This window comes from Lactuca sativa, chromosome 2 (assembly GCF_002870075.4).
Source record: "Lactuca sativa cultivar Salinas chromosome 2, Lsat_Salinas_v11, whole genome shotgun sequence".
NCBI classification, from domain to species: domain Eukaryota; kingdom Viridiplantae; phylum Streptophyta; class Magnoliopsida; order Asterales; family Asteraceae; genus Lactuca; species Lactuca sativa.
This window is the reverse complement of record NC_056624.2, coordinates 111,030,821-111,102,909: the sequence shown is the minus strand read 5'-3', so window position 1 is coordinate 111,102,909 and position 72,089 is coordinate 111,030,821. Positions and strand designations below refer to the sequence as shown.

The 72,089-nt window shown below is 37.5% G+C and overlaps 1 protein-coding gene across 1 annotated transcript; it reads left to right on the top strand.

Moving 5' to 3' along the window:
- The first annotated feature begins 58,442 nt into the window (after positions 1–58,442).
- On the top strand, positions 58,443–60,118 carry LOC111882087 (pentatricopeptide repeat-containing protein At4g21190). Its single transcript, XM_023878451.3, has 2 exons — positions 58,443–58,652; positions 59,174–60,118. Exon 2 carries the CDS (start codon positions 59,250–59,252, stop codon positions 59,982–59,984), a length of 735 nt encoding a protein of 244 aa, XP_023734219.1. The 5' UTR covers positions 58,443–58,652; positions 59,174–59,249; the 3' UTR covers positions 59,985–60,118.
- The last annotated feature ends 11,971 nt before the right edge of the window (positions 60,119–72,089 follow it).

Here is a 72,089-nt window from a genome sequence, read left to right as displayed (position 1 = left end):
ACATCGGAGATAGAACTCGGCCTCTCAGTGGCAACTCTCGTATCCATCACATATGCTAAAAAGCCCATGTATCCATGCTGTAAACTCTACCTCGCCCTGGCGGCAGAGCAGGAAGCGGTTCCAGATCTGGTCCCCTCGCCATACACCTAAGTACTCCCCCACTAAGGTCTCATATGGTTACCATCTGACGCTCACAGTCAATCACAGTTCCAAACCGGCTAAACCAATCCATGTCCACTATGACATAGACATCACCCATCGCTATCGACACCAGATCTATTGGGAACTCAACACCGAAAATCTCTAATACACACCTTTGGAATACATCAGTGGAAAAAACCGCATGCTCATCAACTATAGAAACCCTTAGTGGTCGACTCAATGCCTCGCTTCTGACATTAATGTGATGACTAAAGGATAAAGACACGAAAGATCGACTCGTATCTGAGTCAAATAACACCAAGGCAGTCACAAAACTCACAAGAAAAGTACCTATATACAACACAATATGAGCATAAATAAATCTCAAAATAACATAAATAAGGAGATACGTACCAGAAACAACATCAAGCACTATGCGAAACTCCGCAGTCAACATAAATGCTCTCCCACGAGCCCTCTGTTGGGTTTTGGTATAATACAACATCCTATGATGCACATAAAACCCTAAATACCTTGGATCTATGTTTTCACTAATTATAAATGCAAATGGTTTCCAAGGTATTGAACTTACAACTAGCATGCATTTAACATAAAAAAATATAATATACTAGTTAGCATGACATACCTTTTGATGGAGCTTGAATTCTTGGTATATTTGGCCTTAAAGAGCTTATCCCCAATAGTGTGGATGTCACACCCCAAAACCGGAACGACGGAAACGTTCTGGGGTGGATGACGCCATGTCGAGGAATCACAGCACATGCATTATAGTAATCAAAGTACAACAAAACATTGCATTAATAGTAATATTTTTACATGGTTTACATAACAGTACATCAAGGTAATACAAGTAATAGAATAAATACGGCGTGGTACTAAGCTATCTTCATCAACAGCTCCTGGGATGTACCTGTCTAATGCTAACCTGAGAATACAAGTTATTTGAAAAGCAAGTATCAGCATTTTTACAAATGCTGGTGAGTTCATAAGCATTTAGTGACATTTTATTCAAATAACCTTATAATGAAGTAGTTTAAGAGATTTCAGTGTATTAGAGTTCTTTCCAGAAAATCCTATATTTTCTTTAATAAAAGCAGCCTTCTACCAAGACTGGACAGAGTTATGTGGTAAAAAGTAGTTTTCCCTTATTCGCTATCATTATTAAAATACTGAATTTGATTATTAAAGAAAGCAAGAGAAGTTAGGGAAATAACATATGCCTCAGCAGTGAGGACTGCTGACTAAGGCAAAGGAATCATAGACTCCAAGAGAGTATCGAACGAACGACACGCCTGGTTCAGTCTAGCAAAAGAAGACACAGACCCCAGAAGGTACCAAATGAAAGGTACAACTGGTCAGGTCTAAAATAGTGATTACAGACCGCAGACAGTATCAAATGAAAGATACATCTTGCAAGGTCAAAACAGAGAATACAGACCGCAGACAGTATCAAATGAAAGATACATCTTGTAAGGTCAAAACAGAGAATATAGACCGCAGACAGTATCAAATGAAAGATACATCTTGCAAGGTCAAAACAGAGGATACAGGCCGCAGACAGTATCAAATGAAAGATACATCTTGCAAGGTCAAAACAGTGTGACTCTGAAAATGAGTTACCAGCATACAGTGTAAATTGCCAGTGAATACCGTTACCTTAAAACCGTGAATTATAAGGTAACCCGGGATACTCGTAACCATACTAACCGACACTAGAGTACCAGACGCCCTACAAGAGTCTAGAGAATATGACATTTGTCACACCTTGGCTTGGTAGGCCGTGGACTGAAGCTAGCAGTCAGGGTGCTGGGGTGTCAATCCCGTATAGATCTATACACACAATGTCCGCTCTCCCTACAGGAGACTCTGGTTACCAACTAGATGACAGAGAAGGCCGTGTCCTGAGGATGCATCCCACATAGTGGGTAGAGACTTCCAAATAGTGGGTAGTGGGTTTCTAATGTAGATGCTGAACTAGAGGTAGAGACTCATAACTGAACTGAATTAAGTAAACCCATATGTCTATGCTTGTGTACATAGTATATAACTAATGAATCAAACGACCTTCGGATGGACATCTGATCCCACCAGACCATATCTCAACGAAGAAAAGGAAATAGGGCGGACAAGCCTTCCTAAGTCCTTCAATCATTATTTATATGCATCTATACAAGCACAAACATACATCTAACTACGCTTGAGTGTGTATCAAGTGGAATCATATCGTGAAGTATAAGTGTACGGTGTGGAATATCCGAGTCGTGAAGTATAAGCGTACAGTGGAATATCCGAGTCGTGAAGTATAAGCGTACAGTGGAATATCCGAGTCGTGAAGTATAAGCGTACTATGGAATATCCGAGTCGTGAAGTATAAGCGTACAGTGTGGGATAATAGAATCGTGAAGTATAAGTGTACTAAGTATAAGTGTATCACGAAGTGGAAACGACAACTGGTGAAGTAAAAGCGTCTATCAAGTATAAGTGGCTACAAGTATAAGCGATATAGAGACAATAACCGGTATAAGCGTATCATGAAGGAAATGCGTTATCAAGTAGGAGTTTTAAATAAGTAAAAGCGAAGCAGCAGTAACTAACAAGTAAAAGTATACGTCGTGAAAGGGAACTTTGATGAAAACCTTGGAAAAACCTTTATACTCTGGGTAAATCACATTTGGTATTCTTTGGTAAAATAAGTTTGAAAAACTTTATAAATCCTTGGAACCTTTATAAACTAGTTTAAAATGAATTTAGATAAAACAGTATAAGTAAGAGTTTTGAAACAAATGAAAACCTTTCTGAAACCATCATAGTATCCTACTCCGTAAAACAGTGTACAGTGTGGTAAAATCTTGTGCATATGGGTTATCAATCACATATGATTGACATGATAACTGGCATGTTTAACTTGTATTCCCCCCCCCCCCCTATAAAATGTATAAAAACATTTAAAAGGTTCATTCAGGGGTATGAACTCACCTGGCGTAAGTGGATCCGACGAAGGTGCCGGTTGGGTGCTCGGTGTCAAGTAAAGACTTGGACACACTTAGTGACCTATTTAAAATATGATAACATATGTTTACATACAATTAGTACATATAATACTAATTAAACAAGTATACGCACCCTAAAGAGCGGAAAACACTTCGGTTAAGTGTTTGGGGTGTCCCGGGTAACAACTAAGGGCTCAAAAGGCTTAGGTATGGAGTTTGCTCTCCGAGAGTAAACTCTCTACACTTAGTTTACGACCCAGGAACAACTCCCCATGAGTTTACGGCCGTAAACTCATGGTGAGGGGTTCTAGGGTGTTTTAAGGGCTCTATCTTGTTCGTGGAATTATACTAGGTCCAAATCTAAATTGTATGAAGGGATTTAAGGCTTCTAAAGGAACCATTATGGAGTTTACGGCCCATGAACCATCCCTAAGGGAGTTCACGGCTGTGAACTCCTATGCCATGAGTTAAGTGAAGTTTTAAGCCCTTAAATCACTCCTAGTAATTATTCAAGGCTATAGGGTTGTTTGGGGTTCCAAGAGTGCACTCCTTTAGAGTTTATGGTCCAAATGACCATCCCTTGGGATTTTACGGCCGTAAGCTCTATGGCTTGGCCGTGAACTCTCATACACCCACAACTCTTTGATTTTAAGCCCTTGTTTCAATCCTAGCGTTTTCTAGTGAAAGTATAAGGTCATTTAGGGGACATTTACTATCATTTTAGCATGTTTAGGGGTGTTTACGGACTAGGCACTTGCTTGGGCTGTAAACTCCTTTTAATCCCTCAATTCCTTGTGTTTAAATGTTCCAAACCCTAAATAGCATGCCCCTAATTTATGTATTAAGCCTAAGGGTGGTTTGGGAGTGTTTTGGGGGCATTTTGACAAGTTTAATAGGTGTTTACGGCCTAAGCATGTGCTTGGGCCGTAAACTCTCTTTTATGCCCTAAATTGATTGTTTTAAATAATCAAACACTCCTAGGCTAAATCCCCAATTAGTTTCCATGCCTTTAGGAACATTTTGGGGTCATTTTGGCCTTGATTAAGGGGTTTACGGCCTAAGGAGGATCTTAGGTCGTAAACTCCATTCTAACAGCTTCTAAGTCTGATTTTTAAGCTATAAAAACGAATCATAATGTTTAGAACAAGCTAGGATAAGCGGACTTACGATTTGGAAGCGTTTGGTTGAGGATTCGGGTCGAAAACGAGTCTAGAGAGAGTATAGAGAGAGAGGGGGGAAAAGGCTCAAATGGGGTTTACTCCCCCTTATATATGGGTGGGAGTTGGAGCTTAGTGGAATTCTACCCGATACTGTCGTTATACGGGGCTTTTGGTCGCACCCGATTTAGTGGTCGTAATAATAAAAACTAACTTTTCCATTAAAATGAAAATGTGTAGTACGAGTTTTTATTTCTCTTATCACGACTTAACGACATAAAGATATAAATAAATGAAACATTTTTTTATTTGACGACCTCTAATTAACGGAACTTTTATACAGTGGAATATTCCGTTAACGGTAACGGGGTAATGTAACGGAATAACTTTGGGATGTTACATCATCCCCCCGTTAGAGGGAATTTTGTCCCAAAATTCAGGTCTAGGCAAGGAAGTAGGTATGAATGGCTAAGTAGAGTAAGAGAGTACTCCCTATTCTGTTTTTCCTCGCATTCCCAAGTGAACTCTAGTCTGTGGTTGTCATTTCAACAGACCTTCACGTACGGGATGCGAATTTCATCTCGTGTAGTTAGCGGGTTCCGACTGGTGTATCTACGAGGTTATGGTTCTCAATGGTTTCTATCAAGATGAGGGGGATATGAAGAGTGACATCGGGAAATCACATATCAAGTCTAAGAAGTGGATCGATCGGGTGTGAAGCTTGTGGAATATCCGAAAGTAGTAGCGGTCTGAAATCTCTGAGGATTCTCAGATGGTCCTAGGCACTAGGAAGGGTAGAGCCTTTCAATACTTGGAACATATCGTACTTCTATGGCAAGATCATCACTGGCGTGATCGCCATTCCGAAGTTCCTAACGTTCTCTCCCGTACTGGTAGTGTAGTCCTTCAAGTTGGTTCTTAGGAAGCTCGGGTGGTCTTTGGTTTCGCATTTCCTATCAACTGGCTGTTAGAGACTTTCTAGGTCGTCGAGTGGGTTGCATATCTATGGCTATCTGATTGCTGAAGAGTTCCTATCTCAAGCTTGTGCAAAATGAACCTGCACTAACGAATCTTGAGATACGGAAACTCTTAGGGTCGGGGAGATAGGGTTTCACCAGACGAGTGTTGGACTATTTCGGGAGATGGTTCTACTATTTCTGAGCGAGATAGTATTCTTGGAACACCTAATAGTCCAATGAATCTCACGAAACGTATCCTAATATCCAAGGCATTGGTTTATCCTAGTGCGGAAAGCGCATGCTCCTGCATAACCCCTCGACTAACACCAAGGTTGGCGTCAAGTCTATAATCTCTTCGGGATTTGGGTCATGAGGCTGAATGCAACTACGCTCGTACTTTGATCAAGTATTCCTGGCTGCGGAGGTCATCCTGTGGTCCTCGGTATTCTAGTGTTTACTTCGGAGAATGAAGTCTATCGTCTACAAGGCGACGGCTATTTCCTCCATGCGAGAGGATGGAGGTCCTAGGCACTACTCGTCGGTGACGAGGTGGATGAAGTGCCTGAGTAGTGCGGGCATCTACTGCAACTACTCCCCCAAAGGTTCTAATCTCTCTCGGTCTAGGTCAAACCTAGTGAGCATAGGGTTCCATCACTCGGAACTTTAATCTTCTCATCCACTCTTCTCAGAGTTTAATTTATCACAGCTCTCGGGTTTCCGGGATATTTGCTGCGATGCTTAATTTCGGGGGATTAGGCGTGAATGGGTGGTCGTAGTCAATGTCCTTGACTTTTACGACTAAGATTTCTTTACCAACCGAGGGTGTTAGCTACTATGTTGGCTCAAGCGGAATGACAACAACTTCAGATTTGTGGTGATTATAGTAGCTCAATCTGTAGGGGTTCTCTTGACTTTAGCTCCTGTTCCATGGGATAGGATGAAAGGTCTTTCTAGGGAATCTACTAGGTATGCTTCGGGTGGTTATCGTCTTCTGGAATGCATGCAGTGCCTTTCGCTTTGGTTCTTATCTGTTTAAGGAGGGTTGGTTAACAGCGCGTGGTACCCCTCTCCTGGGTACTTCAGAAGGTTTGAGATAAGAGGGACGATTGACGGATCGCATTAAGTTTAGTTATTTTCATTATGTTTAGGTTCAGAAGAACCTTTATTTGCCGACAGGGCTACGGAGAAAGTTCTTTTTACACAACACTAAGGATGTACACATGGTTACACGAAGTCGAACCATGATCAATAGGGTCGTCGAAGTTGGCATACCTCGACATGATATAAAGTGAAGATCGATAGAGTCATGCGCCGAACAGGCACACAAGTTCTAGGCGTCTAAGGTTTCATCCTGTGTATCACTATCGCGGATACTTGGACCGATAGAATCGACGCGGAACTATAGAGTGTTCTAAGGGTTTCTGAGTGGAGTACCTTCTCATGAATGGATTCTCACGAGGCATTTCTATAATCGCCTAACATATACTAGTCATGTATAGTTAAGGTGGGGAGGACTGTTGACTGAGCGACTCCGCCCTAAATCCACAACCAAACGAGGAACAGGAAATGAGGTGGCATTCACTCACTCTAGGTCTATCCATCTTAACTATACATGGCTGTAACGCATACGTTTAGCCATTATAGTTTTACCTAATGAATTTTAAATTTTATAACAGTGCTGCGACTTTCGCCTTAATGGGGAAGATATTTACATTTGAATTAGTCTTTTTAATGTTTTCAGTTTAGTTATCCGAGATCGAAAGACGTACCAAAAATCTACCGAGTTTCTTGATGCTTCTCCCTAAGCATTAGAGTTAGACTCCTCCTGTATCTTTGTCTTTCCCTTCGGTTGGGAATTCCTTCTTGAAGTGTCCCATTTCACCACATAGGTGGCAAACTGTACGGGTCGCCACATTGGCGGTTGGTGTAATGAACTCAACCGGGGTTCTGCAGACGCGAGCAGTATGCCCCAACATGTGGCACCTAGCACAATAGAGCTCCCGGCAGACACCATGATGATGGTAGCTGCACTTGCTGCAATGGGGAAGGTTTCCTAAGTATGGTCTTCTTGAAGTTAAGTGGGAAGGATTGATAGGAGCGTTAGCTGTCTCAGCTTGTTGCCCTTCGGAAGGCCCTTGAGCCGAGGTACTTCCCTCCTCAATCTTGAGTTTTCTCTTTAGTGGGTTCGGTTGAGGTTCTTGGGTGACTGGGTATGAAGGTGTTGATTGCTGCTGTCCATTGCTAGGATCAGAAATCCCGATAGGCACCTTGCTAACATTGGCGTTGTTAGCGTTTAGGTGAGCCATGACAGCTGCTACGGCTGCTGAGACTGCAACTTGGAATGTAGCTTCATCGAATAAGAGTGTAGGTTTCTTGCTTGTGGACTGGTTACGCTTCTTTGGAGGCATGGTTTCTCCTACATGGAAAGGAATACAAGGTAATGAGAGATGATGGCTAACCCTGGACATATCTGTCCCGAATGTATTAGGCATAAATTTTTCCCATGCCTCGGGTACTGGTTGTCTGAGTGTCGAACTACATCCCTATGATGTAGTCCTGGTGTGCAAGATAGGGGTATGAGTATCGGAAAAAGGCCATAAGATGCGACTCATTCCTACTACGTTACCTTTATGCTGGGAAAGGTTTTCACTCTCCGGCCTGGAGAGATTTGAGAACAGTTCGGAACGAAACCACGGAAAGAGAGGCTCATGAAGGCTTATGGCTAAATATTCTCAATAGAGGTGCGGAGATCCGCTCTAATCGTGTAACTGGCAACGGGAAACGATGATTTTACCTAACTCATAGCGTGAGTAGTGTAACCACTAACTCACTAATTTGTATTATTTTATGGGTGTATTAGCGTGAAGAATACGAGGAAAAGACACTTATTGGGTTCCATGTACTGGCTCCCTCTGTCTGCCTCGTATCTTTGACTGGTATCGGCGTTGGTTTCCTTCGGGTAGTTACCTAGGGTTCTCTCCTCGCATGGACATATTGAATCTCTTCTCCGCCTTACTTCCGAATCCGACTCTGGGTGTCATCACTTCATGATGGATGACTGGAAATCTCGGAAGTTTAAGCGAATTTCTCACCGATGTCCCTAAGAAGATATAGGCACTTGGTGAATTCAATAGTCTCGACCCAGTTCATTTATTTCCGAACCGGAAATCTTCTCAATGAACTTCTTCGGGGTTGGAATCAACTCTTCTGCCGAGTATTGAAGTGGATAGGGTTTTCTACAGGGTTCGTGCGAGAATGGCAATGTCTAAAGAATCCTAAGAGATTATTAACATTTCACTGAGTGATCCATACTGAGTCCTGCTACGATTACACAGGGTATACAAATCATATATAGCTTAGATCCGATAGGCCTTCGAATATGTGATACTACTCTAGATCCACATCCCAACGAGGAAAAGGAAATAGGGTGAAACCACACATTTTTAGCCTATGGGATCCTTATTATATATAACCTTGGGAGTGTACCTTCTGTAGTTGTAGGTATATCAATAAGGATCTTTTCAGTTCTTCACACAGGGTTATCTATGTATCCTAAAATACCCCTATGGTATTTTAATTTCTTGTTGGTTTTCTTATCTTCTGAATGTGATTCTGGGATTAATGTGAATCTTTTAGTGTTCCAAAATACTCCTATAGTATTTTAACTTTATGTTTGGCTCTAGCATTCCTAGTTGGTAAGTTCCAGACCTGTTGTACACCACTATCACTCCCAAGCACATGTTCATCGCATCTCGGATAAATGTAGTTGATCAGGTTACATTTATTCCAGCTTATGATTACATAACTGCCCAGGTTTGACGGTAATGCTCAACATCCGAAGACTTTTATTATTGTTCTTCTTGTGATACTTCTGTTCGAGTGTTTAGGTTTTGGATGTTACTTTGGTAAAATATGGTTATATTTTAAAGTATAATTCTTGGTCAGAGTGTTTTATCCCTTTGTATTTATAGGTTGTATATCTTTTATGAATTGATATACTTAGCTCACTATAAACAATGCTCTGATACCAATCTGTCACACCCCAAAACCGGAACGGCGGAAACATTCTGGGGTGGATGACATCATGTCAAGTATCACAACACATGCATTATAGTAATCAAAGTACAACAAAACATTGCATTAATAGTAATAGTTTTACATGGTTTACATAACAGTACATCAAGGTAATACAAGTAATAGAATAAATACGGCGTGGTACTAAGCTATCTTCATCAACAGCTCCTGGGATGTACCTGTCTAATGCTAACCTGAGAATACAAGTTATTTGAAAAGCGAGTATCAACATTTTTACAAATTCTGGTGAGTTCATAAGCATTTAGTGACATTTTATTCAAATAACCTTATAATGAAGTAGTTTAAGAGATTTCAGTGTATTAGAGTTCTTTCCAGAAAATCCTATATTTTCTTTAATAAAAGCAGCCTTCTACCAAGACTAGACAGAGTTATGTGGTAAAAAGTAGTTTTCCCTTAATCGCTATCATTATCAAAATACTGAATTTGATTATTAAAGAAAGCAAGAGAAGTCAGGGAAATAACATATGCCTCAGCAGTGAGGACAACTGACTAAGGCAAAGGAATCATAGACTCCAAGAGAGTATCGAACGAACGACACGCCTGGTTCAGTCTAACAAAAGAAGACACAGACCCCAGAAGGTACCAAATGAAAGGTACAACTGGTAAGGGCTAAAATAGTGATTACAGACCGCAGACAGCATCAAATGAAAGATACATCTTGCAAGGTCAAAACAGAGAATACAGACCGCAGACAGTATCAAATGAAAGATACATCTTGCAAGGTCAAAACAGAGAATACAGACCGCAGACAGTATCAAATGAAAGATACATCTTGCAAGGTCAAAACAGAGGATACAGGCCACAGATAGTATCAAATGAAAGATACATCTTGCAAGGTCAAAACAGTGTGACTCTGAAAATGAGTTACCAGCATACAGTGTAAATTGCCTGTGAATATCGTTACCTTAAGACCATGAATTATAAGGTAACCCCGGATACTCGTAACCATACTAACCGACACTAGAGTACCAAACGCCCTACAAGCATCTAGAGAATATGACATTTGTCACCCCTTGGCTTGGTAGGCTGTGGACTGTAGCTAGCAGTCAGGGTGCGGGGGTGTCAATCCTGTATATATCTATACACACAATGTCCGCTCTCCCTACAGGAGACCCTGGTTACCAACTAGACGATGGAGAAGGCCGTGTCCTGAGGATGCATCCCAAATAGTGGGTAGAGACTTCTAAATAGTGGGTAGTGGGTTTCTAATGTAAATGCTGAACTAGAGGTAGAGACTCATAATTGAACTGACTGAAGTAAACCCATATGTCTATGTTTGTGTACATAGTATAACTAATGAATCAAACGACCTTCAGATGGACATCCGATCCCACCAGACCCCATCTCAACGAAGAAAAGGAAATAGGGCGGACAAGCCTTCCTAAGTCCTTCAATCATTATTTATATGCATCTATACAAGCACAGACATACATCTAACTACGCTTGAGTGTGTATCAAGTGGAATCATATCGTGAAGTATAAGTGTACGGTGTGGAATATCCGAGTCGTGAAGTATAAGCGTACAGTGGAATATTCGAGTCGTGAAGTATAAGCGTACAGTGGAATATCCGAGTCGTGAAGTATAAGCGTACAATGTGGGATAATAGAATCATGAAGTATAAGTGTACCAAGTATAAGTGTATCACGAAGTGGAAACAACAACTGGTGAAGTAAAAGCGTCTATCAAGTATAAGTGGCTACAAGTATAAGCGATATAGAGACAATAACCGGTATAAGCGTATCAAGAAGGAAATGCGTTATCAAGTAGGAGTTTTAAATAAGTAAAAGCGAAGCAGCGGTAACTAACAAGTAAAAGTATACGTCGTGAAAGGGAACTTTGATGAAAACCTTGGAAAAACCTTTATACTCTGGGAAAATCACATTTGGTATTCTTTGGTAAAATAAGTTTGAAAAACTTTATAAATCCTTGGAACCTTTATAAACCAGTTTAAAATGAATTTAGATAAAATAGTATAAGTAAGAGTTTTGAAACAAATGAAAACCTTTCTGAAACCATCATAGTATCCTACTCCGTAAAACAGTGTACAGTGTGGTAAAATCTTGTGCATACGGGTTATCAATCACATATGATTGACATGATAACTGGCATGTTTAACTTGTATTCCCCCTTATAAAATGTATAAAAACATTTAAAAGGTTCATTCAGGGGTATGAACTCACCTGGCGTAAGTGGATCCGACGAAGGTGCCGGTTGGGTGCTCGGTGTCAAGTAAAGACTTGGACACACTTAGTGACCTATTTAACATATGATAACATATGTTTACATACAATTAGTACATATAATACTAATTAAACAAGTATACGCACCCTAAAGACCGGAAAACACTTCGGTTAAGTGTTTGGGGTGTCCCGGGTAACAACTAAGGGCTCAAAAGGCTTAGGTATGGAGTTTGCTCTCCAAGAGTAAACTCTCTACACTTAGTTTACGGCTCAGGGACAACTCCCCATGAGTTTACGGCCGTAAACTCATGGTGAGGGGTTCTAGGGTGTTTTAAGGGCTCTATCTTGTTCGTGGAATTATACTAGGTCCAAATCTAAATTGTATGAAAGGATTTAAGGCTTCTAAAGGAACCATTATGGAGTTTACGGCCCATGAACCATCCCTAAGGGAGTTCACGGCCGTGAACTCCTATGCCATGAGTTAAGTGAAGTTTTAAGCCCTTAAATCACTCCTAGTAATTATTCAAGGCTATAGGGGTGTTTGGGTTTCCAAGAGTGCACTCCTTTAGAGTTTATGGTCCAAATGACCATCCCTTGGGAGTTTACGGCCGTAATCTCTATGGCTTGGCCGTGAACTCTCATACACCCACAACTCTTTGATTTTAAGGCCTAGTTTCAATCCTAGCATTTTCTAGTGAAAGTATAAGGTCATTTAGGGGACATTTACTATCATTTTAGCATGTTTAGGGGTGTTTACGGCCTAGGCACTTGCTTGGGCCGTAAACTCCTTTTAATCCCTCAATTCCTTGTGTTTAAATGTTCCAAACCCTAAATAGCATGCCCTTAATTTATGTATTAAGCCTAAGGATGGTTTGGGAGTGTTTTTGGGGCATTTTGACAAGTTTAATAGGTGTTTACGGCCTAAGCGTGTGCTTGGGCCGTAAACTCTCTTTTATGCCCTAAATTGATTGTTTTAAATGATCAAACACTCCTAGGCTAAATCCCCAATTAGTTTCCAAGCCTTTAGGGACATTTTGGGGTCATTTTGGCCTTGATTAAGGGGTTTACGAACTAAGGAGGATCTTAGGCCATAAACTCCATTCTAACAGCTTCTAAGTCTGATTTTTAAGCTATAAACATGATTCATAATGTTTATAACAAGCTAGGATAAGCGGACTTACGATTTGGAAGCGTTTGGTTGCGGATTCGGGTCGAAAACGAGTCTAGAGAGAGAGTATAGAGAGAGAGGGTGGAAAAGGCTCAAATGGGGTTTACTCCGCCTTATATATGGGTGGGAGTTGGAGCTCAGTGGAATTCTACCCGATACTGTCGTTATACGGGGCTTTTGGTCGCACCCGATTTAGTGGTCGTAATAATAAAAACTAACTTTTCCATTAAAATGAAAATGTGTATTATGAGTTTTTATTTCTCTTATCACGACTTAACGACATAAAGATATAAATAAATGAAACATTTATTTATTTGACGACCTCTAATTAACGGAACTTTTATACAGTGGAATATTCTGTTAACGGTAACGGGTTAATGTAACGGAATAACTTTGGGTTGTCACAGTGGAAGCCTCAAATGGAATCACAACACCCCATGGACAAAGGATGAACTTGAGAGAGAATTCCATGCACACAAAAGACACCATGAAATCTAAAAAGATACAAGTGGCGATTTTGGGCAATGAAATATCTTTTTATATGTGGGATTTCTAGGGTCATGGATATAACCCAAATCCATACCCATGGGTTTTATGATCCATGGTTCATGTAGCCCAACTTTTTATGTATCCATACATAAACTTGGTGTAGATGTAAAATTGTAAAAGTCGAATATAGTGTTTTGTATAGTTTCGCATTTTATGTTATTTTACTAAGTCATCTTTGTGCGAAGTGAAATGTCTAGACTTAGTATATTTTTTGTACACTCATGTTCCCTATAAATAGGGACTGAGGTTAGAAGTAGAGAGGAACTTTCGTAACAAATATCTCTTTTCTTCTTATGTTGTAATCAGTCTTTATCAATATGAGATCTGATTAATATTTACTCTTCGTGTTCTAAATCTTCAATTACTAAAATCAAACTTTGCTTTCTAAAATCTCGATAACAATTCTCTTCAATTGGTATCAGAGCAGGATTCAAACCGCTTCGATCTGATTTTCGTGTTAGAATCATTTGCTTTTTGAGTTGCAACTTTACTCAAAATTTTCCGTGCATTTTGGTTTTGAAAATCACATTTGATCTTCAGATTTGAATTGATTCTGTCTTTGAATTGTTAAGTCGACTAATCGATTAGTGATTTGTGATCAATTCAATTGATCAAATTCTTTATTTCATCAAGTTTTTCAAGCTTTCTGAAAATTTCTGTGTTCATCAATGGCGAACTTCAACATGAATACAATGACTTCCTTCTCTCACTTGCTTGGTTCTTCAACCAAAATTCCGATGTTAATTCCAGAATACTATGATCAGTGGGCTGATAGAATGGAAGATTAATTAAATGGAATTGATGAAGAACTTTGGAATTGTATCGATGGAACAGTGCAAGCTCCTGTTAATGTTCAACCAATTGGTCCATCTACTACTTCTACTGAAGTTGCTGATCAAGAAAAACGGTTGAAGAATAATGAAAAGAGGTGCATGAGGGAACTAAGAGGTGCTCTACCTCCTGTGGTTTACAATTACATCTGTAGTTGTAAAACAGCCAAGGAGATCTGGAACACTCTAAAAGAGAAGTATCAAGGTAGCGAAAAGACGAAGATCAACTCTGTGAAGCAATGTCTAGTTAAACTGAAGGAATTCAGACAAAAGGATGCAGAAACTCTTGAAAATTACTATGATCGTCTGAATGAGCTTATGTTTCGCTGCAATAGGTATGGAATCACTAGGTCTCTCATGGAGTTCAATTTAACTTTCATTATGGGTCTTTGCAAGGAATGGCTAAGTGTGAGCATGATGATTAAGAATCAACAGAGTTTTGATACAACTAAATTGAATGATCTCTACAATCAACTGAAAACACATGAATGTGAGGTTTAAGAAATGTATGAAGAATCAAAACAAAGTATTGGAGGTCCTTTGGCTCTTGTTTCAAAGGTATCAGAAACTGATGTTAATGAAAAAGATGGTTCAGATGAAGAAGGATTTTTGATGAACTCTGATGATGAAGCTGTGGCATTCTATTCAAACAACAGAGTTAAGAAGTTTTTCAAAAAGCCTTTTAATCCAAAAGGAAAGGCTAGTGATGTGAAAAATGCAGTCACAAGAACTGGAGGGGAGGAGAGGAAGAAATTGGAGAAAGCTGATGAGAAACAAAAAGATGCGAAAGAAGAGAAGAAACTGAAAGGTGATTCAGGAATTTACTGTCACTACTGCAATGGTGTGAATCATTTTGCAGCTGATTGCATGTTGCGAAAGAAAGAAGAGAAGAAGGAAAAAGTTAAAGATGAAGCATACTACTCTGAAAAGATTGAAGAGATACGTGCTAAGACCAAAGGAGTGTCTTTGGTTGCGAAAGGTGAAACTGATAATGAAGAAAGCGGTACGTATCAGATCTGGTCTTCAGGATCTGATGATGAGGAAATGAGGCATCCCACACATGGAGCAATGTTCGCAAGTTTTGAAGATTGCGAAGAGGAAATTTCAGGAAGGTGCTTCGTATCCAAATCCACAGACAAATCACCCATGACAACCAAGGTACGTGCAATACTTGAATCTTTTAATATTCCTTTATTTGCTTATGATGCTGAAATTGTTTCATTTGATGAAACTGTGGCTTATTTTGATTCTATTATTGTGTCTGCTAGTACTGAAGCTCAAAAATTAAGTATGCAACTAGGTGAGACAAGGAGAGAAATAGAAATAAAGAGGAGCAGAGTAGAAAAACTTGAAATGCAGATCAAAAATATAGATTGTGATAGGAATAATCTTACAAATGATGTTAGGTTGTTGCTAGCACAAAGGAACATATATTGTAATTCTGCCAAACGGCTATATGCAAACTTAACTGCTTTACATCATTCTTCTGACATTAGCAAAGAACAACATAGGAAACTGTTACCTTTTCTTGAATATGAACGTGAAAAAGTTGATGTTGTTTCTTATGATTGTGAAAGTACAATTGCTCAATTTGACAAAATACATGATGATAGATATACATATGGTATTGTCAAAATTGATGAATTTCTGAATGTTGATGAGTTAGTTAACATTGTCAATGAAAGTTTGACAAAGAGTGAACAAGTGAAAATCTTAAAGAAAACAGAAAATTCAACTCTTGCCTCTCAATTCAATTATACTGATATTGATGAAAATTCAGATAATATGAGTGAAATCAGTGAGATGGAAGAGGAAGAAGAGGTAGATTGTTCTCAATTGTCAATAGTTAATATCACATCTAAGATTAAAGGTAAAGAAATTATTGTTGATTCGATAGTAGAGGATGAAATTGATAAACCTTTAACTTCACAACATAGTAAGTTTGATAATGTGGAAGTTGAAAGTTGGAAATCTGATGATAATGAAGAAAACAGAGAAGAAAAGAAAGATTCAAATGAAACACCTCAACGAGTTGTGGTTGATCAAGTGTTTGAAAATATAAAAGAATTTGACAAAATTTTAAATGACAAAGGCGCACATTATTTGGAAACCAACACAGTGGTATATCCAAATTTTGTATGTACTGATAAAACCATTTTTCCAAATCAAGTTTTTGTCACTACTGGAAATGCTGAGAAAGTTCATCCTGAATTCAACAAAATGATTGAAAAAGATAATCTAAAGTCAACCACAGAAGGTTTTTTCACAAATCAAAACACAGAAGAAAACAATTTAACACAAAATTCTTATGTGTTTCAAAAACAAAAATCATTACAAAAATGGGTGGTTAAAGGTGAAAAACCAAACAAAATTTTTGAAAAAGTTGAAAAATCAAAGGTTGAAGTGAAGTTAAATTCTCATGAATTCAAATTGATGGTTGGAAATTATTCAACAGAAAATAATGTTTTAAAAAGAAAAGCAAGAAAAGCAGTTTTCTGGCAAGTTGTGTCAAATGACAAACCAAGAGATGAAAAAGACCAAATTTCAAAAACAAAATCATCTAAATTTCAGAGCTATAATAAACAAACAAATTTTGTTGATAAAAGTCCATATGTTCGCAAATATGACAACAATCGAAAATTTGAGAATTCGCAAAAATTTGCAAATAATCAAAAGTTTCAAAATGTTGGCAAATGCACGAAAACTTCATCAAGTTTGACAGATTCAACTCAAAAGAAAAATAAAATTTTCACCAAAACAACCAAATTTTCCAAATCCTTCAGTTTCAAAACAGACCAAAGTTTCATATACAAAAGGAAAAGCTGATGTAAGTACAATCAATCGATGGTTTGAAGGGAAAGGAAGAAAATATCAAAGTGGGAAGTTTTCAGAGCAACAAATCAAGAATGCATTTGACAAGTTCGCAAATAACTCTTCCACTGCTAGTTCATCATCTCATCATTCGCAAGTTCCAGTTCAAAAATGGAAACCAGTTATCAAAAATGTGAATGTTGTGAAGGATAAGATTACAATCAATGGAAATCCAAAACTATTGAATGAATATATCTCAATATCTAGATCTGATGATGTTGATATAATGGATTCTGTCACAAACAAAGTGAAAACATGGTTTTTAAATTCCAAGAATTTGTTTCATTCTACTAATGATGGACCCAACAAGTCTTGGGTTCCTAAATTCTTTCAATAAATGCAGGTGATGTGTGACGAGCAATATGATTCTAAATGGTATATTGATAGTGGTTGCTCTCGTCATATGACTGGAAGAAAGGAAAACTTGCGAGATTATAGAAGTTTGGAAAATGCTGGAGTAGTCAAATTTGGGAATAATCACAAGTGTCAAGTGAAAGGCTATGGGAAAGTCACAAATGGAAAATTTACTGTGAACAGAGTTGCTTATGTTGAAGGACTTCAACATAATTTGATAAGCGTGTCACAACTTGTTGTTGGTACTGGAAATCAAGTTGTATTTAATGAAGAAGGAAGTATCATTTCAAATGCGAAGTCAAATGAAATACTTCTCAAATCCAAAAGATATGGTGATATGTTTACACTGGACATCAAACCAATTGTGGGAAAACCTGCTGTGTGTTTACTATCAAAAGCATCTAATGATCTCAGCTGGCATTGGCATAGAAGATTGTCACACTTGAACTTTCGAAATATTAATAAACTTGTCACTGAAGATTTAGTTCGAGGGTTACCAGTACTAAAATTTGACAATGATTCTTTTTGTGCATCTTGCGAACAAGGAAAACAACATCGAAAAGGTTATCCGATTGTGATAGATTCAAAAATCATAGAACCATTGGAACTTCTTCACATTGACTTATGTGGACCGTCGACTGTTGCAACAATCAATAAAAAGCGATATATTTTAGTTGTTGTAGATGATTTCTCTCGATTCACATGGGTGTTTTTTCTCAGGTTGAAATCTGAAGTTGCTCAGACGATGATTGATTTTATTAAAAAGATTGAACTTAGTCTGAAGAAGAATGTACGAAAAATTAAAAGTGATAATGGTTCTGAGTTTAAAAATCAAACTCTTGATATTTTTCTCACAAGCAAAGGCATTTCGCATAATTTCTCATCACCATATACTCCACAACAAAATGGTGTTGTTGAAAGAAGAAATCGATCTCTATGCGAAGCAGCCAGAACCTTGTTAACATATGCGAATCTACCTCAATATCTTTGGGCAGAAGCAGTGACCACTGCATGTTTTACTCAGAATCGATCATTCATTCATCAAAGATTCAATGTTACTCCATATGAAATAATCAATAATCGAAAACCTAATGTAAAATTCTTTCATGTTTTTGGTTGCAGGTGCTTTATCATGAATCTCAAAGATAATTTGTCCAAGTTCCAAGCTAAAGCTGATGAAGACATATTCTTAGGATATTCACAGAATTCAGTTGCATATAGAGTGCTTAATAAAAGAACTAGAAAAGTTGAAGAAACTTAAATTTAACGTTTGATGATTACTATCTTAAACAAATGGATAGTAAATTTGAAAATAAATCAATACTTGTGGATTCAAATAATCAAATTGATAATTCTGAAATCAATGATTTTGATTATGACTTAATTTTCGGAATTCCTGACAGGGCAATTGACGCAGAAAATAATGCTCCTGATAATCAAACATCAGAATCCTCAAAACATACTGATGATTCAACAATAAATACAACATCGATAACTTGTGAAAGTACGAATGATATTCGTATGGAGGAGGAACATACGAGTATTCATGAAGATAGTCAGCCAACTTTCGAGGGGGAGAATGAAATTATGAATCATCAAGTTGAGGGGGAGCATTCGCAGAATCAACAGGAACATCAAGTTGAGGGGGAGCATTCGCAGAATCAACAGGAACATCATTTTGAGGGGGAGCATCAAGATGAAGATCATGTTGAGGGGGAGCATGATGAAACAGAGACAATTAATCTTGATGAAAATGATGAGTTTCATGAACTAAATGATAACTTTTCTGTTGCAGGATCTGAAAATGAAGATATGTATGAAGATGCACCGTTAGAATTTGATCCTAATTTTCCACCACTTGAGAAATGGACAAGAAATCATCCAAAAGAACAGGTAATTGGTAATCCACAAGATGGTGTGTTGACTAGAGCTCAAATTCGTGCGAAAAATGAGGTACTTAATGCGAACCAAGAACTATGTATGTTTAATGTTTTTATTTCGAAAATAGAGCCAAAAACAGTAAAGGATGCTATGGAACACTCAGATTGGGTTGTTGCTATGCAATCTGAACTGGCTGAATTTGAACGAAACAAGGTTTGGAGATTAGTATCTAAACCTTCTGATGTTTCAATTGTCGGATTAAAATGGATTTTTAAAAACAAAACCGAAAAAGATGGCAATATTATTCGAAATAAAGCTAGACTAGTGGTTAAAGGTTATTCGCAACAAGAAGGGATAGACTATGAAGAAACATTTGCACCTGTTGCAAGACTTGAAGCAGTTCGCATATTTTTAGCCTATGCAGCTCACAAATACTTTGCTGTTTATCAAATGGATGTTAAATGTGCATTCTTAAATGGAGAACTATAAGAAACAGTGTATGTTGAACAACCACCAGGATTTATAAGCAATGAACATCCTAATCATGTTTACATCCTAGATAAGGCTGTATACGGATTAAAACAAGCACCAAGAGCCTGGTACGCAACACTTACAAATTTCTTGAAACAATCTAAATTTAAACAAGGATCAGTTGACCCCACATTATTTCGCAAGAAAGTTGGGTGTCATCTAATGCTTGTTCAAATTTATGTTGATGATATTATCTTTGGTTCAACTGATCCAGCATTGTCAATTGAATTTGAAAATCTAATGAAAAGTCAGTTTGAAATGAGCATGATGGGAAAAATTAATAATTTTCTTGGCTTAAACATAAGACAGAACAAGGATGGAATCTTAATCAATCAAGAAAAATATACAAAGAACTTGCTTGAAAAGTTTGGAATGTCTAATAGCACGAAACTCAGAGTACCAATGGCAGTAGGAACAAGACTAACTCCTTCGTTAGATGCTCCTGCTGTTGATTTAACACTTTATCGAAGCATGATAGGGTCTTTATTGTACTTAACTGCAAGTAGACCTGATATTATGTTTCGGTTTGCAGTTGTGCGAAATATCAAGCTAATCCCAGAGAACCTCATTTGACTGCAGTGAAAAATATTTTTCGCTATCTTAAGGGAACAGTTTCTTTAGGACTTTGGTATCCTACAAAAACGGGGTTTTTCATTCAAGCTTTTTCAGATTCTGATCTAGGAGGATGTACTTTGGATAGGAAAAGTACGAGTGGTGGATGTCAACTATTGGATGGGAAGTTGGTGAGTTGGAAATCAAAGAAACAAACTTGTGTGGCTATATCAACCGCTGAGGCAGAATACATTGCTGCTGCTGCTTGCACTTTGCAAATTATTTGGATTCAGAGTCAACTTCGTGACTATGCAATAAACATGAAAAAGATTCCTTTGTATTGTGATTCACAAAGTGCAATTCGCATTTGTCATAATCCAGTACAACATTCAAAGACAAAATACATTGCTCTTCGATATCATTTTATCAAAGATCATGTGGAGGATGGGAATATTGAAATTCATTTTGTTAAAACAACTGAACAACTTGCTGATATTTTTACAAAACCTCTTGATGAAAAATCATTTGTTAGAATTTTAGCAGGTTTGGGGATGATTAATGCGAATTCAATTTCAAAAACACATGCCTAAAAGTCTTGTTCAGCAGTTATGAGTCAAATTTGTTCAGATGTTACTGTACATTCAGAGGCTTCGCATCTACATCTTTTCGCATATGAGATCATAACAACTAAGGTAAGGTTTACGACTAATTTTGAATTTTTTTTAACTTTTGAAAAATCAAAAATCCAAAAAGATTTTATTTTGTTATGTTCTTAATTTTGAAAAATTAAAAATCCAAAAAGATTTTATTTTGTTATGTTTTTAATTTTGAAAAATTCAAAAATCACAAAAATATTTTTGTTTTCTTTGTTCTTTAAACTTTGTGTGCTGAGAATTTAATACAGGGCTAAAATGCGAAGAAGTCATACTTATGTGTTTCTACAGGAAGGTATTAATTTTCTTTTAAAAACTAGTTAGGATGTCCCTAGAAGCATGTTGCTGTATGTAGACCAAAAGCCTCAACAAGACTCTATGTGTGAAAAGAAAGCCTTAATGAAATTATCACATGAAAATTTCTTCCCAACAAGGCTTATATTCGCATAAGTCAACAGAGCTACCTTACTCTTCTCAAATGAGTTAAGAGTTTTCTGTTTTGTCCATTATAACAGAGGTATACTTCGATTCTTATCCAATCTTTTTATACCAAACAATTCTTACACTCCAAATTTTTGAAGAGATTTGTCCTTGAGGTCTTTGATCAAACCAATCAAAACCTAGACAAATCACAAGTCTGTGTTTATGATCTAACATCATGAGTCCGTGATGGAAGTGAAACCCAACAATCATAAATCTTAAGGAATTGACGGGGAACTTTGTTCCAGATTTTTACGAAACCTTTGTTTCTGTATCAACAATTTCGAAACTTCAAATCATATTCAATTCGCATGTGTGGTCTTGATCAAATATTCACAACCATCAATGTTTGTTACCCAACAAGATCCAGAACAAATTTTCTTTTGAATATGATTTATGTGTAAGTTTTATTCGCAAATCCTAGTCATGAAAAATATTTTCACAAGCCAACTTGTCACTGACTACACTGGTCAAACAAGTAATTTCATTTACAATTTCTCATCTTATGTTAAGGCTGATATGTAATGAAATTTAAAACCAATCCAACATGTCTTTCAAAAGAAGCCCTTCGATACTTCTCTACAAGTATTCGATTGTAATTCACGGGAAACTCACAAGCTGTTGATTATCTCTCTTGATGATTAACGAAGCAACCTTTGCCCGGGGTTTAACTGCATTCATGTCAAATTTAATTTTTGACATCACAAAATTCCAAATTTTCTGTTTCTCATCTTATTCTGTTGACACAATGCACACACGAAATCCTTGAGGTTCTGAGTACAACCAACTCAGACTGATGATTTCGCAAATCTGGCATATGACTTCACTTTATATCCCAAAAGTGAAAGAGCCTTGACTCCATGTGAAGGGTTTTAAACGGTTCAGATTCTATAACGGGAAAGTTGGTGACTGAGCTTAAAATGATGGTTTTGCAATCTTCAACTACACAAATTCTCACTCCTAAGTTCTTGTCTCTAAAGATTAATACTTTAGAACAAGCAATTCAGAAAGCTCGTGCTCCACTTGCCAATTTTACTTCTTTACTACCAAAGGGTGCCCCACCTGCTTTCACAGGGGTGCAAGGGGGAGAGAAAAGTTTAAGTAAAGAAGAGGATGCGAAGACAGTTGGAAAAGTTATATCTACTCAGCTTATAACTACTTTTCCCATACTTACGAAGCCAATTTCCTCAACCATAGTAACCACAAAAACGTTTGCCAAAGGAATCGTTATTGGAGAAGAAGAAGGAGGTTCAAGTTCAAAACCTCAAACAGATATGGTGGGAAAAGAAAAAGGGATATTGTATGAAAAATCAAAGGAGGAAAAGAAAGCTGAGGCTGAAGCAGAGGTGGAGAGGATGAGGCAGATACAAAGCATCATGAGGCAGAGGGCAAGTGATCCTCCCACGATGAACAAAGGAGATCCTGCGAAGCTTTACTCTTACGAAACTATAGAGTCAAAAGTTGTGGGAAGGGAAATGTACGAATTCGAGAAGAAGCCAAAGAGAAGTTATTATATTGCGAATTCAGACAACTGTCAGTTGGATTTTCCAATCAATGAAATGCTATTCATCACTGCTCAGTACAAGATTAGTGAGAAGTTTGATAATCCTGATGATTATACTCACATGAAAATCAGATTTCATGCTGTGTTGGGGAAGAATCCAGATGAAGTTTGGTCTTTTATGAAGATCAAAAGGGTGCTGGCAATCAAGAAAGACATATTGTTTGAAGATATGCTTCAAAATTTTCGTTATTTCGTTATCAGAGCAGACGACTAGCAGTATGACTTCACTGTAGCAGATTTTCCTCTGATGAACTGCAATGATTTAATTCAAGTGGATCTGATTTTGAAGCATATGGAAGGAAATAAGCTCAAAGGCTCTGAGACTGAAGTGTTCAAGATAGGCTTTGCACATGTGAAGACATACATCGACAACTACTTCGATTGTTTGGCTCTTACAGATGAAGAACTGGCTAATGTGTTGGGAAGAGAAGTGAACTTTCCTTGGGAAGAAACTTTATCTCAATCAGCATTATCGAAATATGTTGTCGGGGAAATATGTCTGAAACCTTTCGGCATGGTATTTTCTAGAAGAGATACAAAAGGGAAACCTAAGAAGTTCTTGTTTAAAGTCTCAGAGATTGAAAGATATAATTCTTCGCAATATACGCACTTTATTGTTCGTATGAACAATTGCAAGAAGAACAATGAAGGAGACAAGAAAGAACTCAAGAAGGTGATCTCCTGGTATGGAGAAGTGCGAAAGACAATCCAATCAGCTGTTCAAAAGCTTATGGGATGAATAGCTTCGACTGTTTACAAAGGGGGAGATTGTAGATGTAAAATTGTAAAAGTCGAATATAGTGTTTTGTATAGTTTCGCATTTTATGTTATTTTACTAAGTCATCTTTGTGCGAAGTGAAATGTCTAGACTTAGTATATTTTTTGTACACTCATGTTCCCTATAAATAGGGACTGAGGTTAGAAGTAGAGAGGAACTTTCGTAACAAATATCTCTTTTCTGCTTATGTTGTAATCAGTCTTTATCAATATGAGATCTGATTAATATTTACTCTTCGTGTTCTAAATCTTCAATTACTAAAATCAAACTTTGCTTTCTAAAATCTCGATAACAATTCTCTTCAATTGGTCCAACATGGATCATAAGCCCAACACATATAAATATAACTAATTATCATAATTAGTCCCCATATATTTAATTAGTCTCTTTTGACCACTAAATTAATTCCAAATTAATTCTTGATCAATACTAATTAAAACATATGATTTCATATTAATATATTGTTACTTATAATATATTAATAAACCATAAATAACCTTCTCTCAAAAGTCCATCCTAACAAATTGTCCTGATGATATGCAACCCAAATGGACCATGCTACTCTCGGGTCGAATATATACCAATAATAGTTATGGGCTTAGACATCTAATCCAATAGTCTCCCACTTGGATAAGTCTAAAACTATTATTCAAGTATGACTCCAAGATCCCGACTAGCAATCGTAGCTCTTAAAGCCGCTGTCAAACGCTGAACAAATCAAATGACATGTCCATTAGATAAGGGATCATATATTCCTCCATTCTAGATATCATATGGACTGAGACATGGATTATAATCATTCTCTCTGTCCTTTTGTTGTTTCCTGATTTCGGATTTATGACGACTGACTAATTGAACAAATCAAATCAGTCTAGGCCCGGTCGAGCACTTACGTTTGTCATCACCAAATCATCGAGTGGCCCATATATATCACTTTTATCCCTCCAAGGGTAAAAGGAATGGATAAACTTTGAATCATATGCTTTTTCTACTACTTTTTGAATCATACACAAAGGCACGTTTTATAACATCGAGTTACCAAATGCGTTTACGTGCAATCAATGTATAACCAACTCGTAGGCAACAAGTCATATCTCTAGGTTTGAAGAATATAAGATATTATCGTCTCATGATCACTCGTGATAAAATCCATGAAGTGATTCAAATGAGCGTGGGTTGAATCCAATACTCGAATCCCTATTCCAGGAGTACTCATGAATGTTGTAGTAACTCTTACTATGTCCACTACCTTGGACATCTACAAACCCGATTCATGACAGTCTTGCCTTAATACCTACTTCCAACGTATTATCGACTGCGGATGTTTTGAATAACTTAGTCATTCGGAAAGAATAACCTAGTTATTCCGGAAGTCAAATCATGCAAAGTGAAACACAAGAATAATACTAATCCTCTATGCTCCCAAGCATCTTTAAGAGTAAATAGAACACCTTTTATTTAAACACCATATTGATTACTCATTATTCATTGTATGATGTTTCAAATAGTCAACTTTATACTTGAATTACAACAATAGTTGTCTCATGCTCCAAGCATGTAAACTATGTTTTCTAGACATTAGTCATGCCATACACCAAGTATGCACACTATGTTTATCTATGATCTTTACTTTGTGAAATAGATCAATTGAACACGATTCCAATGATGCTCAAGTCACAATCCCAAATCTTTATCGTAAATGTAAGAATTCCAAATTCCTACCATTTAACGAAATCTGTTAGATTGTAAAATTATATGCATTGATCCTCTCGTAATGACTATGCACAAAGTCGCAAAGACTTGTCAACAGACATTACAGAGTATTCCAATGGGGATTAATTCCATGGAAATGAAGTCTCAAATTCAAAGTACATTACTTTGAACATCCTTCTAGCATTAAGCTTTCTAATCTTACACAGATTTGAAAGAACAACTTCCACCTATGGAAACCTTTCCAGATTCCCATTTTGACTATCACTTCTGAACAAGAGTTACCTCTTTTCAGAAGATGTCAATATGGTCCTTCAAAAATTAACACTTATACTTTCAACTGTCCATGAGCAACCAATCTTTGGTAAACCTTAGATTGTCCTCGACAATTGCTTAATCATTTTAGTCATATTCAATTTTAGACTTTTCCCCCCTTAATGCCATGAGCTTTTGGAAAAATTAGAAAGAATGAATATTACAACACATGCAATCGATCCTATATCCGAAGAATATGGGACACGATTCATGATGTCTCACATAAAGACATGATACTAGACCAATTTTTTGCTACAATATTTTTTTATTTGCCATGTTCTCAAAATTTGACTATGAAGAGGGATGCCGTAATCATAATCGAATTTTGAAAACGCAATATATATAGAATTTCCTTAAGTCGAACCATTCTAACATAAAATTCATATATATATATATATATATATATATATATATATATATATATATATATATATATATATTTGACTAAAGATAATTAAAATCTCACTATCTAAGATGATTTGAAATGAAGTATAATTTTCTCTCCCTTAATTATAGCAAAACAACTTTTTAATCCCTGCAACTTCACAAATTGAAACTTTTGTTTTCTATAATTAACACTTAACATAATAATCATGCTCCCACTAACATGATAATTATTAGGATAACACTTATGCTCCCACTAGCTTTGACATGTATCCAGAAATTAGCTGGACTTCTAGAAATCAATATTTTATTGACTCTCTTACCAAAGTTCAGATTTCTGATACTAGATGCTCTGATAAAACTTTATCAAAATCATACACCTTTCCTTAGATAGCTCACATGTGTACCTAAACGATTTTACAGAACTATGACAAGGGATACCGTAATCATAGTCTTAATTGTTTAGACCTTTGCCATTTCTCACAAGTCTATGTTAGTGTGCCGATTACCCACACACGCTCCACTAACGACTTTGAGAATGCAAATCTCACAATTGCTATCTACTAAAAATCTACTTAGTGAAAGTGTTTCCTCACCATCATTTTCATGAATCGGAGAGAAACCTTATGACACTTAGATTTTATGGTGTATGTGTTCCTTTCCATGTGAATTTTGTCAAAACCATAATCACAAGACAAGATTAGTGATAATTTCAAATTCATATGGACTGAACTTATGCAGTCTTAACTTCTTGCCATCTAGCAGTACAAGGGCCTGCCATTGCTTCCAGGTTGTTATGCAATCAATTGAGAACTCTCAGAACTCCTATGCAAAGCCAACTTTAACTGGAATGGACACATAAATGTCAACACAATAGATTATAAACCTCAAGTCGTGTGCTAGTGAAGAACTATAGGTTTTAACCTTGATTAGTTCTTGAAACTTTCAAGACCTTTAAGACTCCCACTATCCTCTTGACATATAAGACTCTCTTGTCAAGAACCATTGCTTGACAAAACAAATATTCAAAGGAAAGTGCGGATTCTTATCAAGACTAACACTTCACGCAACTGGCCTATGTTGATCTCTATTTACCCAAAAAATCACAACTTACCAATTTCAAACGTACAAGAGTAGAAAACATTTTACTCTTACATTTGACTAGTGTTAACAAACCTTCTTCAAGATATGTCACTCAAGTTACAATCTTGGAGTACGACTCTAAGACTTTGTTTTTGGAACGAAGTATGACTCGTCTTCTTGATTTAATCATTCCAACAATTAATGTCTCCTCTTCTTAGCCATAAGAATGCACTAAGATGTCCTTAGAGGACGAATTGTGATATGGTTTCTCAATCATTAAGATGATCACAAAACATGATACTAAAGTACTCTCCCATCTTTTCAGATTTGAGAAACTTTATCTTTCTGCCTAATTTGATTCTTCTCATTCGTTCTACCATACATCGAATATTTTCCAATGTTTCAGAATTATACTTAAACTTGTAAGTATAACCATATTTACTAAACTTTAGTAAATCATGACGAATAGTCTTATCGATCTTTGTAGTGGACTAGACCAGTGCATACGAATGTGTACTCAATCCTTTAGTCCTTTCACTTGACTTAATTTTCCAATGATGAAAATTCTCATTCATCATACAAATTGTATGATTCCAAGTTTCGATCCAATTGAAATTTGGGTAATGAGAATCTTTCCTTATTTGGTAAATTATGACACTACCACATCCGAAAGAATCAAATCCATTTTCCAATATTGCTATCAATGGAATCATATAAACAACCATTTTTCACAAATGCCGTTGTAAGGATATTTAAAATAAATAAAATAAAACCTTATCTTTTATTTAAAACTTGCAGAAAAACTTATCCTTACAATGCAAATGCATATCAAAAATTAGTTTTTATCTATTCCTAAGCAATATATCATAACTCTTAAGCAACAACTCACAATTCTGATCACCGAACCATGCGATCGAAATCCATCTTCGCGATCAGAATCAGCATATACTTCCTTTAAGCTTCCTCTCTTCGATTCTACAAAACATCAAAATGTGATCTGGTCACACCATGTATAAGAATCTCAAATAGGAACTTAATAGAGTTAGATAGCACACTTAACTCGAAGTAGATTCAAACTCTTTGACTTTACCAACTTTATGATTGTTCAGGTAAATTAGGCAGCTTTGCAACCAATGCCCTATCCTTTGGCAATAGAAGGTTTGGGAACTTGATCTTCTAATTAAATTCGCTTTACTAGTCCTCAAATCATTTCTGATTCAATAGCACCAAGCAAATAGGTAAGATCATTAAGGGTCAAGTCATGGTCTGTCACATAGTAGTCCCAAAAGAACTCACTATGTGACTTAGAAAGTGATTGAACATCCAACTTTCTCAAGACTTTGACACCCAACTCTCCCGGATTGTCAATATGTGACTTCATCTCCAAGATGTGATCACACATAGATCTTGCTTGCCAATAGGGCTTGAGTGACCTTGAACTTGTGGGTTAGGGAGAATAATTGGAGGGGGTGGAGGAAGTGAAATTCCAAGAGATTTGGGTATATAATAGATGTCTAAACTAGACATCTAAAATGGGAGATATTCAAGTTAGTTGATTTTTAAGTCCTTAACATAACACCCAATATGAAATATTAAGGCTAGGATCCAACACAATATTTTATAACTTGGAAGAGGGATGCCGTAATCCAAGCTATAAGATATTTGAAGGTAGGCGAATGACGATTCACCAATTTCCACCATGAAAAATGAAATAATTTATTAGGTTTTAATTGGATTTGAAACTCCTAGATCTTTTGAGATTCATTGAACTTTTCAATGGCATGTTTAAATCTCGATTGTGCCCTCTCAAATTTTATGGCTGGGATGCCGAGGATCACAAAACAAGGTGTGAATAACCATGCAAATTCACTTGGTACCCTTAATATTATCACCTAATCGATGTGCTGGTTACCCACACGCGCTCCACCGATCTGTGATAAGCATTAAGTCACCCTTTGTTATCCTTACTAGTCCAAGTTAGTGTGCCGCTTACCCACACACGCTCCACCAACGACTTGGTAAGGTACAAAGTGTGAATTTTATGGGTTAGCACCAAATTCACATTTTCCTAAGTAACTAAGATTGAGTATTTATAGAAGGTTTAGTTACTTAGTATTTATCATTAATACTTTTAATGAAGGGAGAATTATAGTCCTTGTCCTACCTGTTCTGCTAACGACCCTCCACCAGTCAAGGAAGCGGTGGGTGAGAGTGGACACCCATTAAACTGTCATTTTATAGGCAGTAACCTTATACCCCCCATTATAGATCGGCTTCGTAAATGAGGCCTATTAACGGTAAGACTGACTTTGTTCTTATACATACATACATATATATATATATATATATATATATATACATATATATATATATATATATATATATATATATATATATATATATAAGTATTAACTATTAATATTATAATAGTATAAGGGTGTATTTTAAACATTTAAAATACTTGGTGGTTTAATCTATTAATTAAACTATACCCTTAATTTAATTAAACTTAAACCATGTCTTTATGGAATGATTAACTCTTTTAATTAGACACTTTAATTAATTTAATGAAGTCCATAAAGTTTGAACTTTAACTTTTAAAATTTTTGGGTTTGGAGTTAAAGTATATATGAGGTTTGACTTTACAAATTCCAAAACTTGAGGACAAGTTTTGAACAATTCAAAAACTTATGGTTTCCATAACTTATGAATTTTAAAGTGGTTTAATGGAAAAAACCCTTCAAGTTCCATAACTTGTAGACAAGTTATGGAAGACTTTAAAAGCATTAAAAAAATGTGACTCCTCATTTTTTTCATAACTTACGGAAATTTTATGAGTTTAAAAATTCATAAATGTGACTTTACATGTAAGTTGGGGACAAGTTACAAAAACACATATTATGAACAACTTCTAGATTAATTTGGATTGAAAACAACTATCTCATAATTTTTCCTATTAATCTAAACAAACTCATAAACATGAACATTCATAATCAACATTTTTTTAAGCATCATATAAACATGTATAAAACTTGAAACTTTGATTATATCCTTTATTTGGATGACAATAAACATTACCATAGTATCAAAAAACAAATTTTATGACCAAAAACACTTTGCAGTAATGATTCTAATCCAAAACAGGCCAAAAAGCTTGAAGATAAGTTGTCAGGGGGTCCAACTCGTCGAGTGCAAGAACCAACTCGACGAGTTGGATGAATTTGTTCATGGACTCGTCGAGTCTGCTGTCCCGACGGCAAAAAATTTGATTTTTTCAGTTTTCTTCAGCAACTTGCATCAAGTATAATTGAAAACAACCGATGTCTCTGATACCACTGTTGGGTTTTGGTATAATACAAAATCCTATGGTGCACATACAACCCTAAATACATTGGATCTATGTATTCACTAATTATACATGCAAATGGTTTCCAAGGTATTGAACTTACAACTAGCATGCATTTAACATAAAAAATATAATATACTAGTTAGCATGCCATACCTTTTTATGGAGCTTGAATTCTTGGTGTATTTGGCCTTAAAGAGCTTAGCCCCAATAGTGTGGAAGCCTCAAATGGAATCACAACACACCATGGACAAAGGATGAACTTGAGAGAGAATTCCATGCACACAAAAGACACCATGAACTCTAAAAAGATACAAGTGGAGATTTTGGGAAATGAAGTATCTTTTTATATGTGGGATTTCTAGGGTCATGGATATAACCCAAATCCATACCCATGGGTTTTATGATCCATGGTTCATGTAGCCCAACTCTTTATGTATCCATACATAAACTTGGTCCAACATGGATCATAAGCCCAACACATATAAATATAACTAATTATCATAATTAGTCCCCATAGATATAATTAGTCACTTTTGACCACTAAATTAATTCCAAATTAATTCTTGATCAATACTAATTAAAACATACGATTTCATATTAATATATTATTACTTATAATATATTAATAAACCATAAATAACCTTCTCTCAAAAGTCCATCCTAACAAATTGTCCTGATGATATGCAACCCAAATGGACCATGCTACTCTCAGGTCGAATACATACCAATAATAGTTATGAGCTTAGACACCTAATCCAACACCCTCGGAGGCTCGGCCTTCCTCGTCCGACCATCAATAACACGTAAAGTAACAAGAGCAAAAGACCGGGATAATACCTGGGTGAGATGAGGACACTCAGCTTTTTGGTGTCCCGTCTGGTTGCAGTGAAAGCAAATCGAAAATCCATTGGGGCAGTCCCTCGTCATATGCCCCTCCTTGCCACATTTGTAGCAAATCCACGCTCGACAAGACCCCTCATGACTCTTGTCGCACTTGCCACATGTTCGACCCTTCTGGCCTCCAGCTCTCGAATCAGCAAGCTTGGTCTGCTTCGTCTCTGGCTACGACTCCATTGGTCTCATATCCCTCCCTTACTGCTCCCCTTTCTCTTTGGTCTGAATCTCCAGCTCAATCTCTCTCATCCTGGTATTGGTCTGCAACTCAACCAATGCCCGATAAGACGATTCCGCCATGAAATCCCGAATATCTCTCCTCAAGATGCTCAAATACCGGCTCACACGTTCCTGCTCAGTAGACACGTACCCAGGTCAGAACAACGCCCTCTCATGAAACATCCTCGTAATCTCTGTCACTGATTCTGTCTTCTGCTTGAGAGACAGAAACTTTTGTGCCGAATGTTCCCTCTCCACCTGGGGAACATACTCATCTCTGAATAACTTGGTGAACGTCTCCCAAATCACTACAGCATGATCTCCAAGGGTAAAATCAAGTCGTCACAAACTTTCACCAGTCCTTCGCTCCCAAGCGAAGCTGGTTCAGCGCAAACCGAACTCTCAGATGCTCCGGGCATGAACACGTATATAAACACCCCTCAATATCATAGATCCATCTCATGGAGGAAATCAGGTCCTACGTCCCATCAAACTCTGGTGGCTTCGTTTTGCTAAAATCACGGAACAACAACGAGTCACCTCCTTGTGGCCAAGTAGCAGCTATGGCCGTGATGGCTGCAGCAGCAACAACAGCCTCCATGACAGCAGCGTATCACTCATCGAATGTCTCAATCAATGTGGTCTTAATAGACCCGAACATCTCTGGTATGGCCTCACTGATAGCTGCAGCCACCTCCTCATGACTGATCTTGCGGATCTCCTCATCACTGGTACCACTACTCCCGGGGTGTTTGCAGGTAATCACCATAGTGTCTCTGAAACACAAAAAATCATCAGAGATTAGCTCAAACACATACACTCGATTACCCACCCCTGCATGCTCCTTAGCATCGTAAGGTTCTTACTTAGGTCGCATACAGATCTGGTGCTTTTAGTAGTACGAGAATACTACCTTCCACACCAACTTCTAGTCACCCCAGGTCCTCCTCCTAGGATCCTAATCCACAAGTACTCTATCCCTCATGGATATCAGACTACTCTCTAATTAGACTCCTCAAATGCTCATCCAAATATCTCTCTTGGATTACTCCTTGACTCTAGACTCTCTCTAAAAGATTTCTGCTAGGTAAACCTACTCGGCACATACACAGAGCAAATAGCATATAATATCAATCAATAGCATCCCCTAGGCTAAGGCATCATGAATCAGGAAACTCTAGACCTATTTTGTGAAATACCTAGCATATCCTCTACCATGTGCTCTAATATCTCATAAGTATCTCATAATAATAACAAGTAGTGGTATTTTGGGAAATCACAGTTCGGGCTCTGGCTGATTGTGCATACTGCTCCGTCTCGTTTTATCTTTAAGACTCTTAATCGTTTTAGAAAAAATATCATTTCCTTTTAGAAATTTTTTCTCAAATCCTCAGTTTGAGTCCAGACATACCTGAGAGTACGTCCGAATCTCTCAAACCAAGGCTCTGATACTAACTTGTAACACTGTAAATTTTCAAATAAAATTTTCATTTTTCAATTCACATAAACTCAATATCACATTTCCCAAAAACCACAAAATGTATAAGTTGTCAAAACACAAGTCAACAATGTTTGATAAAATCCCAGAATCCTCAAAATCATGATCTCTAACTTGTGTGTACAATAAAGTCGACGCCTTCCTGCGATCCTGAGAAGTACCTGAAACACATATCACACAACACGGTAAGCACGAAGCTAAGTGAGTTCCCTAAAATACCACATACACAACTAATAAGCCTCTCATGGCTATAGCTCTGTATGCACCCTCCGAGTCATGTGTCTCGGTAAGGACCCTCCGGTCTCACGGCTCGATGTGGACACTCCGGTCATGTGTCTCAGTGAAGACCCTCCGGTCTTACTACTTGGGTTGAACCCTCCACTCGTGTATCTCAGTAGAGACCCTCCGGTCTCACAACTTGGTTCGACCCTCCAGTCCTAACTCAATTAGGCACATAATAATATAGCATAAATCAAAAAGATAAAATGCATACCATCACATAACTCAGTCTAAGCACATAGGACCCTCCGGTCGATAACTCAAATAAGACCCTCCGGTCACACAGTATTACCACTCAGATAAGTATAGTGAGAAGACTCACCTCGTAAGTAAGCAAGTAGATCTAGTACCCCACGAACATCCTAGACTCCGCCTACATAATATAATCATCTCTAATAAATACTTTATAACCACAACTCTAAAAAAGTTAGGCTAACCCCTTCTCTCACTCCCAGAAAGGGTAAAAGACTATTTTACCCCTCCATGGTCTACATAACTCATGTCTTGACCAAACCCTAAAAGTCAACGAAAGTCAACGTTCGAGTCAACAGTCCTTGTTGACCCAACTCGTCGAGTGCACCTATGCCACTCGTCTATTTCCTTTGTTCTGTCTGAAATATCGGGAAAATCTAACTCAACTCATCAAGTTGTCTCACCAACTCGCCGAGTTGTAACGTGTCCAGACTGTCGGGGAAAACCCTAGCCAACTCGTCGAGTTGGCTCATCAACTCGTTGAGTCCCTTCAGGCATTCTCTTATTCAGAAGTTTTTAAGCAGAACTAAGGCCTTATACTCTAGATCTTGCCTTCTAAGGCTAAAGTATACATAAAGCTGCAAGCTTTACGTCCATGCATGGAGTTTGGGGCTCAAAATGCCAAAACGTGCTCTATAGAGGTTTTAACGCATGAAAGCTGGCGAATAGCTTGATAAAGCTCAAATATTTAGGCCAAAGGGACCTCATATTGTCCAGATCTGAAGTCTCAACTCCATGGCAAGCTCAAAAACTTAAGGACCCAAAGAAAGGATGGAAATGGCCCTAAACTACCTAATGATGAGATCTAACTAAACCATGATTAAGGTGAAAGATTTTTACCTCCAAAAAGCAGCTAGCACTTAAAGAACATCGGATCTAGAGGCTTTTTCTCGTTCCAAACTATTTTTCCTTCGTTCCCCTTTCAAAAATGCACTAGAACACAAAATCTTAGCCTTTCTCTCTCTCTCTCTCTCTCTCTCTCTCTCTCTCTATCACACAATGACTACAACCCATTTAGGGTTTCTCTCAGTGTGTCAAAATGATCTAAGAGGCGGAAATGAAGGCTTAAGGTCCTTTAAATAGGGTACAACCTGAAAATTAGGGTTATCACACTCAGCTCCTACTCGTCAAGTTGGGGTCCTTTAAATTGCCGAGTAGACTCTAAAAATCACGCGACCATTTTACTCTCTACTCAGCGAGTTAGGGCCTCCAACTCGTTGAGTTGCTCTGTCAACATGAAAAGAAGTTAATTAAATATAATACATGGGAGTCGGGATGTTACACTTGCCAAAAACGATGTAAGATAACAACAATCACAAATACTGATATAAATAACACGGAAGAAAGCAAAAGATACGTACCTGCAATATTGCCTGGTGGAGTCATCATCCCCTCTTGCCTAACACTGCAAAGCTCAACTCCTCTCCGTTGGGGCTCCAACCCTATCTTCTTGTCCATAGTTGATCCTCAAAGTAGTTAGAGCAGGCGCGCTCACTTCTCCTCCCCTCAACATCGGACAGTCGGCCTTCTTGTGGTCCACCTGATCGCAGTGAAAACATAATGGGCTTGCCCCTGAGGACAATCCCTGCTGATGTGATCAACCCTGCCACACTTGTAGCAACCTAAACCCTTGGAATAACAAACTCCATCGTGCAGTTTCCACCACCTGTTGCATTGACTCCTGCCCTGCTAGCCTTTCAAACGCTGGTCAGAAGTCTTGGGTCTCTTCCCGGGACCCTCGAACATCTACACCTGATCTAACCCCCTTTTCCCAATGTGCTCCAAATCAATCTCCCTCTCTCGGGTCATAGAGATCATATCATTTAGTGTCTCGTACCCTAAAATACTCACGAACTCCCTGATATCATCACGCAACATACCATGAGACTTCATTTTCTTCATCTCCTCATCTTTTGCATACTGCGGTACCAATAATGCCCTCTCCTGGAACTTGGTAGTGATCTCTACTATAGTCTCAGTAGTCGGGCAGAGATCCAGAAACTCTCGTGCCAACTGTTGTACCTTAATTTCCGATGCAAACTCAGCTCAGAACATGGTCGAGAAGTCATCCCATGACATATCATCAATATCATCATCACCCAACTCATTACCTTCAATAGGCAAGAAGCAAATCTAACCTTCGTCTCTTCGAGGAAGAAACTCGTCCTGAACGCGTTAGCCATATCCGCTAACCATCTCCTTCTGAAAATGGGGTCCCTCTCCCCATGGAACGTAGGAGCTCCACAAGCACAGAACACGCCCAAGTGCTCATCCACTATCTCCAAAACACAGCGACAAATCTCCGATGAGATGAATTCTTGCAACCGCTCGCTAATCGGCTCAGCATCCACACCCGAGCCAGAACCAGAACCACCTCCCTAAGTGCTCATCTCCAAACTAAAATACGACATGCCAAAGATCAAAACATAACAAAAAAATCCACCTCCCATAAGCTTCTTAGATTCTCCAAGACTCTCACCAATTCTGTAACAGTCCGGATACCCAGGTATTATTCATTTATTTATTTTTGGTAATTTGTGAGGAGACTCGGCGAATTGGAGCCTAGAATCGCCGAGTATGATCGTGGATTTGGACGTGGGTTCGCATCCGGACTCGGCGAGTCCAAGAGTGGACTCGGTGAGTCCACGCTGTTTAATGAAACCCTAATTTCCCGACTCTGATCCCTATTTAAAGGACCTTATAGCCCTTCATTGCGGCTACCTTCGACCTTGAGAGCACCAGAGCATCTGAGAGTCCTTGTGAGTGAGAAAAGAGGCCATTGTTCACCATCCTTGTGTGTGTTAGCAAGAAGGGAAGATGAAGGCCATGCTAGAAGAGTTGGGGAGCTTGGATCTACTTTCATTTCGGCAGAGGAAGCTATTTGAGGTAATATTCAGAGCTTATTCTCGTGTTTTTATTGATATAGTCAAATCTAGGGTTTCTTCATGCCTTGTTTACCTTGTAATTGGAGTGTGAGAGGTCCCATGGGGAATTGGTACCTAGATCTGGACCTTAGTAGGTCCAGAGAGTCCCAAATGCTCTGCTTTATGCCTTTCCTTTTGAGTTGTGGACTTAGGTTACCATTTTAGATGTCATTTCACCAAAAGAAGCCTTGTAGGCGTCGCATGGTAGCCAAGATAGTGACTTTACGTGATGAATGAACTTGGAAGGACTAGATTTATGAGTCATTGGGACGGATCTGACCTCAGGAGCGAGTTTGAGTTGATGCATGGCATGGACTCGCCGAGTCTGAAGAACAGACTCGGCGAGTAGCATGAAGATTTCCCAGAACCACTCAGTGAGTGGTCTTGCTGAGTTAAGGGATTGACTCAGTGAATCGGGGAGAGCCAGAGTGGGTTGACAGGTGGACTGGGTCAAACTGGAACTCGCCGAGTTGTTCTTGAGACTCGGCGAGTTGAGTCGCGGTGGCCCCGCAACTCATGCCAGATGGAACTCGTCGAGTTAGGAAAATACTCGATGTGTCAAGAGAGGATCCCAGGGAATCAGAGGATGCGCATAGACTCGCCGAGTCGATATTGTGCACTCGCCGAGTCCGGTCAAAGTTGACCGTTGACCGTTGACCAGTGTTGACCTGTGTTGACTTGATAGGGTTAGTCAACCTTAGTTGTGGAGTGTTATTTAGATATTGATTGTGTCATAGGAGGGCTGCAGATCGAGGGATCGAGCATGAGTGATTTCAGGGATTTGCGAGATACCGAGATACGCGAGGTGAGTCTTCTCACTATACTTTACCTTGAGTAGGTAACCAGAGTTATGTGATAGAGTATTTTTATGCTATGTATGTATGTGTTGTATTGCATTATTTCTATGTGATTTATGCTATGCATGTTATCAGAGTAGAACCTGAGGGTTCGCAGAGTTTGGGTGCACGGACCCACAGAGTTATAGCCTCGAGTGGCTAATATGTGTTATGTATGGTATTTTGGGAAACTCACTAAGCTTTGTGCTTACAGTGTTTGGTGTTATTTGTTTCAGGTACTAGTGATGACCGTGGGAAGGCGCCGACTTGATCAGTACACACACAGGATTTCATGTTACATGATCTTGGGATTATTTATATGTCATGGATTGGTGTTTCAAACATTGATGTTTTATGAAAATTGAATTAATATGTTTTTTTATATTATGCGAAAAATTATTTTGAAATTCACGGTGTTACAAATTCGAGTATGGATCCTGTGCTTTTAGTTGTACGGGCCCAATACTACCTTCCACACCTATCCATACTTTCCTCAGCGATCATCCCGAATCCTCTAAGTCACTACCTCAACAAAAGCACCAAAACTCACTAATTTGCACCCCTAAACTCACTGAAGCATATCCTAGGATCTCCTAGGTTCTCGACCTCACCAGCCCTCAGCTGCTGAAAGACTCCCACCAATGTCAACTGACTTCCTCATGAATATAGTCACATGCAACAAAGATCAGATAATCTTTCGAGTAAAAGACTCAACCCTAGAACGGTTGGACTCAAACAAGAGCTGCGCAATAGGGTCAAATCCACCACTCAAAGATTATTTAATATGTGCCACATGTGACTTAGCATACTCACTTAGCAGTTAACTCACCTCACTAAGAGTCCCACAAAGCACAAAGCAAGTAGCATTCAGGCAACAGAAACTCTAACCAACAAACACTAAACAAGCCATTCCATCTACTTATCAGATATACGGACAAGCATGCAATACTAAAGCTCATGCAATCAAGCACAGAGAAGGCATCTCTCCTATCATATAACACTAAACAGATCCTAAGCCCTATTCTAACATGTAATTCTCATAATCATATCATATATCATAATAAACATCTATTGGTATTCTGGGAACCACTTACTTGAGCCCGGCCGATTGCACACATCACATGTCACACCCCAAAACCAAGAACGGCAGAAACGTTCTGGGGTGGAGGACATCATGTACAATATCACAACGCAGTATAATAGTAAACAAGTAAACAACATCATCCATTGCATTAAATAAATAATTTTAATGCAAGTGTGTTCCGTAGTATATAAGACACCAAAACATAAATCAAAATATAAGATGAGTCTTGAAAGCGCTCCATCTTCTCAAAATTTGGCATCGGTACCTATCTACTGATGACCTGAGAATACAAGTTATTTTGAAAGAGTTTATCAGCATTAAAGCTGGTGAGTTCATAAGTATTTAGTGTCTATGTTTGTATCAAAACGATTGAAACGGTGTTTGATGTACGAATTTGTAAACGTTTGTAGTAAAAGTATGTGAATGTTTGTAAGTGTTTGTAAAAGTTTGTAACTCCTAGAAAATCCTATATTTTCTACTAAAAGTAGCCTTTTACTGAGGCACAACTGCTTTGTATGTTTGTTTCTTGTAAAAGTGTGTAATTTTCCCAAATATAAGTATCATTATCAAAATATAGTTTGTACATTAATGTTTAGGTGAAGTAATCACCAAATAAATGTAAAGGGTAAATTAATGTAGTACTATAGTGTTGTATTATAGGAACTAATGTTGTACTAACTACCTTAAACTAGATTTTTATCAAGGTATTATGTGATAAATTGTACCATACTATCGACTATGAAACACGGCCATGTAAGTCGTCAAAAGGTATGACATTTGGCACCCGTAGACCTGTAGGTCCCGCTGTAGCTAGCAGCAAGGTGTAGGATAGTCAATCCAGTATAGATCTATACGCAAACTCACGCTCTCCTTCCAGGAGATTCTGGTCACAACTTGGGCCATGACAATGAAGGCATGCTCCGATACAGTGGATCACATTTATGTTAAAGTGTACTTGTATATGTAATGCATTGTTTCTCATCATAGTATCGTTGTATATGTTCTCATCCTAGTATAGTTTTATATGTTCTCATCATAGTATAGTTGTATATGATCTCATCCTAGTATAGTTGTATATGTTCTCATCCTAGTATAGTTGCATATGTTCTCATCATAGTATAGTTGTATATGATCTCATTCTAGTATAGTTGTATATGTTCTCATCATAGTATAGTTGTATATGTTCTCATCCTAGTATAGTTGTATATGTTCTCATAGTAATAAGTAATGACTCATGAATGAACTGACTCTTGTATGCTTCATTGGACTAGAAGTAGTAAGTAGTATAACCCTAAACTATACCTATTATAGTTTATTAGTAGATTTGCTTGTATGACTGAATGTACTGGACTGAGATAAAAGTCTTTATATCTATACATATATACATAATATGTAACTAAGGATTCAACGACACTCGGACAAACAACCGGGTAATTTAAGACCACAACCAAACAAGGACAGGAAGTAAAGTGGGTTATCTCTCCTAAGTCCTTCAAACCTTATTTATATAACTATATATGTAGTAGACATGGTTTTAACAATATATAAGTTTAAAAACTATAAAAGAAAGGTTTAGTATACAAAAGTGAATTTGAGAAAGAGTTTGACATGTAAAATAGTTTGATAAACAGTTTTAAGTCAATTGTTTGGTAAAACAATTTAAAGTATGGAAAATCCATTAGCATGCTAGATATCAATCACATGTGATTGATCTAATAACTAACATGATTCAACTTGTATTCCCCCATAAAGCATTTAAAAACTTTTAAAAGCATTTCAAAGGTTAATTAAGGGGTATGAACTCACCTGTAGTGAGTGGTTTGGATGAACGGATGGTATAGGACGCTAAGTGTCAAGTGAAGACTTGAGCACAAACACGGATCCTATTTATCATATAATAACACATATATGTACCGAATTAGTCATTTAACAACTAATTAACCAAGTTAATGTTGGAATAGTGTCTAAGGCTTCAACTATATTAGGCAAGTATTTGACCCGATTGTGCATAGTCCTTTTGGGTTGCCTTCACCATAGCAACTTGATAGGATGATTTATTATGAGAGAGTAAATATTATTAATATATTATTAGAATAATATAAGGAATAATAATATTGTTATTTGATTAATATAAGTCATAAATTAATTAGTATTAATTTGATGACTTAAAGAGATTAATTAAATAAGAGTGTATAAACTGTCAATTGTTTGATAGTTACACTTTAGACTGTAAATCCTTAAGAGATAGGGATTGGACGGATTCTAGAGCTTTGGATAGCTCAAAATTGTCCATGACTTATCTATGGTAAGCATTTGGATTGCTTTAAGGAAAGGATTATCCAATTAGGGTTTAAGGTGAAACCCTTAAGGAGTCTACAAGTATAAATAGACCCCATGGCATAGGGAAATCGAATCTCTTCTCAAGTAAGAAAACCCTGGCCGATTTCCTCATCCCCTCTCTCTCTCAAATCATCTTCATTTCTATTTGGTGTTTGTAAGTCATTAGAGGAGTGACAATTGTGACTCTAGAGCTCCAAGACAACAAGATCAAACAAGAGATTCAAAGGTAAACTTCTAGATCTGATTTTGTATTGTTTTATACCTAATTAGTCATTAGAAGTCTTGGATTCAAAGCATGTTTAATTAGAAAGCCGAGATCCAAGCATTAGGATTTTGCATGCGCACATAGGAAAGTTCTTATGGCTAAAACCCATCAGTGGTATCAGAGCCTAGATTGGTTTCTATTAAATTGTTGCTTGTTTGTTTGAAACTTGTGTGCAAAATTCGATTTTTGTGTTTCTGAGTCATGGACTCGGCGAGTTCCATAGTGGACTCGGCGAGTTGGCCTGACTCGGTGAGTCCCTTAGTGCACTCGGCGAGTCCGAGCGTCAGGAAAGGCCAGATTCGGGATTTTTCCATACTTATCTTATGGAAACTTACCTTTATCATATTAGATCAACCCAAATCCGATTTTTTGATATATATGACTATAATCTTGATCTAATTAAAGATATTTATCAACTAATAAAATATTTAATTTCCTTATATGATAATTAATTAATTATTTTGATTAAATTGGTAATTATCTTGCAAGAAATCTTGAATAAATCAAATATAGATAATTAGGAAATTAATTGTTAATTAAAATTATTTGTTATTTGATCCTCCATGTTTTAAATGTTTAAAACTTGTCCTCAAGTTTTGAAATTTATGTTTTGTGATTAAACGTTTTAATTTAGACAATTTAAATTTCAAACCCTAGATTTTTAAAAGTTTAAAATACAACCCTATACTAATATAATATTACAAGATTAATATATATATATATATATATATATATATATATATATATATATATATATATATATATATAACTAAATGCTAGTCTTACCGTGAGTAGGCCTCATTCACGAAGCCGATCTATAAGGTGGGTATAAGGTTGCGGCCTATAAAATGGCGCTTAATGGGTGTACACTCACACCCACCGCTTGCTTGATCGGTGGAGGGTCGTTAGCCGAACGGGTAGGATAGGGCAACCTCATCCTCTCATTAAAACTATAATTTGAAATACAAAGTAACTACACATTTTTTTTAAAATTTCCCAATCTTAGTTACTTTAGGAAAAGTGAATTGATGCAATCCCATGAAATTACACTTTGCACCTTGCTAAGAAGTTAGTGGAGCGTGTGTGGTTAACCGGCACACTAATTGGTTCTAAGCGAAGGCGGCGAAGGGTGATTCATTGTTTATCATAGTTTGATGGAGCGTGTGTGGTTTACCGGCACATCGAATAGGTGATCGTTACAATGAAGGCACCGTGTGAATTTGCATGGTAATTCACACCCACTTTGTGATCATCGGTATCCCAGTCACAAACAAGAGGGGCATATCGAGATTTAAACATGCCATTGAATAGTTTCAATGAATCTCATCCGAACCTAGGAATTCTCAATACATTTAGGACTTAAAGTTATGTTTATATGGTGGAGAATTAGTGAATCGTCATTCACTTACCTTCATATTATTTGCATGTTAGATTACGGCATCCCTTTTCTAATATGTAAATATTGTTGTTGGATCCTAGCCCTAATTTTTCTTATTGGGTGATAATTAGGGATTCTTAATCTAATCTATCTTTTTCCTTTCTATTTGTAGATGTCGAACGCAAACAACGTTGCTGCTAGTTCTTTCACATTGATGAGCCTTTGTCAAAAGGTCACCTTCGATGGAACGAACTTTAGCGAATAGATAAGATACATTCGCACTATTGCTCGCTATGAGGATAAGGAGTATGTCCTCGATGAGAAGCTCGAGAAAATCAACCCTGAAATCGCTACTCTGGCAGAAATGACCGCTTTTGAAACTCACGAGCGAGATGCAACGAAGGTACATTGCATCATGATAGCCACCATGAACTCCGAATTCCAAAAGTCCTATGAGGACATGTACCCGTACGAGATACATCAAGACTTATTGGAGAGATACCACCAAAACGCGAGACAAGAGCGTTATGAGATTTTCACTAACATGATTTCCGCTAAGATGGGTCATCGAGAGTCTCTTACCGTGCACCTGCAAAAGATGCAAAGGTATGTCGACCGCCTTCACAAGTTAAATGTTGACTTTGGGGAAGACTTGGCGATCGACATGGTGCTTCACTCTTTGCCTCCGAGCTACAATCAATTTAGGATGACTTACCACATGAACAAAGAGGAGGTCACCCTAAGCAAACTCCAAGGTCTCTTGAGGGTTGCTGAGAGCAACTTCAAGGACAAGTCTGTTGCACCAACTCCCAATCCGCCCGCTGCTCCTGTCTTGGCAATTGGACAAGGAAAGGGAAAGAAGAGGAAGGCTTCGTCTAAGAAACATCGTAAGGTTAAAGCCCGAGATGGTGCCTCTTCTAGTGGGACCAAAGTTGATCCTGCTAACCCCTGCCCTAACCCGAAGGAGGCAGAGTGCCACCACTGCCACAAGATAGGACATTGGAAGAGAAGCTGCCCAGAGTACCTGCAAGCCATCAAGGAAGGAAAGATCAAGCCATCTTTCGCAGGTATATACACAATTAAATCTAACGATTCTAATCATGCTATTTCTTGGGTTCTTGATACCGGTTGTGGTTACCACATTTGCTCTAATGTGCAGGGACTAAGAAGAAGTAGGGATGTGGAGCAAGGAAGGATCAATCTAATCATGGGGAACAGAAGATCGTCGCATGTGACCAAGATTGGAGTGTATTCTTTAGTGCTTAGGAATAGTTTATGTTTAGATTTGAAATTTTTTTGCTATTTGCCAGAAATGGCTAGAAACATCATTTCATTTCATGGTTTGTTTAGACAAGGTTTTAGATTTTCTTTTAATAATGAGAATGGTTCTATTTTAGCTTATCTAAATGGTGTCTTTTATTTTGAAGCTATACCATGTAATGGAATATATGAAACTGTTATGATTGTTGATAACTTAGGAAATGATGTTTTAAACATAGATTCTTCCAATAGTATGGATAGAGCATCCTTGTGGCACTGTCGTCTTGGACATGTCAACAAGAAACGCAAGCCCAACTCCAAAAGGATGGAGTGTTGGAGTCATTCAACCTTAGGGAAGATGACACGTGTGAGTCTTGTTTACTTGGAAAGATGACTAAGTCACCCTTCACAAGTACTTGCGAAAGGGGTGAGGGTCTATTGGACCTAATACATACCGATGTATGTGGACCGTTTAGATCAACCACGAAGGATGGGAACCGCTTCTACGTGACTTTTACCGATGACTATAGTAGATATGTGTATATCTACTTAATCAAGCAAAAGTCAGAAACTTTTGAAAAATTCAAAGAGTTCAAGAATGAAGTGGAGAATCAATTGGGCAGGAAAATCAAGATGCTTCGATCCGATCGAGGAGGAGAGTACCTAAGTCTTGAATTCCACGATTATCTCAAGGAGTGTGGAATAGTTTCACAATTGACGCCACCTAGGACACCACAATTGAATGGTGTGGCAGAAAGGCGTAATCGAACCTTATTGGATATGGTTCGCTCTATGATGAGTCGTGCTTCACTATCTATCTCTTTTTGGGGGTATGCCTTAGAGACTGCCGCCCATATCCTTAACCGAGTCCCTACTAAGAAGGTTGCCAAAACACCTCATGAGATGTGGACAGGGAAAGCTCCCTCGTTAGCACATATCAAGGTTTGGGGTTGCGAGACTTTCGGAAGACAAGATACTCATGACAAGCTCGAACCTCGTAGTGAGCGATGTATTTTCATCGGCTACCCGTAGAAATCCTTTGGATATATCATCTATAGACTGAAGGACAATGTTGTCTTCGTTGCGAGGAGAGGAGTTTTCCGAGAGCAAGAACTCATAAGCCAAAGAGACAGTGGGAGGCAAATCGAACTTGAAGAGATTCAAGAGTCGATAGATGAAGGAACCTCTACCGCTGGCATTCAACCCGAGGAGGAAACTCCGGTTGAACCGATTGACGAGTCCTTACCTCTTAGACGTTTCGATAGAGTTAGTGTTCAACCCCAGTTTTATGGTTTTCATATTACTACCGAAGGGGATACGTATATTAGTGATGGTACACTAATAAATCTTGATGAACCTAATAGCTATAAGGAAGCCATGGCAGGCCCGGAGTCTGCGAAATGGAAAGAGGCAATGGATAGCGAGATCCAATCCATGTATGATAACCAAGTTTGGAATTTGGTTGATTATGTGCCTGGACGTAAGACCGTTGGGTGCAAATGGATCTTCAAGAAGAAGACCGACGTGGATGGAAACGTACACACATATAAAGCGCGATTGGTCGCGAAGGGCTTTACTCAAACTCCCGGAGTTGACTACGATGAGACCTTCTCACCAGTTGCAAAGATAAAATCTATTAGAGTGATGCTAGCGATTGCCGCATTTCATGATTATGAGATTTGGCAAATGGATGTCAAGACCGCTTTTCTTAACGGAAAGTTGGCTGAGGATGTTTACATGGATCAGCCAGAGGGGTTTGTGGATCCGAAGCATCCGAATAGAGTGTGTAAGCTTGAGAAGTCAATTTATGGACTTAAGCAAGCGTCTCGCAGATGGAATCTTTGCTTCGATGAGAAAGTCAAAGAGTTTGGATTTGTACGAAGTGAAGATGAATCCTATGTATATGTCAAAGCCAGTGGGAGTATAGTAAGCTTCATCGTTTTATATGTCGATGACATATTGCTCATAGGAAACGACATCCCGACTCTCCAGGAGGTTAAGTCCTGGCTCGGGAAGTGCTTCTCTATGAAGGACCTCAGAGAGGCTTCTTATATTTTGGGAATAAGGATAGTAAGAGAGAGAAGTAAAAGACTAATAGGACTTAGTCAGAACACTTACTTGGAGAAGGTACTAAAACGTTTTAGTATGGAAAACTCGAAGAAAGGAGAATTACCGATACAAAGTAATGCCAAGTTGAGTAAGACTCAAAGTCCGAGTACCGAAGCTGAAATAGCAGAAATGAGCCGAGTACCATACACTTCCGCAGTTGGCTCAATCATGTACGCTATGACTTGTACTCGCCCTGATGTAGCCTTTGCTCTGAGCATGGTTAGTAGATATCAAGGGAACCCTGGCAGAGCCCATTGGATTGCGGTGAAGAATATCCTTAAGTACCTTCGGAGGACGAAGGAATGGTTCTTAGTCCTCGGAGGGAGTGATGAATTAAAGGTTCAAGGGTATAGTGACGCCAACTTTCAGACCGACAGAGACAACTACCGTTCGCAGTCGGGCTGGGTCTTTACCCTGAATGGAGGAGCAATGACTTGGAAAAGTTCCAAGCAGGAAACCGTAGTTGATTCAACGTGCGAATCAGAGTACATTGCAGCGAGTGAAGCGTCGATGGAGGCAATATGGCTGAAGAACTTCATCGGTGATCTTGGAGTTATACCCGCCATAAAGGAGCCCATGGAGATTTTCCGTGATAATGAAGGAGCGATTGCCTTGACCAAGGAACTGAGGGATCATGGTAGATCTAGACATATCGACAGAAAATATCACTTTATTAGACATCGTGTAGAAGAAGGACAACTCGTAGTGAAGAGGATATCATCAGAAGATAACCCAACAGATCCGCTTACGAAGGGACTGAGCAGGGTTAAGCACTTGCAGCATGCTAGGAGTATTGGGCTGAAGGATGATATTAGCATAAATTAGATAGTAGTAGAAACGTGTAATAGATAAATGTAATTAACATTTGATGATTAAATAAAGGAGTTTTATTTATGAGTAATGTTACTATCTTAAGTTAATTGTTTAGCTATTGTTTCATTTTGCATGTTTTGACTTCCAGAATAATTGGATTTGTTAAGAATAATCGAATTATTCAAATTGTCCACAATCGTTCATATGTTGGAAGTAGATATGAATGAAGATTGTCGTGAATTGGTGCGTAGATTGTCTAAATGGTATTAGACATAGCAAAAGATTGTTGCGACGTTCATGAGTGCTTATGAACTGTTTTTGAGTATTGGAACAAACCCGCGCTTGCTGGAATCACCATATGGAATATGACAAAAAGGGTGATCGCAAGACGATAATATCATATAGTCTTAAAACCTAGATATATGGTTTGTTATTTGTTAATTGGTTGTACATTGATAATGCGAAAACGCATCAGTAACTCGGTGTTATAAAACGCATTGTTGTGTATAGTTGATTAATGAATAAGTAAATGCATATAAGTCGAAGTTTATCTGTAACTTTTATCCTAAGAAGGTAAAAGCGATATCTCGGCCGCTCGATGATCTGAATTTGACTTATGTGCCGGGCCCGGTCAGAACTGAATTGATGTGTTCGATTAAGTTCTATGTCAAATAAATCGGAGATCGAGAAACCTAAATGCTAGACTAATCATTCCATAGAATTGTCAGCATGATATCTAACAGAGGACTGTACGATCCCTTATCTAAAGGACAAGATTGATTAGATCAGAGTTTGACAGCGTCCTTGAGAGCTACGATTGCAGATCGAATTGTACTTGTGCATATAGTTACCAGACTTATCCAAGTGGGAGACTGTTGGAATAGTGTCTAAGGCTGCAACTATATTAGGCAAGTATTTGACCTGATTGTGCATAGTCCCTTTGGACTGCCTTCACCATAGCAACTTGATAGGATGATTTATTATGAGAGAGTAATATTATTAATATATTATGAGAATAATATAAGGAATAATAATATTGTTATTTGATTAATATAAGTCATAAATTAATTAGTATTAATTTGGTGACTTAAAGAGATTAATTAAATAAAAGGGTATAAACTGTCAATTGTTTGATAGTTACACTTTAGACTGTAAATCCTTAAGAGATAGGGATTGGACGGATTCTAGAGCTTTGGATAGCACAAAATCGTCCATGACTTATCTATGGTAAGGATTTGGATTGCTTTAAGGAAAGGATTATCCAATTAGGGTTTAAGGTGAAACCCTTAAGGAGTCTACAAGTATAAATAGACCCCATGGCATAGGGAAATCGAATCTCTTCTCAAGTAAGAAAACCCCGGCCGATTTCCTCCTCCCCTCTCTCTCAAATCATCTTCATTGCTATTTGGTGTTTGTAAGCCATTAGAGGAGTGACAATTGTGACTCTAGAGCTCCAAGACAACAAGATCAAACAAGAGATTCAAAGGTAAACTTCTAGATCTGATTTTGTATTGTTTTATACCTAATTAGTCATTAGAAGTCTTGGATTCAAAGCATGTTTAATTAGAAAGCCTAGATCCAAGCATTAGGGTTTTGCATGCGCACATAGGAAAGTTCTTATGGCTAAAACCCATAAGTTAAGACACCCTAGGATATGGAAAAACACTTTGATTCAAGTGCTAGTAGTATCAAGGGTTGCATCTAAGGAGTGTATAGCCACTTAAGGGGGCTTTCGGTCCAAGTGGTATGTTTCTTGTGGTTTTCGGTATATATGGTTTTCGGTCCATATGGTTTTCGGTCCAAGAGGTTTTCGGTCCAAAAGGTTGGCCAAAAACTCTTGTTCTTTGATGCATAAGGTGATTTCCAAGGGCCTTCAACAAGAAAAGAAGTTTTCTAGACTCAATAATAAGCATTAGGAAAGGCTTAAGGTCTTAAATACACCTTTCTTTAGGGTTTTCGGTTTAAGGAGATGCACTAACCGAAAACCCCTTTTGTTCTTGGAAAAATGATGATTTCAAGGCTTTAAAACAAGTATTGTTACTAGGTAACAAGTATAAGAGATAGATACTTACAATATGGACGCAAAGAAGGGTGTTTTCGGCCCAAAACACTAGTCTGTGTTCTTAGTGTTCTTGGCGTAACTAAGAACACTTGAAGATCTACATAAATGGAATGATTTCATGGATGAAATCATGTAAAAACACTTGAATATGGGAGGAATCAACTAGATAGGGTAAGAAACACTTAATTTTTAAAGATCTAGAAGGAAAAATCAGATGATACTTGAGAGGATTTCGGTTCTTGTTCTTGAAAGAGTGAAAAAGTGAAAGATATGGCTAAGTGTCATATATTTATATACTCATGGGGGTTTTCGGTCCAAACACTATTTGGACCGAAAACTCCTAACTCTTGGAGTTTTTGCGAAAATGATGCACAATGAACCTAGGGCATCCTCTCTCCTGTTATTCTTTGAAGTACTAAGCTTTAAAACACTTAAACTGACTCCAAAGTGCTTAACAGATAGCAGGAACAAATCTGATTTCTATTGAAGTGAATGATTGTTCATAATAGAAATTCGGGTTGTCACATCACACACCTTTCTTTAATAGAAATTCCTTTTTAGTTAAATATTTTATTTTATAAAACTTCCATCATTTCCTTAGTTTGAGACCAGGAACACCCAAGGATATGCCTGAATCCCTCAAACCAAGGCTTTGATACCAACTTGTAACGACCCAAAAATCCAAGGTAGAAATTTCATTTTGATTATAATTAAAACATTAATGTAACTTTGTTCAAAACATTGAAAAGCATATCAAGTAAAACAATCATCAGAGTCTGATCCCAAAGATAACATGTTGCGGAAAACACGGGTGTAAGCGCTGCGATTGTCCCGATCTCTTTCATTTGAAAACTGGAGTACCTAAAACAAAACTGAAAACCATAAGCACAAAGCTTAGTGAGTTTCCCCAAATACCACATACCATACATATCAAACGATCCATACATGCCATACATAACTTTGAGCCATACATATCATTCATATATCATAATCAATAAAGGTGCAATGTGTCGCGCATAGTCTTGCCATTATGCCACGAGCCACCTCGTGGTCTTTCTTGCCAGACCGTGGCCACAACCATAGGTCTTATAGACAAGTGTCAGGAGCCACCTCCGAGTCTTTCATTCAAGAATCATAAAGACAACTAACATACGATCTACAATTACTTAACTAATATTTGCCAGAGTTCAGATTCTAGTCTTTCATACAGTGTACCAGGAGCCACCTCCTGGTCTTTCATGTAGTGTGCCAAGGGCTAACCTCGGGGTCTTCCTACAATCCATAAACCAAATGGTCCGGCATTGGTGCCTTCGGCCCATACGAACCGTGAGGAGACTCACCTTGAATGTTGAAGCTCACTACACGAAACCCTAGTTGCTGACCTGACGACTTCCCAAACTAGCAATACCCAAATAACGTCCAATTAGCAACTGAAACCCAAACCGTGATCCATAATCCAAACTTGGGGTAAAATTACCATTTTAACCCTGGCCCATCAAGACGTATAATCAAGGCCCAAGCCCAAAACAAATAAGGCCCAAAACTATAAATCCCTAAAGCCCACTAACGAACCAATTTTCTAAATCGGGCCGAATCCCATATGGGTCTTATCCTAAGCCCATATTTCCTATAATACAATTCAGGTTACCTCAAACACCCCTTGGGAAAAAATTGGTCAAAAACATAAGTCAAAAGTCAAATTCAACGCCAAAGTCAACGGTCCAGGTGACCCAACTCGCTGAGTTGGTCCTTCAACTTGCCGAGTTCTCATCAAACCGTAGAATCACAAAGAATCGATCCAACTTGCCGATTTCCCTTCAACTTGTTGAGTTTTCTCCTCATTTTCATCAGAAATAAGACAATCCGAAACCAACTCGTCGAGTTCTCCTATGAACTCGTCAAGTTCTTTAGCCAGCAAACCCACTTAATGTGTTAAGCCACTAAATCAACAAGTCAAGGCTTCAAATTGTAGATCTGGTCCCTTAAGGCTATATTGATGAGTAAAGTCTCCAACTTGACTCTTATGAAAGGCTATAAGAAGCTCAAAAGCTCAAAATAAGCTAGAAGAAAGGCTTAATGGATGCATGGAGCCCTTAAGACCATAAAGTTGGCACCTTTATGCCAAAAGAGCTCCTTAGTGTTGGATTAGGTGTCTAAGCCCATAGCTATAACTGGGATGTACTTGACCCGATAATAGCATGGTCCTTTTGGGTTGCCTTCACCAGTGCAATTTGATAGGATGGACTTTTGAGAATAAAGCTATTTGTGATTTATTAATATATTATAATTATAATATATTAATTGAGAAATCATATTATTTAATTAGTATTGATCAAGAATTAATTTTGTGATCAAAAGAGACTAATTAAATATACGGGGACTGATTAAGTAAATAAATGATTCTTATAGTGTGGGCCAATGATCCATGGTTAATTAGGATGGGCTAAACCAATATGATAGTCCATGGATAGTCCATGGAGGTTCAACCCATAGAGCCTAGGTAATATGAAAGCTCATGGTGCATTAGGGTTTGCATGGATGTAACCCTAACCTATGTAACACTATAAAAGGAACCCCTTAGAGCCAAAATCGGTTGCCCCATTCATTCTAAGAGAGTGATAATTGATTTTGTGCTAACTAGCTTATTCTCTCAAGTCTCCTCTTGCATTTGGTGTTTGTGACACATTAGAGGCATCACACTTGAGGTGCTAAATCTTTCAAGGCCAAGAACTTCAAACTACATAAGAGGTATTCATAAAACTATGAGTTTTATATTGCATACCCTCTATTGTATGCTAGTTAGGATGTATGCTTTGGAAAAATGAAAATGCATGTATAATTAGAGAAAACATAGATCCAAAGCAACTAGGGTTGCATGTGCACCATAAGAGTGTTATAGTGCTTAAAACCCAACACCTAGGACCCTAGATCTAAAAGGGTTTGTCCAAGTGGGATGTCCAACTCCCAAAAACCACTCCATTTGGACTATAAAACATGCAAAAGAACCCTAAGAAGGAGATCTATGAATTTACAAAGCAAGGTTGAGACTTTTTACCAGAAAAGTGTTGAAAATGAAGCAAGGGTTCGTGATGTAGCAATTCCTTCTTGTATCACCAACTCTCACCAAGCTTCCCTTCCTTTCAATGGCATCAAACACACCATAAAAGCACTCAAAATGGCTCACAATACGCAAAATGCCTTAGGGTTTCGAGGTTATGGTTTAGGACAATGGTGGCTAGAAATGAGGCAACCATATGAGGTTTAAGTTGTTTAAATAGGGTGCATAACCCTAAAATTAGGGTTTCCTAAACCACGTCCAACTCGTTGAGTTGGTCTGCTCCAACTCGTCAAGTTGGTCTTCAAAAACACGTGCGACCAACATTTCCAACACATCGAGTTTCTTCCCCCAAAATCGATGATTTGGCCTTTAGAAATGAGGTTTTATGTCTATAATTAACCTTCTAGATTATGTATGTTACTCTCTCTCTCTCACTCTCTCATTTTTTTGTCATTCCATGTTACTCTGAAAATAGAGTTTTTTAGTGTCTGAGTTTCGCCCTTGTAACTATCTTGTATAAGAATGGAGAAAAGAGTCTATAGCAAGGTTTACTTGTATATGTTTTGGTGTATAAACGTTCTAATTCGTAGTGAATGAATTGAACATGTTGGGAAAATTGTGAGTTTGTCATTTTCTACATGGTATTAGAGCTAGTAGTTGCTCCAGTCATCATTTTCCACTCAACAAGGACACATCAAAAACTCCTTCGTACATAAGGTTAGGGCTTCTGACCTTTCTTTCTCTTTATATGTTGTGCTTCCTTGTAGATCTGACATAGATTGTGTCAATCTAAGTATTCCTTGTGATATTCTTTATAGATCTGAAACTAAACTGATTGTGTGGATCTAGGGTTTCTCATTTTCGCGATCTGATTGGTCGTTTTTTCTTTTCTTTTTTGTTGTGTTCTCTGTACTACGAGTTGTTCTCTTCTTTACAGATCCCAACAGGGCCGGTCCTAAAGAATTAAATATCCTTAAAGGCCCAGTACAAGCCAGAAAAAGGGCCCTTATCATTATTACAAGTTTTTATTTTTATATAAAAATATATAATAAAAGAAATTGGACCTTCTGCAGCTACCCACTTTGCCCCACCCCCCCCCCCCTCAATGCCCCCATGGATCCCAATTGATTGTCTATGCTGATCTAGAAGGATCTTGACCTCCTTGGTAGATGTTGTGTTCTTTTCTAAATTCTACAATCTAATCTCTGTTAAGTTCCGATTAGCTATAACAGGGAAAATATATTATTTCGATTTATTCTAGTACAAACAACGAAAATATGTGTGTTGGCTCACATTTGTATCATCATCTTCAACGACTGAACGATTTTCTTGGAATCATCTCCATGATTCATGTTTGGTTGTTTTTGGTCTTCAATAATTTATTATTAAATTCTGTTATAATTTCCTACCATTGTTGGATCATGATGCCAGTTTTTAAGTATAATAAAACAAGAAGCAACAACGTGAATTTATCAAAAACATCATGACTACACCAAGGAAGGTTAATAAAATAACTATTAGATGATGTCAAGAAGAATTTCAAAGACTCTAAGTAGAGCCTCTTTATAACATCCACCCTTTGACTTGAAACAAGCAAGATCCTCAAGTTCCTTGTTCTTATATGCCAAGAAAAATCAAAATATGCTTGTAAGAGATTAGTTGTGCTACCAAAAGAGAGAGGTGGGGGAGAGGAGGTAAGATCTAAATTAGAGTGATGAGCCACAAGGGATTTCATGTCTTATATAATGTGTAAACCCTAGGAGTTTCTTTTGTGTCAAAGTTTTGTAACATCCATAAAATTCATGAAAATTTAAAACTTTTCAAACATCCAAAAAACCATTATTTATTAAAAAATGTTTTCAAAATAGTTTCATATCAGAGTATCCCAGAAATCAAAATCATAAAATGCAAGGAGGTGCACGATCACGCCTTCGCCTTCCTGTGATCATCCGAAGTACCTGAAACAAAATCCAAACTGTAAGTCCAAAGCTTCCAAAGCTTAGTGAGTTCCCCCAAAATATCAATGCCATACAAACCATAACCATATCATAACAAATAAACAACATACACATAGAGTCTTCAGTATGACTGGACCACCCTCATCGGGCCTTCAATCTATCTGGCCCACTCTCAGAACCTTCAGCATGTCCGGTCCGCCCTCCCGGGCCTTCAGCCTGTCTGGACCGTTCTCCGGGCCTTCGACCTGATTGATACGCCCTAATAAGTCTGCAGTCTATCCGGTCCGCCCTGGGTCTGTTGGCCTACAGCACGAAGTAGGTCCGCCTTAACCCACCCACAATCATACAATCAATCACACAAAAAATAATATGCTAGCTATAATGCACAAACAGTCAAACCAATCTAACATATCACTAATCATAACATTATCCTATATATCAGGATACCGATCTACAAGTCAATAACATAACATCATCCTATATTCCAGGATACCGACCTAACAGGTCACTAACATAGCATTATCCTATATACTAGGATACCGACCTAACAGGTCACTAAGCATATCATCATGCAATAACCATGATAATAATCCAAAAAGGGTCGACATTGGCGCCTTTGACTCTGTTAGTATAGTGAGGACAACTCACCTCACCAACAGTGCTAAATCAAGAAGATTAATCCCCAACTCTCAGCTCCAAACTCAACTGCCTGTAACCATCATATAACTGATTCCATTAAAATCCTAAATTACCAAAATACCATCTGAAGTCAAACTTGGTCAGCCCTTGGTCAAAGTCAAAGTAAACGGTCAAGGTCAACAGTCCATGTTGACCCAACTCATCGAGTCTATCCACTGACTCGTCGAGTTCTTTCAGAACTCAGAAACCGAAAACTAGGGCCAACTCACCGAGTTACCTGAGTAACTCGTCGAGTTCCTTCAGAACTCCGAAACCGAAAACTTGAGTCGACTCGTCGAGTTCTTTAGTGTCCAAAGATCGGGAAAACCCTCATCAACTTGCCGAGCCATCTCACCCACTCGTCGAGTTCACTCAGAATCCAGAAGGTGGGTAAACCTTACACAACTTGTCGAGTTCTTTCGGCCCTTTTCTCATTCATATGCTTTTAAGTGAAACCAAGGCTCCAAACTGTAGATCTAGCTTCCTAGTGTGTAGTTATCACGTAAAGTTGCCAACTTTACGGTCATGCAAGGCCTCAAGAGACTAAGACACCTAAAACTAACCTTAGGAAGAGGTTTAGGGCATATAGAAGGGCTAAAGCTTGCTAAAGTCAGGAACTTTCTATCCATGAGGGCTTTGAGGAGTCCAGATCTGATCTCCTCACCCCAAAACGTGCTCATAACCATAAATGCTTCAAGAATAATCTAGAAATAACCCTAAAAACTTTGAATGGAGAGATCTAACAAGAAAATAATCAAGGTAACGACTTTTTACCTTCAAATGAATGCCAAATCGAAGTAGATGCTAGATCTACAACCCCCTTCTCGTTCCAAGCTTCTCAATCCTCAAGCCTCTTCAAGAAATGCAACAAACACACACTCTTTTAGCCTCACGCACACTCAAAGGGAGGTTAGCTCGATTAGAGTTTATCTCTGGATGTGAAGGTGGTCAGGGAGGCTGGATAGAGGACTTAAGGTCCATTAAATAGGGTGCAAACCCTAAAAATTAGGGTTTTCATGCACAACCTCAACTCGTCGAGTTGGGGTCCTCCAACTCGTCGAGTATGTCATATAGTTCACGCGGCCTGATTCGTTTCTACACGACGAGTTAGGGTACCCAACTCGTTGAGTAGGTCTAAAAATGTGAAAATAAAAGCTTCAAATTAATACCTGGGAGTCAGGATGTTACAAGTTTGCTCAATTACGGTAACAATACCATAATTCAAGCTTCGAGACTTTATTGCATAAAATTTCATTATCCATAGTTTTTAGGGAATTCATTATTTACTAATAAATAACAAATTTGTCCATCTATTTATTATTATTATTTCGGTTTTAGCCAAGTATATAACCCAATAGACCCATGTATCTATTAGTGGCTTTCTTTTGTGGATGATTTTTGTGTCTGGTTTCTCTCATTACATATGAAGCACGAACTTGATGACTTAGACTTATATGTGTCGTGGAAACATATTGTAAAAGATGCTAAAAAGCATCTGTTTATATATAAAACATGCTTTTAAGAATCATTGCTGTTATAAGTTGTATTGAGAAGGAAATTTAGCTTAAATTATTAGCAATGAAGAATGAATTGAATACTATGAAGGATGATGAGAGAAAGTGTTGGGTATAAATGGAATGAATAGGAGGAAAAATGGGAATAATGATAATGGGAATTAACAGTAGTATGAGGATATTTGATTGGTTATGGAGTGGAGAGGCTGTGAGACTGATCCTTTGGTATGGTTGGATTGATTTTTGGAGAAAGATTTTGGTTGATAGTTGTATTCTCAAATAAATTGACGGATTTTGTTACTTTTTTGGAAGCTTTCTTCTGAACATAGTAACTTGTACCTATGGGAATTCTTATTTGGATATGATCATTTTTGAGATTATACAAATAAGGGTTTCTGGACACGTGATTGATGCCGTGTCTAGAATGCAACTTAATGAGTTCCTCTTATGGAGAAATGGTTGGATTGTTTCTGTTTGGTTATATTTGTTATGCAGGATTATTACTCATGTTATTCAGGTATGGGATTGGAGATATCGAATTCTCACACTTTTGAATAGCTTGATTGATTACTGGAGGTGGACTATGGGCTGGCAATATAGATGGTGGTCCCAGGTGGATCAGTTGATGAGTAATAAGAGGAATAGAGGTCTGATTATATAATATGATTTGCTTTGCAAGGAAGGATGGCGGTATGAAGATTGGAAGTTTGGCAGTAGGGACTGGACTGATAGATTTTGGTTACTGTATCATAGTGTTGGCTGGGTGATTTGCAGTATGCTTGTTAATTTTGGAGTTTTCAGTTGGTTGATTTGTTGTATTATTTGTTTGGTAGGTTATTAAGGTTAGTCAATTGGACAATGGGTTTTTTTAAAGGCCTTACCCCTTGCATTGGTTTGGTTGATTTGATGTGGTTATGGTCTTGCAAAGGGCTGAAGTTACCTTTTTTTCCCACCTCTAATAAGTCTTTGGACTAATCTTGGGGCTAGGAAGGTTGGTTGGGGTACTTTTGGGTATTATTTGATGCTTAAAAAATGGTTAGGTAGTTGGTTATGGATAGGTTGGAAAGAATAGGTGTTGTGGTTTGTTTTGGATTGTTTATTTGTATTCTTTTATTCTTTCTTAATAAAGTTTGCTAAGCTTTGGCTCTTTCAAAAACAAAAAAAAAAAAAAAAAAAAAACATGCCTTTAAGAATTTGATGGGTTTGAATGAATTTGTAACATTTAGAAGAGGAGTCCACTTGTTTCCTTCTTCAATCTGTGTTCATATTCTCATTTATTATGTAGTGTAATTGATAAGCAATTTGGCTACTACGATGAAATCGTGGAGGATATGCACTTTGTGTCAATATAACTCCAATTATGTCTTATCTTTTTTTTTTTTGTATTTAAAATAGAATATAACATCCCCAATGGCATATCATCGAGTTCCAATACAATGCTAGTAAACTCTCGGATATAGTCATAAATAGTACTTTTACGGATGATGAAGTTTTCTTTTGCTTTTAACCCGATATTATGGGGGTATGAAGTGTTTCTGTGTCTTAGGAATGTTGGGCAACGATAATCTTAGTGGCATATGTATGATACATATTGCTTGAGTTCAAAAAAAAAAAATCTTCGCCATGATGGTATTCTTGTGTCACCGAACATCTCAATTTTAGGGACCTTCAAACATGGAAAAGGAGCGTCATAGTTTTCATTATTATTTAACGGCTTGTAGATCGCTTAAATATCATTTATTGTCGACGCTTGGAATCTAGTTCCCCATGTATATTGTGGACTTGATGGTTGTCGAGATCTCAATGTTCTCGTAGACGAGCATCTTGAGTATCACTTCCATATTTACAATATGTACCTTGAGTCCATTGACTAAAAACTCAAGTTAGGAGATGTGAGACTCCACTGCTTCACAGAAAGTATTGACATGAGGTCGTAAGTTTCTCCTTGATTTGGATCATTGTATATGTTTTTTGGTGGGGATTGTCACTGCCCAAGTATTTACTTATCCTGCACCTTGTCTTCTCATGCCATCGTGCTGCTTTTTTCTTCAAAGTTCAAACTTGAACCATGCTCAACTACCAACTAATTTTTAAGGATACAAATTTTCAACTTCTTATAAGCTTGAAGATCTACCCAAGGCTCAGGTAAACCGTACAATAATACTTTGAAGAGGCATGAAGCAATTGTAGATGATATCAAGAACAAGTATACAAAAAGGACTTCAATACTTAGAAAAATGTTTAGTAGTTGATATTGATATTTAAAATGCAGTGAAAACTTAGCCTATTTATAGACAATCCCAAATACGTTATGAATGAATAGGAAATAATGGGACACATTCTAGAAATAACAAAGAACACTAAAGATATATCTAGAACTCCCTTTGTTTCTTCTATATGGGCTATCATGGAACTATGGGCTACCCACTTATCTTGGGCCAAGTTTATCCTCCAGTTCTGAATCGACTATTCTTCACGTCGAACGGTTATACTAGAAAGTAGAAACGCCTCTTCGAGCGTATCCGCCGCCCACGCCGTTGCTGGACTACTCGCCGCCATCGTACGGAGGATACACCGTCCATGGCTACACCGTCGTGTAACGAAGCCGTTTCCTGTCTCTGATGGAATATGAAGAGTAATCTCTTACTTCATCACATACCTGTAAAATTTGATGTTTTTGATTCCTATTGAACCTTACATATTTTCTTATTTCAAATTGATAATTGAACCTTGTAATTACTCCCCAATCCCTAAAATTTCCGCGTTTGGATATCAAAATTAATGAATTCTTCTTATTATGGATTATATCTTATCGTAGAAATCAACGACATATTGAAAACGTAACAAATCTGAAACTTTTCCGTGTTAAAATATCGAGAAAAACTGCCTACTTTGATCTTGAAATGTATGAATTGGGTAATCATGTTTTCAGCTCGATTTTAACAAATCATTAATTAATTCGTTGATTTAGGCTGTTGAATCCTTCAGAACATGTTTGTATTGTTGTGAACTGTAAGGAGTTTTTAAATTCGTGAGCTTATGTGTTTGGATTCTGTCATTTAGAATTAGGGTTTAGTGGAAAACCTAATTCTCATTAATATTAACACACAATCCCTTTTTTTAATTTATTCTACATGTTTTCTATTATATTTACAGGGATTCACATCTCCAACTTGATCAAATTAACTCAATTTTAAGGGTATTGAAATAAGACATCATTTTCTCTCTCGCAATGTTGAGGTCTAAAGCAATAACTGGTCTCATTAAACCAACCAGTCGACTCAGTATATTCAAAATACCAATCTCGCCCTTTAGTCAAACTACAAACACACAAGATCAAACACCAATTCTACAAAGATTCCAAAACGTGTCCAAAAAGGACAAAATTACTGTTCTCGTAAGCAAACTCGTTGCCGTTGAGAACACAAAAGAAGCGGTCTACGGTACCCTCGACGCGTGGGTTGCGGAGGAACGCGAGTTCCCAATCGGACGAGTCAAAACCGCATTGTTGACTCTCGAAAAAAAGGAAAAATGGCATAAAGTTGTACAAGTTATAAAATGGATGTTAAGTAAAGGACATGGGACAACAATTGGGACATATGGACAATTAATAAGGGCCTTAGATATGGATAATAGAGTAGAAGAGGCAAAGAGGTTATGGGGTAGGAAACTTGGTAGGAATGTGGAATTGGTGCCTTGGAAAGTATGTGAAATTATGGTATCGGTGTATTATCGAAATGAGATGTGGAAAGAGATTGTGAAGCTTTTTGAAGAGCTTGAAGGGCGTAATCGGAAATGTACGGATAAAGTTATTGTGGAAAGGGTGGCGGAGTCGTATGGGAAGTTAGGTTTAGTTGAAGAGAAGGAGGGGGTTTTGGTTAAATATAAGAGTTTGTTTAGCAAGAGTAGGGGCAAATATGGAAGGAAATCAAGTAAGGAGTTATTGAAAATTGACTTAAGTCAATGATTTTAGAAAGGATAGATAACCTAGAAGAAGGGATGATGTATTATGTTATTATGTGTTTCCATAAATTTGATTTTGATTATGTGTATTATGTTATTATAAGTTTCTTGAATATTGCAATAATCATTTCAATACAATGGAATCAAACATTCACTGCAAGAAAAGTTGGGACGGTTGATTAATCTTTAACTTGTGAACTATGTAGAGTTAATAATTGATGCGTTAGGGTTACAAAAAAGAGAACGAAATATACTTCTATTTTTTTTTTTCACTTTTATTTTTTTTCTCTTATATCTTGCTAAAGTCTTAAATTATGAGATTTGTTATATTGAATAAAATTAATAAATTTTTGTTATTGTTATCGTCTAAAAGTAGTAGAAAAATGGTTAAAAAAAATTAGTAGGAGGATATTTAATTTATCTTTTAAAAAAGGCTTGGTGTCCGTCTTTGAAATAGTATATAGCATCATTGACATATCATCGAACACATACAATGCTAGTGAATTATATGATATACTCGAAAATAGCATTTTTACGGATCGGTGAAGTTTCTCTTTGCTTTTAACTCGGTATTATGGGGGTATGAAGTGTTTTTGTAACTCAAAATTAAATTGGTCCTTAATATTGATATTACAGATACCTTTCACGAGGTCGGTATGTTTCCTTCTCCAATATAGTTGGGTTGAGTCTCTTGGGAATGTTGGGCATCGATGATCTTAGTGTCATTGGGTATGATACATATAACCTTGACATATTGGATGACTTTGAAGAAAAATTTATTTGCCATGATGGCAATCTCGTGTCATTGAACATCTTGATTTTAGGGACTTTCAAACATGGAAAAGGAACACCATATTTTTGCTATTATTTCTTGGCTCGTTCTATCACTTGAAGATCATTTATTCTCGACGCTTAAAATCTAGTTCCACGTGTATGCTATGGAATTGGTGAGCACTTGGTGGACTTGGTGGTTGTCGAGGTATCAATGTTCTCTTGGTGAGTATCTTAATTATCACTTCCATATTCACAATCACCGCTAGAAAACAGGGGCTTTACACACAAAAACTGTCTAGAGAAAATTTCCGTAGGTAATTACCGACGAAATTGATGCCCTAATTTAGTAACGAAATTATGACGGAATAGTGACAGAAGATATGTCGTCAGACTAGCTACGGTAGCTATGAAATACCGACGAGTTATTATAATTTCAATTATCGTTATTGTTATTGTTATTGTTATTATTGTTGTTGTTGTTGTTGTTGTTATTATTATTATTATTATTATTATTATTATTATTATTATTATCATTATCGTTGTTGTTGTTATTATTATTATTATTATTATTATTATTATTATTATTATTATTATTATCGTTGTTATTATTGTTATTATTATCGTTATCGTTATCGTTATTACAATTAGTATTACTATTATTATTATTACTATTACTATCACTATCACTGCTATTATTATTATTACTATTATTGCTCTTACTAGTATTACTATTACTACTATTATTATCATTATTATTATTATTTTTCATTATTCGAGTACTAAAACATAGTTTTTTCGGTTCGTTTTTTACATACTTATCATGTGTATAGACATACATAATTGTATTACATATACATGCATTCGTATTACATGTAGAGAGAAAAAAAATCAAAAAAACTATATTTAACACATGAACAATTAAAAATGATATTAATAGTACTAATAATAATATTTAATACACGAATAAGTGAAAGAAAAGCTATGTTTGTATGTGTATGTATGTATGTATGTATGTATGTGTGTATATGTGTATGCGTTTGTGAATGTATGTGTATGTGTGTCTAAGTGTATGTTTATGTATGTGTGTATATATGTGTATGTATGTATGTACGTGTATGTGCGTGTGTATGTATGTCTATGGGTGAAAGTAGTGATTGTAATGTTACATGACTAACAGATCGAAAAGGTGCGCACTGCTATACATACATAGATATTAAGTATAAATTGGTGAAAGTGCACATAATCATGTATAGTAGACGTTCAAAAAAATGAAGCAAAAAAACGACGTTTGGTACCCGAAATGTCGAAAATAAGGAAAATTCGTAGGTAATTCGTCGAAAAATAGTGACAGAATATCGAATGTATTCTGACAGATGGCCATTTCCGTAGGTAATCTGTCGAAAAATAGCGAGGGATTGCTTACGGAAGCGGCCATATGTCAGAATTCCATCACTATTTTGTCTCTATTTCCGACAGATTACCAACGAATTTTTCTTATTTTTGACAGTCCGAGCACCGAACATCATTTTTTCCTCATGTCAACTATACATGATTATCTACACTTTCAACAACTTATACCTAATATATACATGTGTATAGTGATGTGCACCTTTCGATCTGATACTCATTTCATGCTTTAACATTACAATCATTACTTTCACCTACATATAGACACACATACATACGTACACATACGTACATATACATACACATACACATATACAAATATATATATATATATATATATATATATATATACACACACATACAAACATACATACATATAAATATACACACATACATATATAATAATAATAATAATAATAATAATAATAATAGTAATAGTAATAAGAATAATAAGAATAAGAATAAGAATACGAATAACAATAACAATAACAATAACCATAACAATAACAATTGTCACACCCCTTAACCAGAACGGCGGAAACGTCTGGGGCTGACTTCATGTATAGTATCATAACAATTGAATAATAGAGATCAAAACATTACAAGAATTGAATTGCATATTTAATAAGTTTACATTGTGCTCAAAAATATTGTTTACGTGATCAAATGCATGTGTCAAAAATGAAATAACAAGATGCGACGACGTCCCATTCACCAAAATCTCTTGTAGTTACCTGTTTACTGGTTTCCTGAGAATACAAGTGATTTTAAAAAGTGTCAACAATTAAGTTGGTGAGTTCATAAGCGTTTTTGTATGAGAAAGATTTGTAACTGTTTCTCGAAAATGATAGTGTATACTTTTAGAAAATCCAATATTTTCTTTATAAATGAACTGTAAGTCTTAATCCAAAGACTAAGTAATGTTGTGCTGAAATGTAGTGTTATGAAGTTTTATCTTTATATAAAACTACTTAAACATATGTTATCGTCGTTGTAAGTCTTAACCCAAGACTAAAATGTAAGTGATGTCTGGAAAATATTTTTAGTAAGATTTATCTTTTTGTGAAAACTATTCAAGTGTACTCTAGTCCATAAATCAAAATATTTTATTAATACCCTATGCGAGTTATTATAAGCATACAAATACGACTAGTTGGCCTAAACGGCGCTCTTCAGGCGTCGGAACTGTTAAGACATTTGTCACCCTAGACTGGCTAGTCTAACTGTAACGAACAGCTGAGGTGCGGGGTTGTGAATCCCGTATAGATCTATAAAAAAGTGTCACGTTCTCCCCCCAAGAGACTCTGGTTATAATGCAGGACTTAATGTGTACTCTGGTAGGTACAGTGAAACTGAATGTCTCACAATTAGTATCAACCGGTTTATGTCTATTATACTGAAAGCCGTTTTCTTGTAAATGGTAATTATACCATTAAATAACTATATGTTTCTTCTGAAAAGGAAATGTAGTTTTGTGACACCCAAACTATACCAATTATAGTTTATCATGTTTGTTTGTTAAGAACATTTATATAATCATTTATATAAATATATGGTAATCATCTTGTCTAGCTTCAAAGTGTATACTCAAAACATTTATACCTTTGGGTTGTAATCCACAAACTCGTGGAATAACTAGAATGTACTCCTTTTTGTTAAAAAAGCTATATCTTGGTAAAAAGCTTCCAATAACCTTATTGTTTTACAAATCAAAATTTCTCTCATGATTTTTATAACGTAGATCATGTTTTGTTTTTGTTAGTTTTGCATTTGAAAACTAATATATCGCAAATATTTGTACAAAAGCTAGTAATAATCACACCTTATGCGAATAATGGATTATATTTTAACATAAAGATGAAACATGCAAGTATTTGTATGATAAAAAAATTTTGATTTGTATCCCCCCCCTTAAAACATGAAAATCTCGAAAATGTGGGGGTATGAACTCACCTAGAGTGGATTTGTGGGTTGTTTGAGGAGATGGTGTGAAGATCTTTAAGCCTAAACACTTGAATATGGTTGATGATCTCTCTTGGAATGATATTATCCTAAGAGTTTTAACACATAATAATGTGTGTAAATAGGATGAAACTAACATGAAAGTGTATAAAAACACTAGATTATCAAGAAAAGCTTACCAAAATACTATGATTAAGCTTGAAGATTTTAATCCTTGGAAACTTTTGGACTTGAACTTTGAGAGGATTTGGTGTAACTGGAAGCAGAAATGAAAAAGGTGGAATGATTTATGGTGAAATCATTATAATAGAAAGAGGTACTGTGAGGTGGTGTTTTCTTGGTAACCTGGTGGATAAATACATGGGATACTGCTGGGTATTGTTTCTTATTGGAAATGGGTGAAATACATCAATTCATAAAGTAAAACTCCTCCTTTCTCTTTATTACCACCAAAATCACCTTAGGAAGGATCACATGGGTGATTTTGGCCAAGGCATGACCGAAATCACTTTGTACCCATGTGATTTCGGTCCTAATCCATCCATACATGTTGATTTTGGCATTCATACAACCGAACTCACAAGGTGGGTGGGGTACTAGGCCAAAAACTATAAAGTAATATTTTAAATTCATGATTTATGTTCCAACTATTTGGCTTTGTTTGACTTTTAATTGTTTACTACAAACATGATTTTCAAAGTATGCATATATACATACATATGCTTATACAAATAATTCCCTTTTGGCTTTCAAAATTGTATTGCAACAAGGTTACATTGTGGTTGTACTTATACATAGCTACATTTTAAACCTTGCTTACGCGAAATTTTCCAGTTGTCATAATAATAATTAAATAAAACAAAAATGTAATTGTATAAAATTAATAATGGAGCTTATTAGCATGGATGTGGAATCTATTTGGCTAAATCTACACGAGACCATAGTTCGAATCCTACCCCAACATTTTTTTCTAATTTTTTGTCCTTTGCATATATAAAATGTAACATCCGAATCCCTAAGGTATTTAATTTCTTGAATTTCTAGCTTTTGGAAGAGGGTCACAACATGAGATATGATGGTCACATTGTGAGCGATCGTTGACCAGTTGACATGCATCTTTTTGAGTCTCACGATGTGAGGCATAAGGTCTCACGACATGAGCACGACCTAATAACCTAAAACACTAATGTCAGAGTATTTAACGGAATGAGAGGCTAAGGTTGCCCATCCTGAGCCTTTTTCACCCTGTAGTCTCCTGGAATCCTATTTTCGACCCTCTTTTGTGACATCCCCAAAATCACTGCCAAAAAAGACCGGTTTAATTTATGCTTTTAAAACAATTTCAGAGTAATCCTTTGATTAAAAGAGTTGCAGAATTTGTTCCCAAAACAAAATATGATAAAGTAAGATTTACCAAAGCATTTCTTAAAGAAATGTATTTTCATTATATAACAAAACTCGGGATGTCATGTTCCGATAAACAGATCAAAAGCATAAACATTACAAAATAGACCTTACAACAGTTAAATATAACAACATGTCTATAATCCAAAAATAATCTTGACAAGTCATCCAACTTATGCTTTGGGGCCACTATCTGTAATACAAAGAAAACTGAGTGGGTCAGGCTTGGGAGTCTGGTGAGCATATAGGGTTTTCAACCCACAATAAATAATTATTTTTAATTCCACCAACCAACAATAACCCAATTACCCATTCCCGTTATTTTCACTTTACGTCCCTAAGACAACTAACACAAGGGACCTAGTCTAAGAATATTTCATCAGGGCGACAACACATGCATTCGGGGGTTTCCCGGCAATATATGTCAAATAAGGCAACCATGAGGGGGATGGAGTATAGCGAATGAACACCCAAGTTCATTAACACCTACTGGTGGCGAGTCTGCTAGCGTTCCAAAGGACTGTCTAGAAAAGTCTGTGGTCGTCATCTAAAATCTGCTAGATGACTGAATCAAAAACAACATCGAGGTATCTCTTCATTTTAACACACATCAACTATCTACCCATGTTTTACCCAACACTTTTGTAGATAAAAATACATATACAATTTAAAATTTGTATAAAACATTTATTCAACACTTATTTCAAATAAAAAATAATGTATGAACACATAACACGTATTTTATATAGAATACTTTGTATCAGTGTGTTAGAAGCAAAGGAATATACACTCACTTCAAATAAACAACAATATATGTACACATAACACGTATTTCAAAGAAAATACTTCATATTTATGTGTTAGAAGAAAGTAACCACACACTCACTTGATCAGAAGATGATCAGACAGCACTACGACTTGTAAATGGTAGTATTCTTCGGTGAAACCGGGTGATCTCCACAAAAACCGGGCTTCTCGCGGGCAGAGCTTCAGCTCGGAAACTTTACTTCTCGGGATCTTCGGGGCTTCAGGACTTGCTTCGAGCCTCGGGAATGATATCGGGGCTTCGTGATATTTCTTGCATGAAAAATGAGGTAAAACGAGAGAGAGAGAAAAGAGAAGAGAAAAAGAGCAAAGAACTCGGCTGCCCTCGCATCCCTTTTATAGGGGCTGAAACCTTCGATTACGCTGGGCGTAATCTTAGGTACACGCGGCGTAACCCGGATAAGTCCGGTGACTCCCCCCCCCCCCCCCCCCCCCCCCCCCCCGGATAATATCAGATTTTATATTTAAATTTAATATTCTAATTATTTAATAAACTTCAAAAATTCATATCTTCCTCATACAAATTCTGTTTTTGACGTTCTTTATATCCATGCGTAGGTGATACTACGCTCTACAAGGTTCGTTTTGACTCCGTCGACTAATTTTGAATTTATTTTTATTATTTATTTTTAGTAGGACGGGACAGGAAAACTCCGTTTTAAATTCCTAACTTCTTCATCTGACGTCCGTTTTCGTCCGTCTTTTTATCGTTGCACTACTAATGACGAGATCTTCGATTCTCGTTTAGATTGCTTTGGCTAGAAATCACACGATCTCATATTCGAGTTTCGGGTTGCATATTACTAAGCTGAAACTTCGGAAAATCATAACTTCCTCATACAAAGTCAGATTTGGACGATCTTTTTATGCACGCTCTCGGTTTAAAGAAATCTACAACATTCGTTTAGATCACTAAGGCTAAATATCGCTCTATCTCAAATTCACATTTTACGTCATTCAGCGTCGTGTCGGTCCTGTCGTGAAACTTCGATAGGTCATAACTTCTTCGTTATAACTCGGATTTTGGCATTCTTTATATCTCTGGAATCCTTGTTTCAACCACTACATCTTCAAGCAAAGATATCAGGATTATCTCACACTTTACTTTTGATGCTTATTTTATTCTTAATTCATTAAATTATAACAATTAAGAAAACAAACACGTAAATCATATAGTTCACATAATACTCAAATATTTCATCATTAATACTTCAAAAAGAGTTAAAAGGTTAACCTAGACTATTACATCAATGATAATGCCTAGCCTGGAAACGCGGGCGTTACAATTCTCTCCCCCTTAGGATGATTCCGTCCCCAGAATCACACATCAACAAACAAATGCGGATCGCAACTCAACATGTCACTCTCCGTTTCCCAGGTGAGATTTGACCCATTCGTATGTTTCCAACGGAAAAGCACTAATTCGATCAACTTGTGTCAAAGCTTCTTAGTCTTTCGGTCAACAATTGCCTCTGGTTCTTCAATCAACCTTTTGTTCTCATCCAATCTTAACTCAGAGATTGGAATAATGTCGGGAACTTCTCCCGTGAATTTCCTCAAATAACACACATGAAAAGTGTTATGAATACCATCTAGTTCTTCAGGTAATTCGAGCTTGTAAGCTTGGTTCCCAATCCTCTGAAGAACTTTAAACAGCCCAATAAACCTTGGACTCAACTTTCCGCTCTTACCAAATCTTATAAGTCCCTTCCACGGCGAGACTTTAAGCAAAACCGAATCTCCAACTTCGAAAGTCATCGGTCTTTGCTTTTTGTCCGCATAACTCTTTTGACGATCCTGAGCTGCTAACATTCTTTCCCTGATTATTTTCAGCTTTTTAGCTGTTTGATGAACCATCTCTGGTCCCATAAACAGCTTTTCCCCAACCTCAAGCCAACAAGACGGCGTACAACACTTCTGTCCGTACAAAGCTTGATAAGTTGCCATTTTTATGCTCGAGTGGAAACTATTATTGTATGAAAATTCTACCAAAGGTAAATGTTCATCCCAGTTACCTAGGAATTCCAGGGTACATGCTCTCAGCATATCTTCAAGTGTTTGTATCATTCTTTCGCTCTGACCATCAGTCTGTGGATGGTAAGCTGTACTTAAACACAACTTGGTACCCATTTCCTCTTGTAGACTTTTCCAAAATCATGACGTGAAACGACTATCATGATCTGATACAATTGTTAGAGGAACACCGTGAATTCTCACAATTTCCTTCACGTAAGCATTCACAAGCTTATCCATAAACCATTTTTCATTGGCTGCTATGAAGTGTGCACTTTTGGTGAAACGATCAATGACCACCCAAATCATGTCGTGACCATTCTTTGTTCTGGGCAGTTTAGTGACAAAATCCATAGCAATGTCTTCCTATTTACCCATAGGCACAGGTATAGGTTCTAAACTCCCGTATGGTTTATGATGTTGTGCCTTAACTCTAATACACGTCACACATTCCACCACGTACTTTGCAATATCAAGCTTCATCGTCGACCACCAGTAATATGGTTTTAGGTCCCTATACATTTTAGTGCTACCGGGATGAATCGAGTACATGGTTTTGTGAGCTTCTTCCATTAGAAGATCTCTTACTCCTGCCGTCTTAGGCACCCAAATCCGATCTTGGAATACCTTCAGTCCGTGACTATTTATACCGAACACTAACGTTTTTCCCAAACGTTCTCCCTTTCAGTCATTCTTTTCTGAAGCTTCTTCTTGAGCTTTCTTTATACTCTCCACAATTGACGAGACAACTTCTATTCTCAACGCTCTTGGCCCTTTTCTTTCAAGATTGACTTTCCGACTGAGAGCATCAGCAACAACATTTGCTTTACCGGGGTGGTAAAGTATCTCACAGTCGTAGTCTTTAAGTAATTCTAGCTAATGTCGCTGTCTCATTTTCAATTCTTTCTGACTAAAGAGATATTGAAGACTCTTATGATCAGTGCACAATTTGCACTTCGTGCCATAGAGGTAATGCCTCCATATCTTCATAGCGAAAACTACTACTGCCAGCTCCAAATCATGAGTCCGGTAGTTATTTTCATGCTCTTTCAACTGTCGAGACGCATATGCAATCACCTTTTCTCTTTGGGTCAAAACACAACCCAATCCAACCCCAGACGCATCGTTATAGATAGCGAAGTCTTCAATTCCGTCGGGTAGAGATAAAATCGGTGCTTCACATAGCTTCTTCTTTAGTAACTCGAACGCTTATTTATGCTTATCACTCCACGCATAAGCGGCTCCTTTGTGGATCAAAGATGTTAATGGACTAGCAATCAAAGAAAAGCCTTAGATAAACTTTCAGTAATAACCGGCTAATCCCAAAAAGCTTCTGATCTCCGTGGGACTTTTCAGTTGCTCCCACTTTGTCACAGCCTCAATCTTTTCTGGATCAACCATTATCCCTTCTTGGTTGACCACATGACCCAAGAATTGGACATCTCAAATCCAAAAATCACATTTGGATAACTTAGCATACAACTTCTCCTTCTTCAAGACTTCCAACACTTCTCACAAGTGTCTACCATGCTATTCTTGGCTCTAAGAATAAATCAGAATGTCATCTATGAAAACTATCATAGATTTATCAAGTAACGGATTACAAACTCTATTCATTAAATCCATGAAGGCTGCTGGAGCATTGGTTAGTCCAAACGACATAACCAAAACCTCGTAGTGTCCATATCTCGTTCTAAATGCAGTATTCTCTATATCCTACTCTTTTACCCTCAGCTGATGATATCCTAACCTCAGATCGATCTTTGAAAATAACTTGAGCCTTGCAGCTGATCGAACAGGTCATCAATCCTTGGCAATGAATATCTATTTCTTTATTGTTGCTTTATTCAGCTCTTTGTAATCGATGCACATTCTCATGCTTCCATCTTTCTTCTTTATGGATAACATCGGAGCTCCCCAGGGCGATGAACTAGGTCTAATGAAACCCTTATCCAATAACTCTTGAAGTTGCATCATCAGGTCCTTCATCTCCGTTGGTGCTAATCGGTACAGTGCTTTTGCTATTGGCGTGGTTCTTGGTAACAAGTCTATTCTGAACTCCACTTGTCTATCAGGCGGTAATCTAGGAAGAACTTCGGGAAATACTCCCGGATAATCACGCACCACTGGAATACTCTCCACCTCCTTCTTTTCCTTCTTATCATCGATCAGAATGCTAGATATGATGTACATCCCTTGGCCAAACACTTTCTGGCTTTCCTTAGCGAAATGATTCCAGAATTCACTCTGCATTTGTTCCATACACCATAAATGATTCTTTCCCTGTCGGGTTTACTTTTACTATCTTCTTTCTGCACAATATCTCGGCATCATTGGCGCTAAGCCAATCCATTCCCAGAACAATGTCGAAACCATTAAGTTCTATAGGCAATAATTCCTCGTGGAACTTATTCCCATTCAAGTAAATGAAGATATTTTTCATGCGATGGCTAACAGGTACAAACTTGCCACTAGCAACTTCGACTAATAAAGCATTATCTAGTCTATCAGCAGGCAAAGCTAGTTTTCTACCAAACTCATGCGAAATAAATGAGTAGTTGGCTCCAGAATCAAAAAAAATTGAGCAGGCAATTCGTTTACAAGAAAGGTACATGAAGCGACATCAGCTTCATCTTTTGCAGCTTCTAGTGTCATCTGGAATGCCCTCGCCTTCGACTTTGGTGGAATGTTGAGCTTAGCTGCCTCCTTCTTCTTCGGACACTCTTTCAAAATGTGCCCATCTTCATTACATCCAAAGCACATCCTCTGTTGGACAGACACTCATTGGCGTAGTGCCCAGTTTTTCCACACTTGTAGCAGGTTACTTCCTCACTACATTTTCCAAAGTGCTTTTTCTTGCACTTGTCACACCATTTCGTTTCGCCTCCTTTTCCACCAAACTTTTTCAAATTAGACTTTGAAAATTTACTTTTCGTACTGGAACCTGAAGTTCCTTCAAACTTTCTCCTTTCGCCAACCTCAACCTTGCTGTTGGTTCTCCCCTTTATCATATCATCAACAGACTTGGCAGCCCAAATAACTGCCTCTAGAGTAGGTGTCTGACGTACTGGCACCACGTACTCCCATGGGAGTCCCTTTACGTACCTATCAACTTTCGTCAGCTTGTCTAGGACGATGCGCAAAACAAACTCCATCTTGTCTGTGAAGTTATTAGTGTATTCATCAACTGACATGCTGCCTTTCGTCAATGTCAGAAATTTGTTCTCCAACTCCAACAGATTTTGAGCCGAGCAGAACTTGCGCTTGAACTGCGCCAAGAAATCTGCCCATGACAATTGCAGTGGCTCTCATTAGGGCTTAAAGTCTTCCCTAGAGTGTCCCACCAACGAACAGCTCCACCTCCGAACTGACGCACTGCAAAGGTAGTCTGTAACTTGCCTCTGCTGCCACAAGTGATGAAGGCTAACTCCATTTCGGAGATCCAATCCATCACTCCGATCGGGTCCTCCTTTCCGGTGAAGGACGATGGTTTGCAAGTCAAAAAGTCCTTGTACTTGCATCCCAGTCCATTATGTCCTCCATCTTGGTTGTTTTGTCAAACTATCGATGGGTTGTCTTGACCAATTATCCCACTAAAGTTCTCTCCTTCAGACTTTCCTCCATTAACTTCGGTCTCTTCTACATGAATTGACAGTTCTTCACGATTTTGTCGAAGCAGACGCCTCGTTTCTTCCATTTGGCGATCCAACATAGTTTAAATCAT

Coding starts and splice junctions, on each gene's coding strand:
- LOC111882087 (XM_023878451.3), top strand. CDS start 59,250: ATGTTGAGGTCTAAAGCAATAACTGGTCTCATTAAACCAACCAGTCGA.